The sequence below is a fragment of the Talpa europaea genome, assembly GCF_964194135.1.
Source record: "Talpa europaea genome assembly, chromosome: 4".
NCBI classification, from domain to species: domain Eukaryota; kingdom Metazoa; phylum Chordata; class Mammalia; order Eulipotyphla; family Talpidae; genus Talpa; species Talpa europaea.
In genome coordinates this window covers 140,322,780-140,394,495 of record NC_140070.1, presented here as the reverse complement: position 1 = coordinate 140,394,495, position 71,716 = coordinate 140,322,780, and the positions used below count along the sequence as shown (strand labels likewise).

At 46.5% G+C, this 71,716-nt stretch overlaps 2 protein-coding genes across 2 annotated transcripts; one reads left to right on the top strand and one right to left on the bottom strand.

The window, feature by feature from the left end:
• Positions 1-21,743: 21,743 nt before the first annotated feature.
• TMEM50B (transmembrane protein 50B) lies at positions 21,744-33,157 on the top strand (the record flags this gene model as incomplete). Its single annotated transcript, XM_084231325.1, has 6 exons — positions 21,744-22,384; positions 23,802-23,914; positions 24,705-24,772; positions 27,802-27,894; positions 30,907-30,964; positions 33,112-33,157. The coding sequence occupies exons 1-6, from the start codon at positions 22,286-22,288 to the stop codon at positions 33,155-33,157; spliced, it is 477 nt and encodes a 158-aa protein (XP_084087451.1). The 5' UTR covers positions 21,744-22,285.
• Positions 33,158-44,217: 11,060 nt separating this feature from the next.
• On the bottom strand, positions 44,218-62,243 carry IFNGR2 (interferon gamma receptor 2; the record flags this gene model as incomplete). Its single annotated transcript, XM_084232746.1, is given in 8 exon segments — positions 44,218-44,345; positions 44,348-44,456; positions 45,989-46,146; positions 46,465-46,624; positions 48,990-49,135; positions 51,735-51,931; positions 57,294-57,426; positions 62,186-62,243. Coding segments are annotated over 8 exon segments (1,089 nt in total).
• Between the last annotated feature and the right edge of the window lie 9,473 nt (positions 62,244-71,716).

Genomic DNA, 71,716 nt, shown 5'->3' with positions numbered 1-71,716 from the left:
ATTCTCCAGTGTTCCCCAAAGTTGCAGTGTCCTTTAATAAATCCCTTTTCTGCCTACTCCAGCAAAAGTGGGGACTGACTTTGGATACTCAGAACTGTGACTGATATAGAGGCGATCCTGGACATCTCCTGGCTTAGAATGAACAGGATTACAGTGCATGGGGCACAGGGATTCTGGCTGAACTTTGACCTCTCCCACTTTGTAGGCGTGGCATCTTGGGTAAATGACCTTACAAAGCTACAGATTTCTTAGGTGTCAATTAGAATAATGTCTGTTGTTATAAGGATACAATGAGAGATGATATGTAATGAATCCAGCAGGGCTGGATGAGCAGTTTGTTCTAAGTAATAAGTGATGTTCTCGCGCTAACAGAATGGTAAATAAAAGACCTCATTATTTTTAAGATTTGTGGAATAGCAGTTGCATAGTTCTTTTAGGGGAGTCAATTTCTTTCTTTTTCTTTTTAAAGATTTATTTATTTATTTATTTATACAAGCACTGGGTACAATCAAAAGTGTGGGAGGGTGAGAGAATTCACCAGAGCCAGAGCAGGGAAGCAGAGCAGGCAGAAGGACCAAAGTACACTGCTGAGGGGAGCAGTGGGCGGCAGGAGAGGTCTGCTGCGCCACATTGGGGAGGTCTGCACGCCATGCGGGACCCTCCTCTGGTGGCCGGGGAGCAGCCGGGGATCGAACCGGTGCTGCAGAGGCTGCGGGCAGCTTCGCAACTCAGCGCTCAACTGCTGCGCCACCAGGGAGGCCCTAGGGGAGTCAATTTCAATGCCCACCTTGCCAGTTTCAAATAACTTCCTGAATTTGCTGAAACTACTCTGATCATGACTTCAGCTAGCAGGGGACTTCGAGTGAAAATATAGAAGTTAGTCAAGAAAGACTACATGTGGGCCTCTTTGGTAGCCCAGGGGTTAAGTGTCAGTGCTATCATGCTATCACTACTGTGGCCTTCAGCCTGAGATCTATCCCATCAAGGGAGCTAATCCCCACATATGGCACAGCAGACCTCTCCTGTCTCGCCCACTGCTCCCTTTAGCAGTGTGTTTCAGTAAATCCTCCTGTTCTGCTCCCTGCTCTGTCTCTGGTGAATCCTCTTACCCTCTGCACCCAGTTCTTTGATGCATAAATAATTAAATAAATCTTTTTTTTTAAAACCCCATATGTTCTAAGATTCCATTGATATGAAAAGTCCAGAATAGACAAATCCCTAGAGACAGAAAGTGGATTAGTGCTTGCCCGGGACTGTAGAGTTCCGAAGGAGATGAGGAATGATTGCCAATAGTTAAGGATTTTCTTTGGGGGGGGCGTGATAAAAGTGTTTGAAAAGCGATTGTGGTAATGGTTGCAAAAGTTTTTGAACATATTAAGAACTATTAAAATATATACTATAAATGAGTAAATTTTCTGATATGTGAAAATCTATTGTTAAAAATGAGAAAAAATTGGGCCTCCCCGGTGGCGCAGCGGTTGAGCGCTGGGTTGCGAAGCTGCCCGCGGCCTCTGCAGCGCGGGTTCGATCCCCGGTTGCTCCCCGGCCACTGGAGGAGTGTCCCACATGGCGCGCAGACCTCTCCTGCCGCCCGCTGCTCCCCTCAGCAGTGTACTTCGGTCCTTCTGCCTGCTCTGCTCCCTGCTCTGGCTCTGGTGAATTCTCTCACCCTCCCGCGCTTCTGACTGTACCCAGTGCATGTATAAACAAAACAAAACAAACAAACAACAAACAAATAAATAAATAAAAAACACATGCCTCTATAAAAAAAAAAATGAGAAAAAATTCTGAATTTGGTAGATTAATGGCTAATGTTTAAGAGGCAAGAAATGCCTTCAGGGCCTCCCTAGTGGTGCAGGGGTTAAAGTCAGGGCTATCAAGACATCACCAGCCACTGCAGCACGAGTTCAATCCCTGGCCAGGAAGCAACACACATGGCGGAGCAGACCTCTCCTGTCTTGCCTGCTGCTCCCCTCAGCAGTGTATTTCAGTAGCTCTGCCTGTTCTGCTCCCCACTCTGTCTCTGGTGGATCCTCTCACCCTCACTCACTGCACCTCTGGCCTACACCCCAGTTCTTATACGCATAAATAAAATAAATCTTAAAAAAAGAAATGCCTTCAGAAGCAGTAAGAAGAGGAATGTTTAAATGGTGTTAAGCATAGAAACAACTGTCAGAGGCATCCCTGGTGGCCCTCTGTTTCTGGTGAATTCTCTCACTCTCCTTCCCGCCTCTGGTCTACACCCCAGTTCTTCTATCCATAAATAAATAAAATAAATCTTAAAAAAAACTTACCAATGTTTTAGGAATTTAAATTTATTTATTTATTTATTTATTTATTTATTTATTTATTTATTTATACAAGCACTGGGTACAGTCAGAAACGCGGGAGGGTGAGAGAATTCACCAGAGCCAGAGCGGGGAACAGAACAAGCAGACTGACAAAATACACTGCTGAGGGGAGCAGCGGGTGGCAGGAGAGGTCTGCGAGCCATGTGGGACCCTCCTCCGGTGGCCGGGGAGTAGCCTGGGATCGAACCGGCGCTGCAGAGGCTGCGGGCAGCTTCGCAGTCCAGCGCTCAACTGCTGCGCCACCAGGGGAAGCCCTAAATTTATTTTTTTAAAAAGAATTGTTTATTTGTACAAGAGATGGGGTACAGGCCAGCCCAGAGGCGCAGGAGGGTGAGAGGATTCACCAGAGACAGAGTAGGGAACAGAACAGGCAGAAGGACCAAAGGCACTGCTGAGGGGAGCAGTGGGCGAGACAGGAGAGGTCTGCTGAGCCATGTGGGAATCTCCCTGGCCGGCCGGGAATCGAACCTGGACCTCAGAGGCTGCGCACAGCTTCACAGCGCTGCGCTCAACCCGTGCACCACCGGAGAGGCCCCAGGAATTTAAATTTAGATGCTTCTATAGCTATAGCAAGAGTTGATTATTATTTACAAATTTCTGCCCCCACAAACCACAAAACTTTGTCTTCCCAGGCATCAGCTGTTGTGTCTTTCTTCCAACAATTAGTGATTCTTACCTGAGTGGTGGCTTACGAGAACAAGAATCCACAAATTGGAGACAAGCTAGATAAAAGCAAATGCACATCTTGTAAAAATGACTGAGAGAAAAGTCTTTAATTACTTACACAAAACTTTTTTATTCTAGGACCTCCCTGGTGGCACAGTGGTTGAGCGCTGGGTTGCGAAGCTGCCCGCAGCCTCTGCAGCGCTGGTTCGATCCCCGGCTGCTCCCCGGCCACCGGTGGAGGGTCCCACATGGCGCGCAGACCTCTCCTGCTGCCCGCTGCTCCCCTCAGCAGTGTGCTTCGGTCCTTCTGCCTGCTCTGCTCCCTGCTCTGGCTCTGGTGAATTCTCTCACCCTCCTGCGCTTCTGACTGTACCCAGTGCTTGTATAAATAAATAAATAAATCTTTAAAAAAAAATAAATAAAAGTCAGCAGTTAAAATGTCTAAATGTCTGCTCTATTTGCCATCACACGTCATGTTACCCACAGAGGAGGTAGGATGGAGAACCCTGAAGAATCTGCCTACCCTCCCTTCTCTTCTAATACCCAAGACAAAGTGCCCTGAGAAGTCATGACTCCGTGGTCCTCTGGGAGCTGCAGGGGGGAAAAGGGTACCTGCATGTACCTTGGGTGGCACAGATAGAAAGTGGTAGAGCTGGGATTTGAACCCAGGCTATCTGTTGTTGGTCTGATTCCAGCTCCCTGTTTCTGTCTACACACTACACTGTGACGTTGGCACAGAGTAGACTAGAACAGACCACATCAGTGACAGCCTCTGGAGTGAAAATTCAAGAATCTTTGGTGCTGAGATCCCTGGACTGTCCTGGATTTCAGTGTGTTTTATAGCTGGATGGTCATTTTTGTGCTCCATCTCCCTGAAAGTCCTGGCAGCCCTGGCTGCCTCTAACACCAATGTGGGTGAAACAAGTGATACTTAGGAAAGGGAGTGGGTTTTTGAGCAAGGGGAGATATGCATTCAGATGTAGGTTTTGCCACTCACTAGTTATATGAACTTGAGCTTGTTTTCTCATCTGTCAAATAAACATAATCAGATCCAACTTGCTGGATTGTTGTAATCCTTAGCCAGGATGAACAGGAAATGCTGGGGGCAGGGTGGTGTCCTCAGCACTAATCAGGGGTTGTCAGAGAGTGCCTTACTGCCCCCCAGAGGACATTTTGGAAACTGGTGGGGGAAATATTCCTGGCAGGACTGGTAGAGATTCTATTTAGCCCACTGGGACCAACACATTGTGCTGCTGTCATCGATTGCTTGCTAAGTGCATGCCATCCTAAATGTTAGATATATCGAACATCAGCTCTGACCACAGGCATTTAGGAGGTGGAGCCAGGATGATGGTATTTTGCAATGTGCACGACAATTGACCAAAAAGAGGAATTGGTCTTGCCTAACATTTAAACATCCCACCAGACATTCATGTGGGTAAAAAGTCTGCTTGTAATCACATAAGCCCAGAACAGGATTGTATTTTATATATAAACAAAAAATGTTTTTTGTATGATTTGAAATATGCTATTCCCACTCCCCACTACACACAAATGTAACTATTGTGAAAATGGTACTTCACATTCTTGAAGTGTAATTCTTCACATTACACCATTTCAGAAAAACATTACCAATGGAGCCATAACCCATGGCATCTGAATTACCAATACTACACAGTTATTACAATTTGCATCTGGAGTGATAAATGCAAATATGCACAAGAAGAGTTTGGAGATATTTCATTTTTTTAAGATTTATTTTATTTATTTATGCATAAAAGAACTGGAGTACAGGCCAGAGGTGTGTGTGTGGGGTGAGAGGATTCACCAGAGACAGAGTAGGAAACAGAACAGGCAGATCTACTGAAACACACTGCTGAGGGGAGCAGCAGGCGAGACAGGAAAGGTCTGCTGTGCCATGTGGGTTAGCTCTCTGGCCGGGGATTGAACTCACGCTGCAGTGGCTGCTGATAGCTTCATAGCACTGCGGCTTAACCCCTGCCCCACCAGGGAGGCCCCATTTTTTCTGCACTTTTTTATTAAGAAGACATTCTGATTTCTTACTGTCCCTCAATCCAAATTTATTTAAGTGGATGCAAGCATCTGACTCCTTCCCATAGTCCTCTAGTGTAATCCTGTTTGCTCATTTACATATTAAAATACCATCAAAGCTGGTATTTTTAAAAAAGCATTATTTATTTATGCATACAAGAACTGGGGTATAGGCCAGAGGTACAGGGGGTGAGAGGATGCACCAGAGACAGAGTGGGGAGCAGAACAGGCAAATCGACCAAAATACACTGCTGAGGGGAGCAGCGGGAGAGACAGAAGAGGTCTGCTGCGCCTTGTGCATCAGCTCCCTGGCCAGGGATCAAACTCATGTTTCAATGGCTGTGGATAGCTTCATAGGCTGCGCCTTAACCCCTTGTGCCACCAGGGAGGCCCCTGTGCGTTCTTTCTTTTCTATTTCTCTTATATTACAGTTAGGGCACCTGCTTATATTTAAAAAAAAAATTGTGCATGGGTAGGTTACATTTCCCAAAAGTCCCGTTTCAAGATAACTAAGGGACATTGTAAGATAGTTACAGCAAGGGAATTAGTATCGGGTCTCATAGAGCAGAGTCATGGTTTGTACCTGTGATTGCTTCGGGTACCCTAGCTTAAAGCCCTCACTTAAAGCTGGACAGTTTGTGGGGCTTAGGGATCAGGTTCCTGGGTAGTCCAATCAGAGAAGAGTTTTTTGCTGGATTTGAGCAAGGAGGACTTTAGGCCCACCAACTTCTGGCAACCAGAAGGGGAGTCAGCCCCAGGAAGAAGCCAGTTCTGCAGAAGATTCAACAAAGAGATGACACACCCCTGCCTTGAAGCCCACCATGTTGCTTACCTTCTGATTCCCTGAGTCACTGAATCCTGTTTATTATTTAAGTCAGTCTGTGGTGTATTTTCTCTTTTAATTGTAAATTAAAATAAACCAACCAACAAAAATATCCTCTGTGTTCAGAGTTTAGCCTGCCCTTAGAAGTGCTTCCTTTTTGGCCAGAACCCAGTGATCCTCCAGCTGCAGTGGCCATTCCTGTCTATAGACCAGTCTGTCCCCCAAGAGCCTGACAATGGTTCTGACACGTATGCATAAGTCTTGTTACACAAGCGCATAAGCTTGAGGAGGAAGAGAGACACCATGAGGTATGTGTCTCGACAACACGCTTCAGTCTTTCACCTAGCTCCTGTGGTTCACATTTGGGGTGCACTCTCAAAAATGGGAAGTGAAGCTCACTTCATCAGAGTAAGTTCACGAAGCAGCCCTGAGGAAGTAAGAACAAAGCAAAACCCATGGGGCCTTGTGGGAAGGACAGCCCCGATTGCTCTTCTCCCTTTGCAGGTTGTACCAGCTAGACTGGATTCTAAGTCTCCACTTTCAAATGAACTAGGTCTTTTTAGAATGTGTCCTGAAAATGGTCTTGAAATCACAATGACTCCTGAATCCAGGCAAGCCTTTCCGATGCCTTTTTTTTTTTTTTTTTAAGATTTATTTATTTATGCACACAAGAACTGTGGTACAGGCCAGAGGTGCAGGGGGTGAGAGGATTCACCAGAGACAGAGTGGGGAACAGAACAGGCAGACTGACTGACATACACTGCTGAGGGGAGCAGCGGGCAAGTCAGAAGAGGTCTGCTGTGCCATGTGGGTCACCTGTGGCCAGGGATTGAACATGTGCTGCAGTAGTTGCAGAGAGCTTCATAGTGCTGACACTTAACCCCTTGCGCCACCAGGGAGGCCCTCTCTGATGTCTTTAGATGCAGAAATTTAACAAAACATATGCTTAGATAGCTCTACATGGTGGAATATCAGTTGAATCAGGGCATATCCCACGACTTTTTCTTTAGGCTGATTTGCAATTTTACTCAAATCAATACTGGTAATGAAATGCTGGCATCAGTTTCCTAATCCCAATATCTTTAACTAGTTTTAAGGTTGTACGTATTTCAAAAGTAATTCAGTCAACAAATATTTATGAGCACCCAGATCCTAGCACATGCATCAAGATGATGGATATTGTAACTATAAATGTATTACTTGCCAAGTGACAAAACATAAGTGAAAACTAGCATCCATGAAATGAAGTGAGGAAGAATGGAAAACAACAAAAAAATAGGATTGTTCCTCTTACAAGATTTGTGGAAGTAACAGAAGAATAAGAAAATGACATCTTGCGATAATTGGGGACAATTTCATTATACCTAGGGATAAAGTTTTAAGATTCCCATTTATAATATCTGTCTTTACACAGTGCCTCTTCCCTAAACAACTAAGTGGTGTTTTATATTCTGTAAGAAATTTGGAAGGGGCTTTCATAGTCTACTGAAGTTGTTCTAGGAATTTATGATCCAGTATCTTTAAAGGACACAGTAGGAAGAGACCAGACTCTAAGAAAGTAAAAAATCTGGGTAAAGAACGAGAAAAAACCAACAGGGCACAATCAGAAAACCAGTTTTGTGTTACCAGTACTAGTTCGTATCCCTGGAGGAGGAACTTCAACCTTTCTAGCCAGCCACTGTGAGTGGCTGGGATTAGAAAAGGAGTCTCTCTTGACTTGCCTTTTTTTTTTTTTTTGGAAGATTTTATTTATGCATGCATGCAAGAACTGGGATACAGGCCAGAGGTGCGTGCATGTGTGGAGCCAGGAGAGGTCTGCTGCACCGTATGGGTAGCTCCCTGGCTGGGGCCTGAGCTCCTGCTGCAGCGGCTGCTGACAGCTTCATAGTGCTGACTCTTAACCCCTGGCGCCCCCAGGGACGTGCATCTCTGAGACCCTGCGGGAGTCCGAGCCCTACTCTGGGCAGCTCTGAGGTCAACGCGGCTGGGCCTACAGGCGGAGTCCGAGCCCAGGGGTTTTGTGTGCCCTCCGCGCACGATCTCACGAATTCTGCCCTTGGGCAGAAGCAGCGTGCTGGGACCAGAGTTTGGCCGCCGCCCGGAAAACCACAGGGCGGCCAGCGCTGGCGGCCGCGGATTCGCAGCTGCCCGGAGCAGCCGGCCGCGCCCGCAGGTCCGCAGAGCCTGGGCACCGGCCCCGCCCCCGGCGACAGGCCCCGCCCCCGGCGACAGGCCCCGCCCCCGGCGAAGGCCTCGCCCGGCCGCCACTTTCGGCGCGCCGATTGGTCGGCGGGCGCGCACGGCGTCGCGCCCCGCCCCCGCGGCGCCCTCGCCCGCGCCGCTGCCCGACGCCGACGCCGGCCGCGGCTCCGCTGAGGTGGACGGAGGACGCCGCCCGCCCCGCAGCGCGCCGGGGGTCGGCGTGGGCGCCGGGGAGCCGGTGAGTGCGGCCGGCGGGGCTCCGGCGCCCCAGGGGCTCGCGCCGCCGCCCGCGCGCGGGGAGGGGCGCCCGGCCCGCGAGGGCGGCGCGCCCGGCCGGTCTCCCCGGTGCCCGGCGCCGCCCGGCGGGGAGGGCCTCGAGCGCCCCCGGGACGCCGCGCCCGCGGGCGGGGGGGGCGGGGGGCGCCGGCTGGGGGTGTCGTCGGGCGCGGGGGTCTCGGCGGACCGTCCCCGAGAGTCGGTGCCGAGGGGGGCGGGACGCGGACGACCCGCGTTTCTGGGGGTTCATCTCGCAGCGTCGGGTCCGCCCAGGCCGGGGCAGCGCTGCCCGCCCCGAGGGGTGCGCGGGGGGCCTTGGGGGGCCCCGCGGGCCTCGGGGTCCGCCCTGCGGGGTTCTTGGTCTGCCGGAGACGTGGAGGCGGGTGGACCGCGCTCGCGCCCTCCCGGGTGCGGGTGTGTGTGTGTGTGCGTGAGTGAGTGTGCGTGAGTGTGCGTGAGTGTGTGTGTGCACGTGCGTGTTCAAGCCTCCGATCGGAGCGAGTTATAATCCTGTTCTGTCTTTCGAAGACATTCGTTTCTCTCTTCCGAGTGTCCCGCCTCTTCTTCAGGCGCTTCACCGCCCTGCACTTTTCAGTCCCCTTTGTCGGCGCCTCCCGAAATCCTTGCTCCACATTTGTCACACTTTTCCCTCATCTTCAGGTTTTAGACGTGGAACATTTAAAAACACACACACACACACACACACACACAGTTATCTTGCCGATGATAGTGTTGGGAGACTTCGTCCTTAATGAAAGTCAAAGTTACCTTCAATATTGATGTGGCAGGAAAAGCAGGTTTTTGGAGAGCAGAGGGAGGACGGGGTTTTCCTCTTCCCGAGACGCACCCTCCGCTGCCCCTCCTGTCCCGCGGGGTCCGGCAGCCTTGGCTGGCTGAGCTGTCAGCATTCGCTTCTGGAGTGGAAGGTAAAGAATGCCATCTTATTATCGTATCCTTATTTGCCCCTTTTATTATTTTTTTAAAGATTTATTTATTTATGCATACAAGAACTGGGGTACAGGGCAGATGTGCAGGAGGGTGAGGGGATCCACCAGAGACAGAGTGGGGAACAGAACAGGCGGATTGACCTAAGTGCACTGCTGAGGGGAGCAGCGGGCGAGACAGGCGAGGTCTGCTGCGCCATGTGGGTAGCTCCCTGGCCGGGGATCATACTTGCGCTGCAGAGGCTGCAGGTTGCTTCATAGGTTGCATCTTAACCCCTGCGCCACCAGGGAGGCCCCATTTGCTCCTTTTATTTTATTCATTTTATTTTTTTAATAAAATTTTTTATTTTTTACATCATTGTTCATTTTTAAAACAATATTTGCCTCCCATTTGCTCCTTTTAAATGATAGCAGAACTATATTCAGGGGTTTGTTTTTTAACCATTTCAGAATTAAAAAAAAATTAAAAGCGGCACAGAGATATATCAAGTAAAAGTTAGAATTACTTGTTTCTTGACTTTTCCTCCTTCACATCCTCAGCGCCATCCCTAGGAGGAGGTGGTGCCAGAACTCTTGGACAACTGACTTAAAATAGTATCACATTTCCTCATCAGTACCTGTGGACCTGCCTCATTAAAAAAATGCATAGTTTGCCATTGTTTGGCTGTGTGTACTTCAGTATAGTTTATCCTCCTGAGCTGATGGACATTTTGGTCATTTCAAGGGTTTAAATATTAAAAAACATCGCTTAAAATCCTTTGGGCATGCATGGTAGGGTAATTTTCAGGTAGATAATTTGAATAGATTGTTGTGTGGACTTGGACATACATTCATTGCCCTCTTCACCAGAAACATTTTTGTTTTATATTTTGCAGTTCTATAACTTTGGTAACCAGTGGTTAGTTCTCGTTCACACTGATTGTAGATTTTTTTAAGTTGTGGCAGGTAGATAGGTAGATAGGAAACAAGTGTATGTTTGTTTTCTGTACAGTTGCACATGGCTACCATTCGGAACATTCCTTATTCTGTTGGCCCAGATAGCTTTGTTGAGCTGTGTGAACATCTGGAGTACCCTCTTTCTTTATTGAAATTTCCAGATGCTGGAGGGGCATGCTTCTTGAAGTCCACCGTGTGGATGTGCTAGTGAATTGGATGGTGTATTCTCTGGTCACTAGTTGGTTAACAGCAGAATGGCCCTTCTTCTGGCTACCTTATGTTGGGAGAGCCATTCTGTACTGCCCCGATGTGAAAGGGAGCAGAAACCTTTTTATACCTTAAAATGTTTTATAATTATTTATTTTTTTGTTTACATCATTATTCATTTTTAAACAATATTTGATTCCCCCCACCCCCTCAGGTGTAGTCCCCCTAGAGTTTCCTTCACCAGTGCACCTGTGCACCATCACCTCAGTCCCCTGGGCTCCTCCCTCCCTCTCTCTGATCCCTCTCCCGCCTCTCCCCTGCAGGATGTCTCTGGTTTATAATTGTCCATTTTTGCTTTGTTGTGTTTTGTACTGTTAATGTTTTTTTACACTGATGTCTTATTTGGTTCCCCTATATGCCTGCTATAAGTGAAACCATCCGATATCTTTTTCCTTCTGGCTTATTTCACTGAGCATCATTCCTTCTGGTTCCATCCACGTTGCTGGAATGGCATGAGTTTATCTTTTTGATTGCTGAATAATATTCCATTGTGTATATGTGCCACATCTTCTTGACCCATCTATTTTTGGACATCTGGGTTGTTTCCAGGTTTTACCTGTTGTAAACAGTGTTGCAGTAAACATAGGAATCAATGTTTCTGTCCTTTGGGTAGATTCCTAGGAGTGGAATTGCCAGGTCGAATGGTAGCTCCATTTTTAGTAGACTGAGGAGCCTCCAGACAGCTCTCCACAGTGGTTGGACCAGTTTGTACTCCCACCAACAGTGCAGGAGAGTTCCTTTTTCACCACATCCTCACCAACATTTGTTGTTGCTTGTTTTTTTGATACGTGCCATTCTCACTGGTGTAAGGTGGTATCTCAGTGTGGCTTTAATATGCATTTCCCTGATTATAAGGGATGTTGGAACATTTTTTCATATGCCTGTTGGCCATTTGCATTTCCTCTTTGGAGAAATGTCTTTTAGGTTCTTCTGCCCATTTCTTGACTGGATTGTTTATTTTGTTTTTGTTGAGTCGTGTGAGTTCTTTATATATCTTTGTGATCAGTCCCTTATCAGAGTTGACTGGAGTGCAAAGATTTTTAAAAGGTTTTATAATTTAAAGGCAGTAGCTAAGACTGTTTGATTTAAATGCATTTCAAAGAATTTGTGTCTTTTTACCGTTAGAGACTAGATGGAGAGAATGTTGAGGACTAGGTTAAATAATGGTGAATTTATTAACTTTGTTATCACCTAACACTTAGTTGACTTTATGTTGGTATTGACACATTTGACTTGGTTGGCAGCAAGGAACGGAGAGACCTTGAGGAAGAAAAAAGGAGAAGAGGCATATTTTGTGAACTAGCCTCTTGTCATCCCGCAAACATCCTAGGGTAATAGAAATTCTAAACTTTTATTGTGATGTGTCTCAGGTACATTTAAATTAAAGATTACAATGGCAGTGATTGTCATTGTATCCACTGCCAGATTAAGAAACAAAATATTTGCATCTTCCAGAGGTAGTCTTTATCCTGATTTTTTGTTTTTGTTAAGCTTCCTTTTGTGTTTTAAAGTAAACTTTCCATGTAAATACACATACGTGCATACACAAATGGACTGACACACACAGCCTTTCTTCCTAACAATATATTTGATTTTGAGTAATTTTTGAATGAATAGTTTTAAAAAATAAATTTCTCAAATAGATTGCGAGCATTTTTCAAAGTTTTATTGAGAACTGTTACTAAGAATGCCACAAAGAGCTGGTTTTAAGAGGATTTAAGGGGGGACTCTCTGGTGGTGCAGGGGGTTAAGAAGCAACCTATGAAGCTATCCGCTGCCACTGCAGCATGAGTTCAATCCCCAGCCAGGGAGCTGACCCACATGGCGCAGCAGACCTCTCCTGTCTCGCCCGCTGCTTCCCTCAGCAGTGCATTTCAGTCAGTCTGCCTGTTCTCTTCCCCGCTCTGTCTCTGGGGGATCCGCTCACCTCACACACCTCTGGCTGTACGCCAGTTCTTGTATGCATAAATAAATAAAATCTTAAAAAAAGAAGAGGATTTAAGGAATAGATATTTATGTAGTTCATAGGGAAAGGAATGACTCAATAACATTGATGAATTAGTTGGTTAATACTCCATAGGACAACAAAATCATACTTCTTTGAATTTAATCTTTTCCAGTAGGCTGTAAAACCATAACACCTCATTTCTGCAGTTAAAATTCAAACCTTATAGGGTCATAAATGGTTTCTTTATTAGCAATGAATTTATCATTACATAAACTGTGCTAAGACACAGATGCAGGCTAAACTGGCTTACTAAACAATGCTGGGGCTTTCTCAGTTGGGGATTAAAACCTTATTTCCTAGTTGGAAGCACAGACCTGACTGAGCACAGGACAGTGTAGTCACTCTCAGCCGAAGGCGCCAGGAAAGCAGGAGGGAACAGAATGGCCTCAGTGTCCCTGATTCTTTCTAGGGGCCTTTCATGCAGAATTCTGGGTAGTGTTTGAGGGAGTCCTCTGCAGGCCTGTGCAGGGCATCTGCAGGCCTCAATGTGGACCCAGTAATGGCAGGACGGCAGAACAGCGGTCAGGGTGAGCGGGCTGCTCTGTGTTTTCTGCTGCTCAGCCCACGTGGCTGCCTACTGTTACCAGGGCCGGTCAGAGCACACCCTTCTGTGAGGGACGTGAGTGTCCTTCACTTGAGAGTGGGTAGCTGACGCAGACTGCAGGGCTTGGAGGAGAGCAGGAACTGCGCCAGCGTGTGACCTTGCTCATGCAGAGCCCGGCCGAGTGTAGACAGGAATCTGGGCCAGGTTCGTGGGGCATTCAGTTGAGTTAAAAAGCTGGTATAGCAGCGGGGCTATGTCTGTCCCTTGCTTCAGTTTGGCCTGGTTATCTGCCTTTTCTGGGGCACAGCTGGTTTCTCTTTTTGTTCTCCATTGTTGGGTCTTTTCTGTATCCTCTAATCTCTTATTATTGAATTACATGCTCTGGTGCTTCTCAAACTCCAGGAGCTTCTTGACAAGAAAAGTTACCATTTTTGGAGACCTTCCTTGCCTATCTGAATATGTTTTTGATTCTATCCTCATACTTGATTGATCATATTTTAGAATGTTAGCTGGAAATAATTTATAATTTTCCTTCAGAATTTGGAAATTATTGCCCCATTGTCCTTTTTTTTTTTTTTAATAGAAGATTTTTTTTTGAATAAAAGGTATAGGCCAGAGGTACAGAGCCGGGGGGGGGGAGGCAGTGAGAGGACTCACTAGAGATAGAGTGGGCAGAGTGGGGAGCAGAACAGGCGGGTCACTGAAATATACTGCTAAAGGGAACAGTGGGCAAGTCAGGAGAGGTCTGCTGCACCTTGCGGGTTAGCTCTCTGGCAGGAGATCGAACTCAGGTCCTAGCCCATAGTGCTGAGACTCAACCCCTAGGCCACCAGGGAGGCAGGCCCCCCCACCCCCGCCAATTGTAATCTTCCAGGATTACTGTGAAGAATTCCAAGCTGTTATGATACCTGATCCTTTGTGCATTATCTGTTTTTTTTCCCCCCTCTCTGCAAGTTTCCAGAATCTGCACAGTGAGAATTTAAAGTGATGTGTCGATAGTGGGCCTCTTTTTCCCTGTTAGGTCTAGTGCTTGATGAGTCCTTTAAATCTGGAAATGCAATAATTTTTATCCTGGGGAACTATTCTTGAGCTATTTTGTTCTTTTCTCTCTCTATTTTCTTTGTAGTCTCTCTTCTGAAATACCTGATATTTAGATGTAAACCTCGTAAAGGTTTTCTTATCTGTTTTCTATCTTTCTACTTGTTAGATGTTTTTAAACTCTTTTTTCCCAATCTTTGTATTTGGATTTAAAAAAGAATGTCCATGACCACACTTTTAATTTTGAAAGGCTATTTTTTAGCCTGATTGTTTCTCAAGATAATATACTGTTCTTGTTTAGTAGATGCAATATGTTTTCGTATCTCCGAGTTTATGATCCTTTTTTTTAAAACTCAGGCCTTTTAATTTTTTTTTATGATTTTTTTTTTTTTAAGATTTATTTATAGAAGCACTGGGTACAATCAGAAGCGTGGGAGGGTGAGAGAATTCACCAGAGTCAGAGCAGGCAGACTGACAAAGTACACTGCTGATGGGAGCAGTGGGCAGCAGGAGAGGTCTGCGTGCCATGTGGGACCCTCACCTGGCGGCCAGGGATCAAACTGGTGCTGCAGAGGCTGCAGGCAGCTTCGCAGCCCAGCACTGAACCACTGCGCCACCGGGGAGGCCTTCTGAGTTTATAATTTTGAGTTTTCTTTCTCTGTATAATTTTCCAGTTTTCCTGGAAGGAAAAGATCTGACAGTCTCATTTAGCCTACAGTCGCTCATATCCAGTTTTCAATATGATACCCTCGTCTTTGAGGGGTATTCCCCATTCTAAACCACAGGATATGGGAGAAAAGCCCTCAGCCTTCTCCCAGGATGTGGAAGGAGTAGTTGCCAGGACCATGAAGAGAAAAGGGACAGCATGTGGGCTTCTGACTTTTCTCTGCTGGCTGTGGCTCACCTTACCTGGCTGCTGACCTGGGTGTTTTACCTACTGGGAACTTTCTTAGGTGCTAAGCCCGTTGCATTGTCCATCTGCTTCTAGCTTTCAAAATATTACTGCTGTTGTCTCCTGTTTTCCCTGTCAGGAGCTTTTTTTAAAAAAAAAAAAAAACCAAAACTCCCTTAGTTTTTAGTGAACTTTCAAGAGAGACTGAAATGTAATGTTTGTATGTTGTCTGCCATGTTCACCCAGAAATAATTGTTTTCTTAACCAAAGAGCAGTAACAGTACTGCTGGAATAGAGTGCCCCCTCCGGCGCTGTCACATATAGGTCAGCCGTCTTGGGTAGTGATGGTCGACAGTGTTGAGTATCACATGCTAGACAATGCTGTTCTCACCTTCTGAGGGATGGGTTGTTGCCAGCCAGTTTGTACACACCAGGAAATAGTAGCCTAGGGAGGTTTCAAGCACAAATGGTGCCTGATGCATAGCAGCCACCCATGAAGAGTGGAAGGATAAATGAACCTGATTAGGTAGGCCCAGTTGGGAAGAAGCAGAATGGAGGAGCAGCTGAACTAGGGGCTGTTTGGCTAGTGCTGCCTCCAGAGCCCAAGCCTTTACCTGCTCCATGATGGCTAATTCTGAAAGGTGATCTTAGGGACTTCAAGGTTTCGCTTTCTGTGAGCCTTTTAGAAATGTTCTTACATAGGCCTTTTGTGAACTCAGTGTCATGCTTTTACTTTCCCAGTAGTATCACTGGCTAGGAGGGCTCCCTAGTTAATTCCCCGGCCGGGGAGCTACCCACATGGCACAGCAGACCTCTCTTGTCTCTCCGACTGCTCCCCTCAGCAGTGTATTTCAGTACATGTGCCTGTTCTGCTCCGCACTCTCTCTGGTGAATCCTGTAACTCTCCACACCTCTGGCTTACACCCCAGTTCTTGTATGCATAAATAAATAAATCTTAAAAAAAACTATGCTTCCTATCCTTTACTTTCATTTTAGATTTAAAGCCTCTACCAAAATTGAAGCTACTTACCAACTTTTCTTATTCTGTGTGATTTACAAGTCAGAAGGCACAAGCGCAGCCCCTGGGGTTGAGCATATAAAATGTCCTTTCAAAAGTACTTAGATCTGAATAATTTATGCTGTTGGGTTTTCAAGCTTATAAAATATTCATGCTGTATCTAGAAACCATACTTCTAGAAGCCCAAGGAACTGTGTTGTTCAGGCCCCTCTGTGAGAATCCAGTCAGCAGTCCTGCCCGTGGTCATTTAGGACCTTGTTGCTTTGCTTGCTTCTCCTTTCACAGGATCACAGCATCCCTCTGAACTGGGGCTGGTTCCCTTCTGAATTGTTCTTGCTTTCTTCACCGTCAGCAGTCATAATGAGTCTCCCCGGGAAACCTGAAATGAGAGATGCTGTGAAATTGTCTGATGTTGGGCAGTGATACAGGTCATGACTATGAGCACAGATTTTGGAATCAGCTCTGAGCTTTGATGAAAATCTTGACTTTCCTAGCTGTGTGACCTGGGCAAGTTGTACTCTTCGCCTTTTCAGTATTAGCGATAATAGCAACCTCCATGTAAAGAGTTTTTCTGAGGTGAGAATGAAGCGTTCTGCAGAATGCCTAATTAATAATTACTAGTGTGCAGCTGTTCACTGTGGTGATCTTGGGGGAAGGTGTAGATTTTGTTTTTGTTTTATTTGAGTCAACTTGTTTTGCTGTTGTTCTGTAGACCTACTATTTTTTTTTTTTTTAAAAGATTTATTTTAGGGCCTTCCCGGAGGCGCAGCGGGGTGAGCACAGCACTGTGAAGCAGTCCACAGGCTCTACAGTGTGGGTTCGATTCCCAGCCGGCCAGGGAGATTCCCACATGGCGCAGCAGACCTCTCCTGTCTTGCCCGCTGCTCTCCTCAGCAGTGTTTTCGCTCCCTGCTCTGTCTCTGGTGAATTCTCTCATCCTCCCATGCCTCTGGCCTGTACCCCAATTCATATATAAAGATTTATTTCTATATATGCATATAAGAGCTGGTGTAGACCAGAGGGGTGCGTGTGTGGTGGGCGGTGTGAGAGGATTCACCAGAGACAGAGTGGGGAGCAGAACAGGCAGATCTACTGGAATACACCGCTGAGGGGAGCAGTGGGCGAGTCAGAAGAGCTGTGCCATGTGGGTAGCTCCCAGGCTGGGGATCGAACTCGTGCTGCAGTGGCTGGCTGTAGCCTCATAGTGCTGAGACTTAACCCCTTGAGCCCCCCAGGAAGGCCCCTAGACCTAGTATCGTGAATAATACTTGTATTTTGTTAATCTCCTGGTTTTTGGTAACAGATTTTTGAAATGATGCAAATCATAATTTATTTAACAAATATTAATTGATTTTGCTGCTAGTTTTTTAATCTCTTGATGATGAGGGCCAGGTTTTATTCACATCCTCAGAGATGTTCTGTAAATACATAGAACAAGCTCTGGAGGAGTTTTGTGCTGATTAAATGCCATTACGCATGTCGGGCTGCTAGCGTGTGTGGCACAGAGTAGTAGCAGGAGGCAGGGAGTGAGTCAGAGGTGAGCGCTGGGTCACTCCCAGTCAGTCCTCCATGTTTTCTGCTTGAGATACCTTAGCTGCCTCATGACTTCATTTACTGCTTAATTACCAAGAACCCCTAATCCTTTTCTAATTACTGAGAAACCACTCTTTCAGTGGCTTCTGGACATCCGTAGGGTAAGGAAAAATGTCAGGCTTTTCTGCCTTCCCGCCATCAGGATAGATGATGGATCCTTGCGGTCCTGAATGCATGCCTGATGGCGGGCACCTGGAGTGGGGTGTGGGCATGGGTAGATGGGATTCACCTGGGCTGAGACTGGGCTTTTAAGAGCGGCGTCACGGGGACGCCAGCAGAAGCCGAAAGAGAAGCCAAGAAAGAACCAGCAGAAGCTGAGAGAGAGAGAGAAGGCCGGAGAGCCCAGATAGAGTGAAGACTTGCTGGGGGCTGGGAGGTCTTCCAGCCTCCCGGCCCTCCAGCACCCCTGCCTGCTGTGTACCTGGTAATCTAAATAAAAAACCTGCAAAAGCCACTGAGGACTCTGACTCCTCCTTTACCCGGTCTGCATGGGATCAGAAAACCTGCTCAGTGGTCATACCTGCCTCTACAACATCTGTCATATGTACATCACCACCTGAATGTCCTCAGTCATATCACAGATTTTGTGCTCATGCTGTCCTTTTCCAGCCCCCTTTCTTGATTTAGGTAATGGTGACTGTCATTCTCATCCCTCCCAGCCTGGTGCTGATAATACTGCTTGAGTATTTACTTATTTATATGTTAAATTTTTTTTCCAACCAAGGTGGCAGTTTCTAGCACTGTGTATGAGTTAGGGGTACAGGAGCATGCCTTTCAGGCGTGTTCTCAGCACCGGTAGCCTTCCATCCCAGGGCTTCTGGGCCTTTTCCCCCTTTTGCTTCCACCACTTTCATTCACAAAGAAAAACTCCTCAGCTGTACCAGTATTGCCTCGGTTGCTTATTCTCTTGCTGTCTAGAATGAGGGCAGGTGTCTAATATTTCTCATTAGCTCTCCTGCATTTTGTTGCCACCAGAATTGTCTTTCTGAATCTCAGAACGGATCCTGTCGCTCCTTGCCTACAGGCCACTGGTGGTTTCTTTTTGCTGAGAGCAGGGGTCTGAAAACTCTGGCCTGTGGGTGGAGTCTGGTCTGCTGCCAGTTTTGTAAATTATGTTTTATTGGAATGCAGCCATGTTCCTTCACATACTGTCTATGGATACCTTTATTTGTGGTAGCAGAGTTGAGAGGGTATGACAAAGATCACTTCGCTTGCAGAACCTAAATTGTACTGTCTGATTCTTTTTAAAAAAAGATTTTATTTTTATTTATGCATACAAGAACTGGGGTGTAGGCCAGAGGTGTGTGGGGGTGTGTGAGGGGATTCACCAGAGACAGAGTGGGGAACAGAACAGGCGGATCTACTGGAATACACTGCTGAGGGGAGCAGTGGGCGAGACAGGAGAGGTCTGCTGCACCATCTGGGTCAGCTCCCTGGCCAGGGATTGAACTCAGGCTGCAGCAGTGGCTGGTGATAGACCTAACCTCAGTGCCACCAGAGAGGCCCCACTGTCTGATTTTTTTTTTTTTTAAGATTTATTTATTTATGCATCCAAGAACTGGGGTACAGGCCAGAGGTATGGGGGGTGGGAGACTCACCAGAGACAGAGTGGGGAACAGAACAGGCAGACTGACTGACATACACTGCTGAGGGGAGCAGCGGGTGAGTCAGAAGAGGTCTGCTGAGCCATGTGGGTTGCATCCTGGCTGGCTGGGGATTGAACTCGTGCTGCAGAGGCTGCGGACTGCTCCAGCCCCTGGTGAGTCTTCTCTTTTTCTGGGCGCTCTGGTGTTCTTTCGTGTCTCTGCTTCTCCTTTGCTGCTCTCCTGCTGCTGCTGTTCTGCTGCTTTCCTTCTGCTGGAGTCCCCGTGACGCCACCCTTATAAGCACAGTCTCTCAGTCCAGGTGTGCCCACCTATGCATGCCCACACCTACTCCAGGTGTCCGCCATCAGGCATGCATGTCGGACCACAGGGGTCCATTATTAATGCTAATGGCGGGATGGTGGAAAATCCTGATAATTTTCACTTACTCTACAGTGCCTCTGCCTCTTTTCTCCTCAGAGTTCCTCACTTGCTTTCCCATTACAACTCAGTGTAACCCCAAATCCTTAATGAGTTCCACATGAATCTGCAATGTATTTGTCCCTTATCTGTCCACTTCAGCCTTGTTCTTAGGCACTTGCTCCACTAACTTACCATGTGCTCATTTTCTTTGGGACCAGCTGCTGCTTCCCTGGTACCAAAGGGACATAGGAACTTTGCTGATAATTTTCCATCTCCCTGCTCTACATCTTTTGCTTCTCTGTAATCTAATCAACTCTACTCAGCTTTTAAACTTGATCGAGTTCTTAACTTTTAGCAAATGTTATTTCTTCAGAGAGGCTTTCCCACCTATTCTAAACAGTTAATATTTAACCTCTTTATTCTCTAGGATCCTGTGCATTTCCCTCCTAGCAGTTGTTTGCATAACTATATTTGTGTATGCGGTTATTACATAGATTTATTTGAAGCTTCTTTGCCCCACCTCATCCCTGAACTTCGAATAACTTAAGCCCTGGGAAGGAGGAGGCTATGACATTTCATTAATTGGTGTGGAAATAGCTGTGTATTTTCTTTTAGAACTGTTTATAACAGGTTATACTATGAGGAATGAATTTTATAATAGGAAATAAGACTTTTAACCTTTAGACATTGTCTTAAATTCATGGTGGCCTTTCCTGTATTTTAACCAGTTAATATTTAATCTTTAATAGCCCTTCATTACCGTGTTTGTGGACTAGCTTGATGAAATGTGCCTGTAATGCAAGCGTATAAGACTTAGTACAGCTGAAGCATATCTGAATGATAAAGTCTTAACGTTCTGTGGATAAAATGTACACACAGTAAAATACACAGATCTTAAGTATACATGTAAATGTTAGAAATATAATTGCTGGGATATTAGGGAGTTTTATTTTTAGATTTATAATAAAATGTCACCAGGAATGTATGAACGTTCTAGAACAGAGACTGTTCTAAAGTCTCACTGACATTTAACATTGTCAATGTTTTTAATTTTACCTAGTCTATGAATGTAAAGTGATATCTATATTTTCCTCATGACTAATGATGTTGACTACTTTCTTATATGCTTTTTGCCATTAGTTGCAAAGTTTTTTGCTCACTTTTTATGGTCTGTTCTGAGGTTAGCCGTGTATTTAAAGAGTTTGTATTAAAATGTTTGAGGCTTCCTCCTGTGACTCAGCCCTTCCCAGGACTCTCCCCCTCAATTTCTAACTACTCTAGTTATCCTGGACTCCATCTTTTTAACACCTCAAGCCAAAAAAACTGTTTTTTATTTGCTCAAATTTTAACCATGCTGTACTCCAAGAACTCTCTGGGATAGGATAGAAGGTTAAGAGATCCTTCAGGCAGAAAAGCTGTATAAAAGTGGATCTCACTCATTGTGTTTTTCCCAGGGGTCAAATCCCCTTCAGTTTGTGCCTGTTTTTCAGTGTTCCCTTCTGAAATTTAATGTGTCTTTGAATTACCTCATCTGGACATGATTTCTTTGTTTAGAAAATACCCTTTGAGTTCCTTATGCACAAGATTTTTCTCCTTCCAGTTATCTATTGCTTGCTTTCTAGATAACTCTAAAATGTAATGGTTTAAAATGGCCATATATTATACTTACGATTCCTATGGGTCATGAGTTTGGAAAGGTACAGCCAGGATGACATGTCTCTCCTTTGTTGATATGTGTAATCTGGGAAGGCTCAGACCTGGGGGTGATGCTGTAACTGGAACAACAGTCACCTAGAAGTGCCAACCCACACATCTGGCAGTTGATGCTCACTGTTGGCTGTGACCTCCCTAGGACCCCGGGCTGCGGTCTCCTCATAGCATTGAGGCCTTGCATTCTTACATGGTGATTCAGGAGCTCGTCATGGGTTTCCCAGAGAACCAGCCATAAGCTGCATGGCCTTTTTTGATCTGTCTCAGAAGTTGCATGGTAGAGGTTACACTGCATCACTTCCTCTACTACTGGCCATCCAGTCTGTGTTGTGGGCCCAAGTTCAAGGGGAGGGACATGGACCCACTGCTCAGTGGGAGAAGTGCCAAAGAATTTGCAGACATGTTTTAAAACCACCATACTCATTTAGAGGCTTACTAGCTCTCCCTTGTGTCTAGCATAGTCTTAAGTTCATCCCAATAGATATTCATCCAAGTAGTCACTTTTTTCCTTAAACATAGTAGAATAGGACCTAAAGTAAATTTGTGCTTAAAGCCTTAAAGGAGTAAGATACCATACTTTTTTTTTTTTTTTTTTAAAGATTTATTTATTTATTTCTACAAGCACCGGGTACAGTCAGAAGCGCGGGAGGGTGAAATTCACCAGAGCCGGAGCGGGGAGCAAAACAGGCAGAAGGACCAAAGCACACTGCTGAGGGGAGCAGCGGGTGCGACAGGAGAGGTCTGCGCGCCATGTGGGACCCTCGCTGGTGGCAGAGGATCGAACCGGTGCTGCGGAGGCTGCGAGCAGCTTCACAGCCCAGCGCTCAACTGCTGTGCCACCGGGGAGGCCCCAAAGATACCATACTTCTTGAAAGCAATTCCTGAGATTATTTTTGTCTTTTTTTTTTTTTGGTTTTTAGAATATTTAATGAAAACAACCCCACGCTTAAGGGTTGAAAATGGCAGGCTTCCTGGACAATTTCCGTTGGCCGGAATGTGAATGTATTGACTGGAGTGAGAGGAGGAACACCGTGGCTTCCGTGGTAGCAGGTATATTGGTAAGTGGAAGGGCCTGGTTGGTGATCTTTATGCCTCATCTTTTGCCCTGAAAATTAATGTCAATTCCTTTAGACTGTGACTACCCTTAGACTATTTCATCTCACGGTTGTTTTGTATAAATATCAGCATTCTACATACCATTGCTAAATAAAACAAGTTATATGGGTTCAATTGACTGTAAATTTGTTAATCTCAGTGTCTTTTCTTCAGTTCCAATTCCAGTTAATGATACAATATGTTTCAAGTTCTTTAAGAACCTTAAAGGCTCAGAATTTGATGTGACAAAGATGTCTTGACTCACTGAGGTTCACAGTGTGTAAACAGCATTAAGGGGCACAGGCTGTATTGGAACCTAACTCTGCTGTGTTTTCTGGGGAAGGGAAGGGAGCCATTTCCATTTCCCCCCTGCAGCACTGGGGGCAAGTGAGAGGAAGACATTTGTGGAGAAATTACTGAATTTTCTTTTTCAACAGTGTTTTCTTTTTGATTATGAAAAATGTCAGGTGTGTAAGCAAAAATAGAGAAGGTAGTATAAAGAGCCTCTTTCCCCTCTACTTACCATCCAGCTTCAGTGTCAGATCATGCCCCGTTTGTTTTAGTTTTCCATCAACCACTCTATCCCCACTACATTTTTTTGAAGCCAATTTCAGTATCTATTACACTTTAAACATTCATCTCTTGAAATATACAGTTTTATATCTGTGCCCAAGAGAAAAAAATAAAGCAGAGTAGAACTGAAGAGACTTGTGAAGCGGTCTGTATGCAATTCTTTCAGATATTGCTGTTTTTTTTTTCTTTATGGTCATTTCACCTGCACTTGTTTATAAAATTCCTTAACACTCTTGTCTACTTTAAAGCTGTTCAACTTAGTTTAAGTAAAAACATTGCATTTTGCAAACTCATGTTCAGCCATTTATACAGTAGTCAGATTACATAGTTTAAACTATAGCAGCCTAAATAGTTTTGGAGACATGACATTAGCTTCTTGGTAAGCTTGTAGCTCAGTTGTGGAAGCAGCAGTGCTTGGATTAAAAAAAAAAAAAATTCTGTAGACAGAATGAGAGCTATCAGGTAATCAGGTAGTTGGTTAGTTGGAGGTTATTTAAGAGAACCTCTGTTGCATATAATTAGGTGCATAAAAGAAGCAGGCAATTCATTCTCGGATGGTAATTTTTTTTATCTGGCATTGAGAGCAGAACATCAGAATCTTTCACAGATTTTATCAGTTATGTTCATCTGAAAGGCAATAAAGAATAAGTAAACAAGGGATTCTTCTTTTTTATATTTCAACATCTAGAATTCAAAGAGGGAGTATTTTATGTTTCATTATATGATGTATAGGAAAAGGCCTGTTAAAGAGTAGGTGTCAGGCTCAGCCAGAGTATTAGTGTTACTTTAATGGCCTGGGCTCTCAAGTTTTTCACAGGCTGGTGGATAATGATCGATGCAGCCGTGGTCTATCCTAAGCCAGAGCAGCTGAACCACGCCTTCCACACGTGCGGTGTGTTTTCCACATTGGCTTTCTTCATGTAAGTATGGAGGTAACTTGCAATTTAAGATCGTTTTTCTAAAAATAGTTTTTCCTTGAAATTTAGTGCTGTCTGGAATAACTTTTTAATTTAATTGATGGCTTCTTAAATGTGATAAATATATATCCCCCAGCTTTTCTAAGATGCAGCAAGAATGAGTATTGAATTTGGTCAGGTATTTTTTAACAGCTATAAAGATTATCATGATTTTTCTTATCTTTGTTAAATTGTTTAATTACTGTATTTTATCAGACCCAAGATTGATTTTTATATTAATATTTCTGAATATCAGGGTGCTTCTTATAATCAGGGGTATCTTATAATTACAGGGTTTCTTTTTGTAGTATTAAAAACTAATGGTGCATTTTTTAAAAAAGATTTATTTATTTATGCATAAAAGAACTGGGGAGGGGGGTGAGAAGATTCACCAGAGCCAAGTAGGGAACAGAACAGGCAGACAGACTGAAATACACTGCTGAGGGGAGCAATGGGCAAGACAGGAGAGGTCTGCTGTTCCATGTGGGTCAATCCCTGGCCGGAGATCGAACTCGTGCTGCAATGACTGCTGATAGCTTAATAGTGCTGAGACTTAATCCCTTGCACTACCAGGGGGGTCCAATAGGATGTACATTTCTATCCACTAGGCTATTTGTTAAAATTAAAAGGTTTGTTTAGATAGTAAGAGCTTGTCTTCAGCTAGGAAATAATGATTCCTTTTATGTGATATGTATGTGATCTGTGGCTATTTTAGCAGCATGAAAGCTGATTGGGTGATTTTGATTTGTTTTAGGATAAATGCTGTGTCCAATGCTCAGGTGAGAGGTGACAGCTATGAGAGCGGCTGTTTAGGAAGAACAGGTAAAGGCACTTTTATACTGTTATTATATAAAAAACAAAGCTCCTAGTGAGTCTTTATTTGGGTCTGGTAGTGATTGTGAACAATATTTTTTGTTAACTTAAAAGATTTAGTGTTATTGACATCTGTAAGAAAGTAACTCCTTTTTGTTATATTATTATATTGTATGTATGTGTGTGTGTTGTTGCCTAGATCAATTATAATTTATGTAAAAATGAAATTGACCAGTTTTATTTAAGAGGTACAATTTGTTATGTAACTACCACCACAAGTATGATATAAAAGATTTCCATTACCTTGCAGAGTTCCCTGATATCCCTTTGTAGTTAATCCCCTTTTCCCCACATCCTGGCCATGCTGATGTGCTTTCTATTTTTGTAGTTTTGCCTTTTGTAGAATTTTATATAAGTGGAATCATATAGTAAGTATCATAACATTTTAAACAAATGAGTTGTAAAGAGCTTAGCTTTTAAAAAAACATCTTTTAATTAAATTCATTTTTTTTACTGTGGTAAGAACATACACATAACATAATGTAACTCTTTCAACAAATTTTGAGGTGCACAATACAGTATTCCACAGGCACATGGTTGTATAACAGCTCTCCACAGCTTACTCATCTTATAGAACTGAAACTTCATACCGTTGAACAGCAGCTCCTGGTTCCCCATCCTCCAACCCCGGCAGCCCTCAGTCTACTCTTTTTGTTTTTATGAGTTTGATTCGTATTGATACGTCATATAAGTGGAATTTAAAAAGAAGGAACTCCTGCCATATATGACAATACAGATGTACCTGGAGGACTGAGTGAGATAAATCAATCACAGAGGGACAAATTAGTTTTCTTTCCTACCTGACATTTTAAATGCTGATGCAGATTTCATAACTTCACTTCCTTTGGGGTGCATGAAGAACTGGGGAGTAGGGGGGTGACAGATGACAGGCAAACATAAATTCAGAGTCTGTGTGCATGTGCACACGGTCACTTCTTAGTCTGTCTTGTGGCCCAGCCTCAGCATGTTAGGTCAGGAATGGGGGAGAATAAAGGTGAGAAAGCACGTACTAACCAGTGAGACTCCTGTGTATAGAGCACACAGTAATTTCCTTGATCATTTTTGTTTAAAGAAATTTCTATGGATAATGCTATGAATTATGTCACTATTATCTTTTTTTTTTTAATAGAAAATTTCATTGTCACTTACCTAAAAGGTGGATCATATATTTGCCTTGGGTGTGGCACCAAAAACCATATTTTTTACCCTCACGGAGTCTTAGACTTTATTCCATGATTATTCCCTACCCAGTTAAAATTCATGCTGCAGTCTGTGTGTACGTGTGGTGTGTGGGTAGTGCAAGTTCCGAAGTCTCGTGCTTCTAGAGCTAAGGGCACACTGTCTTCCAGGCATGCGCAAATTTTGCCACACTAAACTTTGACACTACATAAGTGACTTGCCACTTAGCCCCATTTAATTTCCAGAAAAATTTGCAAGAAAGTATAATCAAATCATAAATGTGCTATGATGGAAATATTGAATAGTGGAGCTATAAAAGAGAACAGGAGTCAGGAGACAAAGATCATCTACTTGGAATCTAAGACAAGATGGGACTCTTAAATGTCCCTTGACCTTGATCCTGAGCTTCCTTGGAGTCAAACCCAAAAATGTGTTTTAAATTTTTTTTGTTAGACAAAAGCATGCTCATTTTTCTTGTTTACTTTTATTAGGAAAGCTATGTGTGGCCCTACATAAAGAATATGAAGGAAAATATTTTTGATGGTTCCTTTTATTCACTTATATAGTTTGAGGATGTCTTTCTCCAGGGAACTACACGTCATTGTGTATTTCTGGAGATCTGCTTATTATAATAAAATATAGATACTTAATAACCCACATCTCTCAAATATCAGCTTTTCTAACAATGCTGTGCTTTGATTAGCGCTTCCTGCATATCTGGTGCCTAAAATGTATGAATCTCTGTTCAGTTAGTAACAAAATATCTGCAATTGAAAACATTTAGCTTTATGTAATGAAAATTGGCTTGGATTTTATTTTCACTTCAGCGGAGGTTTATTTTCCTTTCGTGGGACCATGGGCTGTCAAGACCTGTGGCCAGGGTCTGGCACAGATGTTAACCCGCTTTCCCAAAGATGTATTGAGCCTACTCAGGTGTACCAAGGATTACTTTATTAAGATTTTACTGTATAAATTCTATATATTAATAGAAAATTTCATTGTCACTTACCTAAAAGGTGGATCTTATATTTGCCTTGGGTGTGGCGCCAAAAACCATATTTTTTACTCTCACAGAGTCTTAGACTTTATTCCATGATTATTCCCTACCCAGTTAAAATTCATGCTGCAGTCTGTGTGTACGTGTGGTGTGTGGGTAGTGCAAGTTCTGAAGTCTCGTGCTTCTAGAGCTAAGGGCACACTGTCTTCACAGTGTGAACTCTACTGTGAACTCTACACAGTAGAGGGTTGAATTGCTGCTTCTGACCTTGAACTTCTAAGGGGCATGTGGTGCAGGCTGGCTGCCTCAGCCATAAAAGACTGTACTTCTGAAGCTGGCCACTGTTTGCCCCATTTTGAGTAATAGTGTAATTTTAACATTAATGTGGGGCCTTCGTATGCAGTCTCTCGTTCGTGTAGGCTGATGGCTCTCTGAAGCACATTTTCTGCTTCTCTTAGAGCAGCCACAACACAGGGTAGTTTTTCAGTTAGGGTTTAATGCATGTAGTCAAGTGATTACTTATGAGACTTTCCTTGTTTAGTTTACGTAGCCAGTAGTTTCTCTGCCCAGTGGAAAGGTAACTTTCCTTTTATCCCCTTTCAGGTGTGGGTTATAACCCTTTCAATTTTAAAGTTTTTTTTTAATTTCAGTTTTGTCTTTTTAATCTTCAGTTAATTGTCAAGCAGAACATATGTGCCTGTCTTGAGATGTATGACATAGTGTATATTATAATAACATTGTTTGTTCCTAAGACAGAGAGCGGCAAAAATGAGCAAAATGCTAAAGCCTGTTCCTCACACAGGTGCTCGTGTTTGGCTCTTCATTGGTTTCATGTTGATGTTTGGGTCACTTATTGCTTCCATGTGGATTCTTTTTGGTGCATATGTTACCCAGAGTAAGTATTTATTTCTCTTTTATTTTATACAAGAGACTCAGATATATTTGGCTTAGATTTGGCTTAGTCTGTTAACTCCACCTGAAGTAAAATTTGGTTTACTCAGTTAGCTTGAAGATGTGACTGCATGAAGACGTGTAAGTTGTTTGATAGAACTTCTTAGTGGCCTCACTCAGTGCAGTGAGTTATCCTGGTTGGAAATCCAAGTCACTGACAAGACAATGTTGCTCTGGACCATCTCTTGAGTTTCTCATTTCCTTCCTCACCCTGGACAGCCAGACTGGAGGCGCATTTACTTGGGTCATAGTGATAATAGTGAGACACCTACCAGGTGTACAGTTCATTATGTGCAGAGTGCTGAAAGTCAAGTTTTCCACAACCAGTTTGGTGGTGAAAACTAGCCTGAACTGACCTGGGACTCAGTATGTCCTTTATTCCATTCCAAAAGTATACTGGGCCTCCCCTGGTGGTGCAGTGGTTGAGCGCTGGGTTGCGAGGCTGCCTGCAGCCTCTGCAGCACCGATTCGATCCCCGGCCACTGGCGAGGGTCCCACCAAAAAAAAAAACCAAAACCAAAAAAAAAAAAAAAAACACCCAAAAGTATACAGATGTTTTCTTGCAGGAATGTGGTCTGTTTGTTTATGGACTGCTGGCCCAGACCCAGCTGGGGGTGCTGTGTACTATTTATGCTTTGTGTTACCCATTCTTAAATTTGAAAAATTTTGAATTCCAAAACATATCGTGCCCTAACGGTTTCAGATAAAGAGGTTGTGGATCCTGTTATCCTTCTGTTCACCGGAAGCTCCTCTTTTCAATCTCAGCCTGTCATTTTTCAATCATAGGTATAGGGGAGTGTTTTAAGGGCAAAACTGAAAATGTTTGTGGGGCTTTCCTGCAGGAACAGTGGATACAGAGGAGGGACAGTCTGGGCCCCTCACATCCATCCAGGACCAGTCTCAGCAGGTGCCTGGAAGCCTGGTTTACTGCTTCTCTTCCTTCACCCAAAAATGGCAGTCATATTCAGATAACACAGCTTATTCATCATCTGACCCCTCTGTCTCTGGTGCCAATCACTCTACTTCACTGTCACATTTCCTTGTCCTGATCCACAGCTGACCTTTGAATGCTTTTGAGGGAATTCCTTAAGTTTTGTTAGTATAAAATCTTGGAATACCTGTCCTTTTCACTTGGTACAAACAAGTCAGTACAAGTAGTTGACTAATGTTTAAATAACACTCCTCATCAAGTAGATTAAAATGTGTTATTTTAATTAATTAAAAATACTAATAGAGCACACACTAATTGGCATATCCTATAATCTAACCATTTAAAGTATACAGTTCTGTGTTTTTAGTAGATTCACAAAGTTGTGCTACCATCACCACAGTCCAGTTTTGGAACATTTTTATCAACGCCAAAGAAACCCTTTACACATTAGCAACTATTTCCTATTGCTCTTTCCTTTAGCCCTGGTCACCCACTGTCTGCTTTCTGTCTGTAGATTTGCCTCGTTATTGTCACTGGATTTGTAGGGGAAGTACATTTTGAGCTCATTTCATCCCTGACTCTAAGAAGGGTGAGCAGCTATTTTTGATTTCCTTGGAAATCTGCAGTTTCTGGAAGCTACATATGAAACTTTCTAGTTTTTATTGGGAAAATGGGGATAAATTGTCACTCTTGAAAGATGTGGAAGGAGCCAGTAAATTTGGAAAGGTTGTACATTCATTGGTTATATCTATAGAACGGGTATTTTTTTTTAAAGATTTATTTGTTTATGCATGCAAGAGTTGGGGTGTAGGCCAGAAGTCGGGGGCCAGTGTGAGGATTCGCCAGAGATAGTGGGGAGCAGAACAGAACAAATACACTGGGGAGCAGTGGGTGAGACAGGATAGGTCTGCCGTGCCATGTGGGTAGCTCCCTGGCTGGGGATCGAACTCTTGCTGCAGTGGCTGCTGATAGCTTCATAGTGCTGAGACTTGCACCACCAGGGACCTGGTATATTTTGAGAAATTTCATTATGGATCTCATTTTCATACTTCTACAGCATTGGTCATAGAGTCACTTTTCTCTTTATAAATGAATATGCTTTTACTTCAGAGAGCATTTCTAACGCATTTTAAATCTTTTACTGTACAGATTTCCTTCAAGTGTTATAATCGAATACTGCCTAACATTTATTACATAACACTTTCATTTATATAGTACTTAGGACAGTGTGTTGTACTGTTCTATGCACACTATGGTTAGGTGCTATTGTAATGCCTATTTTATAGATGAAGAAACTAAGGCATAATGAGGTTAAGTAATTTGCTTGTAGCCATTCAGTCAGTCAGTCAGTGGTAGAGTTAGGATTTAAATACAGGGGTCTGGCTCAAACTTGACACTCTCTGCCATGTACAGGGCTGCAAGAGCTAAAAACGGAACCACTTCCTTCATGATAGCCAATATTTTTAGTCAGCATTAACAGTCATAAAATTTAACTATCCACAGAATTTCAGTGGTTTCCAATTTTTTCCCTTTTTCTTCCTATGAAGATAGTAGCTGTTTCTTCTGGGAGAGATTCCATGAAAAAGCTTGATGACAGCTTCTGATGGTCCTTTTTATATCTCACATTGCGCAGTGAGATTCTTGAAATAGTGAAAGAAAGTAAATGAACAGACGATCAAATAATCACAAATTTAATTTGATCTAACATTTTGTATTTCTACAGGAGTAACAAGGTGAGCTGTTGCTTCCTCTGCAGTTTGCAGGCAGTGAAAACTAGAGCAGTTACTTTAGACAGAATGAAAGCCTGATAAATGCATTGTCTTTTGTCCAGACTGAGAGCTATCCTTGGTTTTGGGAAGATGAGATTGACTTTTTCTTATTGTGATTTAATTATAGATTTCTTAGAGTTAAGGGATAATAGCAGCATTATACAGAGCATGGCAGTATGAATGGCACAGATACTTTGCCACTGTGCCTTTTGCTTCTATATATAATCTCCTAATGTGTTTTACTTTATATGTGCAGATACTGATGTTTATCCAGGACTAGCTGTGTTTTTCCAAAATGCACTTATATTTTTTAGGTAAGTTGCCTAATTTCTTAACCAAACCTATAACATTTAAAGGATTATCATCTTTATTATATGAGCAGCAAGGACAATAGAACATGTATAAATCCCTTAAGTTAGGTAAAATATATAGAACTTATTATAAAAGGTAAAAAAATTCTATTGTATAAGAATGTAACAGCCATCTAATTAGGGGTCCTGCTATGTGCCAAATCCTCAGCTGGATGTTATGTATGTTACATTTTAAATTCCCGTTTAATTATCTTAAGTCTGTAAATCAGTTTGTGTTCTAGTTTTATGAATGAAGAAATAAGGCTCAGCACTTAACTTAAGGACATCCAGCTAGTCAGTGCAGAGCTGAAATCTGAACCCTGACTGCTGTTTCCACAGCCTTTCGTTAAACAAACAAAAAAGCATGACAAAAAAATCAGAACTCACATAACAGGGTATAAATTGTAATAAAAAAAAACCTGATTGGGAAACTAGATTTTCTGCTTGGTTTTCAAGATAAAGTATTTAAAAAAATATTAAAAGTATTTTTTTGCATCAGTCTTCTCAAAAGTCCCAAAAATGAAACCCAAATCCTGTGCTTTTCAGTTTGAATGTCTTTTAATATCAAAATAGGTCTTTTAGTTATCTATTTGTCAAATTATATTCTTCTCATGAGCCCCACACAATCATAAAGATTTAAGTCTTGAATTTTGTTTTGTTACCAGTTTTGAGCAATTTGATTATGGTGTGTGGTTCTTTTGCTTGCAGTTCATTGAGTGTTTTGGATTTGTGGGTTTATGATTTTTATCAAGTTTGAATTCAGCCATTATTTCTTCAAGTAGTATTTTTTTGGTCTATCCTGCCTTCTTGTATTTAGTTGCATGTATATTAGGCGCAAGTTCTCATGTTTGTTTTCTCTGTGTTTCAGTTTGGATAGTCTCTACTGTTATATCTTTAAAGCACCATCAAAGCAGTGCACATCTAGGAATATTTAGTCCCCTGACTAAGGCAGTTCCCTTCCTGATATCCATGAAGTCTGAGGTTTCCCCACCCGGCCTAGGAGATTGGGAAGTCTTCCCAGTGGAAGATGGGAGCTCTGGGAATTGTTTTCTCCAGCACACTTTGCCTTGCCTGGGGCACTTCCTCAGTGTAGCAGCTGTGTGCCCTACCCAGAGACTGGCAAGTCATCCCGCCAACTGTGGGCCTCCTGTTCAGGGGTACAGTTCCTGCATCTCTGGCCACTCTTCCTTGTTTCCTTTGCAAGTTGATCTTCTACCTCCTGGCCATTAAATTTGAAGTTCCTTAAGGCACTGTTACAGAATTTTCCTTCTCTGCTTCCTTTACTTTCTCTAGGTGAGTTCTTCATACTTAGGACATTAACAATTGCCTCTGTGCTGATGAGCACAGATTTCTCCATGCACGTTTACACAACCTGGCAACTTCCTACCGAGATCTTCTTGGGTGGTTGACATTTCAAATCCAACACATCACCACGTCTTCAAAAGTCAGGGTTCCAGAGTGTTCCATCTCTGCACCTCTCCCTTTCCTGCTACCCTTTGCTCAGAAAGTTTTAGCTCTCAGTCTGTTGTCACTTCCTAAGGAACACCTTCTTGTCCTCTGTGTGGGTCAAATGCTTATATTCCATGCTCATGGTACCATGGTCTTCACCTTTATAGCAATTTTCTTTTGTAGTTGGAATTTGATTGTCTCTCTTATTAGACTCTTAACTCCGCTAGTGAGTACATTATTTTCGTTTTGACTTACGTTGCAATCCTAGCACTTGGCCAGAGCCAGGGGCCTGGCCAGTACTCAGTCTACAGTAATTATTTGTTAAATGGATGCAGAACTGCAACTGGTCTGTTCAGGATGCTTCAGCCATTGCAACTCAGCTGTCACAGAGCACTCGACTCCCACAGCTGAAAAGTGGTCCCACAGCCTGACACTGAGAAACGCCCTTTTTCCTTAGGAGCTCACTGTCCAGTTGAGAAAGGATGTTTAAGTTCAGCTGTCAAGGTCAACACACTGCTTTATAAAACAAACTAATTCAGACCAGTCCCACAACCTTGAATTGTAGAAATTGATACAAAGTGATGAGTGAGGTACCTGTCAGTATATTTAGAAAGTGAATTCCCTGTGATCTTTCCTCATGATTTATTTTCATATCTTTCTAGCACTCTGATCTACAAATTTGGAAGAACCGAAGAACTATGGACCTGAGACCAATTCTTAAATCACATTTTCCTTTTGTTATATTCTATTTGTAGATAAGTTTTTATCTTTCAATATAATTTACACATTGCCAAATGGGAGAGATTGTACATTAAATGTTTTGTTTCTTTACACTTTTATGCTCTGAGTTTTGAAGTACTTTTATGAAAATTTCTGTCATTTTTCATTGACTTGACTGTTAATCTATTCATAACATGAAATATAGCTGGGATGATGAGTATCGGCTTTTTTATTCCTGAGGATGCAAAGCTTGATGTGTTCACGATGCCAGGGTTGCCTCATCATGTCATTTTAAAGGTCACTACTTGGTTTTAGATTCTCTAATTTCTGAACTTGGGTGAAAATACAGCTCCGTTGATCTGAAATAAGCACTGAGCCATTAAAAAGGGCAAGTTGTAGTTTATTTTGGTTTAAAAATGAGATTTTTTTTAACAAGGAAAAGTGTTTGTTCTTATGTATTAAAAATGGACTTTTATACGGAGATTTTTTAAATACCTGAAGGACTAGTTTGAAAGTCTCTTTTAAAAGTTTTTAATGTGACTTTGAGAAGTGATGGGTAATGCTTGATCAGATAAGCTCAGTTTTGTATGGTTAATGTAAAAAGACTAAGACAGCTCAGCAACATGCTTCTTATAAAGGCAGCTTGAACAATCTGTCTAGTGGGACTCTCTTGTCAGCCTACTGTTATCTGACAATACAAAATTTAATAGTAAGCAAGTGTGAGACAACTGCAGTTAAACAGCATGAACCATATAGCAAAGTGAACAATTAGTTTCAAGTTAAAGCAGTTCTTCCCAGCAAGAATTATTATGAACTAGTGAAAAATAAGGCATTTCATCCCCGTAGTTAGACTGCAAGTCTCTTTTAACTTCAGCTCTCAAATTCTGGGTGAACTCTTCCTGCAGAATATATCTTCAATCTGAAAGTTCATACTCAGACAGAAACTTCTTTTGCCAACTTTGAAACACTGTATTTGCACTGTGTGTGTGTTTACTCCTTATAAGAGATTTCAAAGGCACCCTTGGGTCTGCACTGCTACTTGTTGCTTTCCTTTGTTACACAGGTTTGTTATACAGGGAAAAGGTGATTTTATAGACTTTGGTTGTAAGACAAAATATCAATGGTATTATATGCAGCTTCTAATGCAAGCCTTATTTTGCTTAACTTCCACCCTCTTTGAGGGGATTGACTGCACAGAGTATGAAGCAGCTGTGGATTGCTGTGCCTTTGTCTAGATACCACCTTGTTTAATTCCTTCTTTGTTGTTTTGTCCTCAAAATGTCAGTAAACTTTGTCTTGCTTCCAACATATTGTAAGACTAAGTACTTGTTTCCATTCTCTTGTAATCTATTGCAATAAATATTACTTCTCACACGTTCTGATACCTTCAGATCTGTTGGAGAAAAACCTAAATTGGTTTATTGTTTATTATTTAATCATTCAAGTGGGCCCAGTCAAAGAAGCAGTTTATTTCTGTAAAGAGAAATATATTCAAACTTGTAAAATGCCAGTATGAAGGCTAATGAAGACATCTCAGAAAATCAACTGAAAATAATAGCTATTTTTTCCTATTCTTGACTCTGCCCTGAATTTAATTGTGAGCAAGTTATTTAATTTCCCTGTTCCCCCATTTCAAAAGGGAAATTATATCTACTTTCACAGACACTATGAGTTAGAAAAGGTAGAGTCCTTCATAATCATTTAAAAACATGGGATTCTATGAATATAAACATCTCCCTGTTACGCAGGTTGAATGACTGTTGAATCTGAGTGCCTTTAGTGTTGTGTATAGCCCAATATTACCAAAACATTCTACTTTATTAATTACACTGTTTGAGATCCTTATTGCATTCTTTGTGGTGTTGCCACTGATGAAAAACCTCAGAGGCTCGATTTTTCAATTATATAAACTTGATGTATATCAGCATAGTAAGGCAGGATTGAAGACAAAGATTGATGCTGTCAAACCACGTAACATTTACTACTTGAACAAGAGACCCAAGAGTGTTTGACATAGATGCTTTGAATTCAGTTTCTTTACTTTTTTTTTTAATGATGGGAGTGCTTTTAATCATCATGTCAACTCAGGAGCCATTTTCATGGCTCCATTTTAGATTTAATTACTTCATAAGTAATTTTTTTAAAGATTTATTTATGCATACAAGCAATGGGGTACAGGCCAGAGGTGTGGGGGTGTGTGTGTGCAAGAGAACCCACCAGAGAGCAGGGAACAGAACAGGCGGATTGACTGAAACACACTGCTGAGGGGAGCAGTGGGTGAGTCAGGAGAGGTCTGCTGCGCCATGTGGGCAGCTCCCTGGCCGGGGATCAAACTCATGCTGCAGTGGCTGAGGACAGCTTCACAGGTTGCATCTTAACGCCTTGTGACACCAGGGAGGCCCCTCATAAGTAAATTTAAAAGTAGCCACCACCATGTGGGGGAAAAGAAAACTTTATTTTTGGAGCCAAAATTTGAGGGTTAACTCAGGAGAGAGCAGTCCAATGGGAGAAGGATCCCAACCAGCTGTTTTCTTTGCCCCTTCCTGAGTAGGATCCAGCTTACAGATACAGTTAGGATAGGCGTGATTGGGGTTGTTCTCAAGCAAGCTTATCAGGGAAACAAAATATTAGTTTTCACAGGCATTTAACTTCCCTAACAACCTGAGAGAATGACAGGCATTCTTTAAAGTCAGGATTGTTCTCTCTTTGGTAGATGCAATTTGCATGTTAGTCTGTAATGGCAGGAAGAGGCACAGTGCAGGTTCTCTACGATTCCAGCAGACAGGGTAAGGAGAAGAGAGTCCTAAGTGGCTTTTCAGGCCTTATTGGGATTTACCAGGTACACAGCAGGCAGGGGGGCTGGGGGGCCAGGAGGCTGGCAGACCTCCCAGCCCCCAGCAAGTCTTCACTCTGGGCTCTCTGGTGTTCTCCCGTGGCCTTGTTCTCTGCTCCTCTCGTGGTTCTGCTGGTGTACCAGTGATGTAGCCCTTATAAGTTCATTCTCTCAGCCCAGGTGTACCCACTTACGCATGCCCACATCCTATTCCAGGTGCCCACCATCCGGCATGCATTCAGGACCACAGGGATCCATCATCTATCCTAATGGCGGGAGGGCAGAAAAGTCTGATATCATTTCCTTACCCTACATAGTTTCATGCCAGCAAGCACAGGAAAGGTTCACAATGGATTCAGGCAGACAGATAAAGGAGAGTCCTGGAGCCTTTGGTGGATTTTTAGGCCCTAATGCTCTCTCAGGGAGCCAGCTACACGGGCACGCCAGGCATGGAGGAGGCACGGGCCAGGCAGGTAGGGGGCTGGGAGGCAGGCAGGCAATGGAGCCTCCCAGCCCTGGACGAATCTGCTCTTTCCCCGGGCTCTCTCTGGCCTTTCCCTCCTGTGGTCTCTCCTCCTATGCAGTCCCACTGCTGATCCTCTCATAGCCATAGTCTGTTTCTGAGTGACACTGCCTGGCGCCTCTAGGCTCAGGTGTGCACACTTAAGCATGCCCACACTCATGATCCAGGTGTCAAAATCAAGATAAAAGCTGCCAGTGTTAACCTCCCCCGGTCTCTCACCCACATCTGTTTCAAACAGTCCAGGACCAAGAAGCAAGTGCAGTTTCCACATGTGCTTCCTCCAGTTCTCCTTGCTCTCCATCCTGCTTCCTTCCTTCTCCAGTCTCCTCCAGCTACAACTCCCCCTTGCTCAGCTCCACCCTCTTTGGGTGGGGCAGGGAACCTGGAACTTCCCCCTTTTTCCTGGGCACCACCCTGTTACACAAATACTGAACCTTTGCTCCTACGGGAAGTAACAGCTAAGCCTGTTGGTACATTTTCCCTCACTATCAAGGTCAATATATGACTTTGATACATGTGTATAAGCTGTTTTAAAACACCTTATGTAGCATATTGTTAGTTCTTTAACCTTGAACTCAAAACAACACTATCACTCAGGCCTGAAGGAAGCTTCTATAACTCATGTATTTTCTCCATATGCCCCAACAGAGCCTTCTTATTCTTTGGAACACTAGAGAGCTCTTCAGTTCTATGCTTGGGGACCATTTTACACAGTGAAAACACTAACAAAACACAAACATGTGACAATGGCACTAATTGACCATGAAATAGAGCACTTGTTTATAGTACGAGAGCTGAAACAAGGCAGAGTGCTCTTGTTCCACCTCTGCTGGGCTTGTGCAGTTGAGGCAACGCAAATTATTCCACACTCTGCAAGTACCTGGACGGTGCCATGAATATTCATCTGGGAGTTCCGTTTTAGCAAGTAGGTTGTTGACAATGGGCTCACTGCCTGATGCACATAGAAGCCAAAATTATGACACTGACTTTGAGAAAAGGATGAGTTTATTGGAAGTCAACAGGCAAGGAGACAGAAGACAAGGCTCAAATCTGTCTCCTCAATCTGGGGCTCTAGTGCCAGCAAGCCCAGGGCAGGTTCACTATCCATTCAGGCAGACGGATAAAGGAGAGTCCTGGAGCTCTCAGTGGGTTTTTCAGGCTGTAGTGCTCTCTGAGGGAACCAGGTACACAGGCACACTGGTCAGGGAGGCTGGCATGCAAGGAGGAAGACACCGGTCAGGCAGTGGGGGGCTGGAGGTAGGCAGGTAACAGAGCCTGCTTCCCTCAGCAGTGGATTTCAGTAAATTCACCTGTTCTGCTCCCCACTCTGTCTCTGGTGAATCCTTTCACCCCCTGTACCTCTGGCCCACACCCTAGTTCTTCTACACACACACACACACACACACACACACAATTTTAAAAAAAGAAAAGAAAAAGGCTTCCAATGGAGTCATTCGTACCAGGCCTCCGACCAGACTTAATTGCAGTTTTGGCCTCTCCCAAAAGTGTATCTTAAATCAATCTGGAGTTCCCTCATTGGCACCAAGGTGGCCCACACACTGAGGCAAGCTAGTTTTACCTGAAATGGATCTTTCTTTTGTTAAACTGCTCCACCTCCTTTTTCTCTATAAATACTCTATTTTATGTGAGGCTTGGCAGCCCCTAGATTGGATGCTGCTGATCCCTGAATTGTTCAATAAAGCCAATTAGATCTCTAAATTTGTGAATTACATTTTTTGTTAATACTGCAAAACTGGCAATTTACTGCAGTATTTTGAAAAAATAGGGAGAAATTGTTGAGGGAGTGACTCTTGGAGAATAGAATGTAGGAATTAGCAAAAGGAGCAGGAAACTTAGGTGTGGATGCTGCTGGCTTGGGAAAAAGCCAGTGATAGCCAGACGTGGAGAATAAAGTAGTAAGGATGGAGCTAGGAAGAGAATTTTCACTGGCAGGGTCGCTAAAAGATTCTGGTGTGGGAGATGAGGTTCCTTTATGTGTGTGTGTGTGTGTGTGTGTGTGTGTTTGATACATGGATTAAGGTGGGATTCTTTATGTTTAGGTTGATTTACCTAATTCTAGCTCTGCCATGTATTAGCTATGAGACCCCAAGACTGACCGCCTGTCTGTGTTTGCGAATTAGCCCGAGGAAATGCTTGTGCCGGGAAACTGCCAGTGGTTACTGTGCATATTCTTTTTTCCCAGGGCTTTGCCTGGAGAAAGGGAGTGTCCTTCTGCTCTCAGTGACTCCCCACTCTGGACACAAGATGGCGTGCCATCCTAAAAAACCCAAGAATCTCAAGTCAGCTGGTTTAATCATCACTCTCAGGTTTACCTTTTTGTGGCAGTATTAACGCAGTTGAAGCCATTTTACATGGGGTTTTCTGAGCATGACCGATGCTGCTTCTGCTTTGTCTTTTTAATTTTTTTAGCTGTAGCAAATAGGATATTTTAAATTTCCACCACATGTAAGGGTAGTCGGGTAGGCCTTCCCGATCCTGATGGGTTAATGCCAGTGTAGAGGGCACTGGATCTTTGATTTTGGAACATCTGGGGCTACCTCCCTCACCCCCAGGTGGAGATGGAAAACCAGAGAACTCTTCAAAAAGGCCGTAAAGAGAGCTTATTTCCAACCTCCATACCAGGGGCCAAAAATTGATCCACTGTGTTGTTATGTGTGTTTATTTCCTATCATGAAAGTTGTGGAATTAGACATTGAGTAACTTTTTACTTTGACTTTTAACTTTAGGCTTACAGGAAAGTTACAAAAATAGGTCAGAGAATTCCTGCATAACCTTCAGATTACCTCAGTGGTAACATGTTACCACCTTTTAGTCATTTTTTTCCTGAGTTATTTCTCAATATGCTGCAGACAGAATGCTTTTTAAAAAGCCCTTCACTGCTATAGGGTTTATTTCCCCATCTCATAATTGTGCAATCCCAAAGTAAGCACTTAATTCCAGTTTTGCCAGTTGTCCTAGCAATGTGCTCAGAATTGTGTCCATGATCACTTGTCGCGTTGAATTGTGTTCCTTCAGGGACCCTCAACTCCCCAACGAGTCTTCAGCCTTTGGCTTTTGCAACTAGGTCATTCTTTTTTTTTCTTTTTTTAAATTTTATTTTTAAGATTTATTCATTCATTCATTCATTCATTCATTCATTCATTCATTTATTTATACAAACACTGGCTACAGTGAGAAGCGTGGGAGGGTGAGAGAATTCACCAGAGCCAGAGTGGGGAGCAGAGCAGGCAGAAGGACCGAAGCACACTGCTGAGGGGAGCAGCGGGCAGCATGAGAGGTCTGTGCGCCATGCGGGACCCTCCTCCAGTGGCCGGGGAGCAGCCGGGGATCCAACCGGCGCTGCAGAGGCTGCGGGCAGCTTCGCAACCCAGCGCTCAACCGCTGCGCCACCGGGGAGGCCCTGCAACTAGGTCATTCTGAAGATTGCAGACAAGTTGTTTTTTGGGTGCCCCTCAATCTGGATTTGGCTGGTGATCCTCCATGATTAAATTCAGGTTATGGGCTTGGGGCAGGAATATAGAAGCAAAGTTTTGTTATGTCTTTGTAGACCTCGTGTCAGCAAGCAGCCATCCATCCCGGGGTTGGTGATTTTACTTTGCCTGCTCAAGGCGGCTCTACCAGGTTTCTCCACTGTGAAGTGATTACTTTTCTTCCTAGTACCTACTAAAGTACTTTGTGGGGAGAGAGACTGATTAACAAATCAAACGGAACAAATTTATTGTCTTTTTTACTCACAGTGTGATCTGCCCTGTGATTGGACTGAAGGGATTTACAATTTGTCTGTACCAGGCATGGAACCAAGCTATTCCGCAGTCGGGCAAACCCTGGGTGAGAGGAATTTCTCACATTACTGCACATAAGCTAATGTCTGTGAAAGGATTGGCGCAGTAAAGAGAAGGAGAGCCAGACCAAGTTTCTCACAGGCAGGAAACTTTATTTGAGCTCCTGGGCGAGGTTCACGGACCCAAGGTGAGGATCGGTGAAGTCACGCGCCTTGCCAGGGGGAGGGATGCTTTTCTAGGGTGAGGAGAGGTCTGGTGGGGAAATTGGGTTTGCTCGGTTTGGTAGGGCGGGAAAAGGTTTATTGTCTGATTTTTTCTACGTGGGGGCTTCCTCATTCCTGCCCCCTGCGGCGACCTTTCAGTCTGTCCTATAGACGCTGAGAGAGCCCCTTTCTCTGCCCCATTCAGCCTCCAGCTCCTGTGTGGGGAGGCTCCTTTTCCATCCCAGGCCCATCAGTCAGCACCTCACCCTACTGGACTTGCCAGCCAGCACAAGGGGCTCATCCAGCCCCTTCCTCCTCAGGACACACACCTGCCCAGTGGGCTGCCTGCAAGTATGGGCACTGCACAGCCCCCAGGGGGTGCTATTCACAGGCGTGTACCAGAGATTTACTGTTCATGTAAATAGAAAATTTGAGGCACTTGAAAGCGTGTCTTGAAAGATGGTTGCTTTATCTAATCCACACAAAGGTAGCTGGTGGGATCAAGGCCACTGCTAGCCTGAGATCACCGTGTCTAGGAGACCTGTTGTTGGCACCGGGTCCACTTTCCTCCATCTGTCTCCATAATCCTAGACTGTGCCAGCCTTCCCTAGCAGGTGGGTCACAGAACAGCCTGAGGCTCACATACCCCGCCTCCCACATGTGACCCCCTAAATTAGATCCTCTCAGGGCCAAATGGGGTTTTGAGGGACCTTCTGTGACTGTATAACCTAAATGTGGGGTGGGCCTGCTTTCTCCTGTCCCATGAGCACTTGGTTGCAGAGATGAGGGGTCAGCAAACTTTCTTTGAAGAGCCAGGTGTAACTATTTTAGGCTTTGCAGGCAGTTTCTGTTGTCAAGATGCTATTCGGCTTTCAGGGCAGAAGCCACCCTGGACAATCCACCAGTGAATGGGTATCATGGCCTTCTAGCTGAACTTCATTTATGAAATGCAAACTTCATATACTCTTCATGTGTGATGAACTAGTCATTTGATTCTGTTTCCATCATTAAAAAATGCAAAACTTATTGTTAGTTCACAGGCCACACAAAAGCAGGAAGCTGGCTGGATTTGGCCCGTGGGTTGTAGTCGCTGTGGTACAGAGGCTTCATGAGATTGCTTCCAATGCAAATGTTTTATGATTTTGTACTTGGCTTGACTAGAAATTATAGTCCCAAGTGTCTGTAATCCCACTGATTGGTCATTTGATTTACAAAGTAGAACCATGTGTTTCTAATTGGAAACACCTGTAAGAAAAGGCGACTCTTTAAAATTCCCTTTCCTTTCTCTGGGTTTAATAGGCCAGCCCTATGCCTACTTGGGATGCCTACTGAGCTAGGATGGGAAGAGCCTGGAAATGTGGACTCCAGGTGAGCCCAGTGTGGTGTTGCTGTCTGTCCCTCCCCCAGGAGGCAATGACCTTGGAGAGCCTGGTCCGTGAGCGGCATCTGTAATAGTGCTGGCCTCGGGCTTGGACTCTGGGTCTGTCACTAACTTAAATGAAGAAGAGTCTTTCTGGGCCTGGACCACAGCATCCTCCTGCTCCAGGACACCACACTAGACTGTTTCTGCCCTGACCCCAGCTTGGGGTCTTCTCCGGCTCCGGCCCCCACAACAGCCTATTTGCCCTGAGGAGCTGTTACCCATTTTGTGCAGAGTGGCACACACAGCTTCCTTTTCTTTCTTTTTTTTTTTTTTAAAGATTTATTTTTTATTTATACATACAAGCACTGGGTACAGTCAGAAGCGCGGGAAGGTGAGAGGATTCACCAGAGCCAGAGCGGGGAGCTGAGCAGGCAGAAGGACCGAAGTACACTGCTGAGGGGAGTAGCGGGTGGCAGGAGAGGTCTGCGCGCCCTGTGGGACCCTCCTCCGGTGGCCGGGGAGCAGCCGGGGATCGAACCGGCGCTGCAGAGGCTGCGGGCAGCTTCGCAACCCAGCGCTCAACCGCTGCGCCACTGGAGAGGCCCTTCCTTTTCTTTTTTATTGAAGTAACATTGTGTAGGGTAAATGAATTAATCAGACTTTTTATGCCACTAGCCTCTGTGGCTGTCACCTGTGGCCTTGATGGTGTTAAAGCAGAAGGCTCTTGGGAGCGTGGATGCGGGCACACGTGCCTGATTGTGGACACCTGGAGTGTGGGTGTGCACGCATGTGGACGTGTGCACACCGGAGCCTAGAGGCTGGGATAAAAGCAGCGTCAGCGTCAGCAATGAAGAGGATGAGCAGCGTGACTATAGAACAGGTGGGACTACGAGATGACGCCAGAGAGCGAGAGAGGCCAGAGAGAGCCCAAAGAAAGATGGTAGAGATTTGGGGGTCTGGGAGGCTCCGTTGCCTGCCTCCCAGCCTCGCTGCACGACCCATGCCAGCCTCCTCACAAGCCAGCCTCCCGGCCTGCTGTGCCTGAGCGCCTGGTTCCCTGAGAGCATTAAAGCCTGAAAATTCCACCGAGGGCTCCGGGGCTCTACCTGTCTGCCATAGTGACATAGTGACCCTGCCCTGCTTGGCGGCACAAGACATTGCATCATAACGTGATGTAAATTTCGGGTGTTCAAGGTCGACAACCAACATGTGTATATACATTACATTAAGGTCACCAGAGCCCAAAAATCTCCCCTTCTCCTCTTTATCCTGATCTACCTGTCCCCTTTTCTCTTCATTTCTGGCAACCAGAATTGGTTTTGTTGCCCACAGGTTTGTTTTCTGTAGTCAGACGAGCTTACTTTCTGCAGGAAGTGAGCTGTCTGCCTTTCCTCAGGGGGGAGGGAGGGGCTCCCTATTAGCCAACTCTTTCTAGCCCCTCCCCCCACTCCCGTGAGAGCCCATGGCCCAGCAGGGGAAACTTCTGTCTTCAGTTTCCTAAATGAGTTATGCTGGGTCTTTGCTGTTTCCACTTTTTTTTTTTTTTAAAGATTCATTTATGCATACAAGAACTGGGGTACAGGCCAGAGGTGTGGGGGTGGGGTGGGGTAAGAGGATTCACCAGAGACAGGGAGGGGAACAGAGCAGGCAGATCTACTGAAATCCACTGCTGAGGGGAGCAGTGGGGAGACAGGAGAGGTCTGCTGCGCCACATAGATCAGCTCCCCTGCCGGGGATCGAACTCATGCTGTATTGGCTGGCGATAGCTTGATAGTGCTGAGACTTAACCCCCTGTGCCACCAGGGAGGCCCGAAATTGAAGTTTTTGATACAGTAATTTTTAAATGTTGAGACTAGGAAAAACAAAATAATGTAAAGTGGGAAGAAAAGACTACACGCAGACTTTAAAAAGTTAATTATCCAATCTTTTATTTCTAGCTTGGAAAAAAATTTTAAATTACTAGAAAAATGTTTACAGGATTAACCATGTTTAGCCAGGAGTCTGCTCAGGAGGCCACGTCTCTCAATGGGTCAGGCTGAGACAGGTAATGTGACCTGTCTGAGGGACCCCAACTCATTTTCCAGAGTTGAGGGATGGGGAGGGGAGCCAAGTCTCTTGACAAGTGGGTCCAGCCAACAATGAACAAGGAGCCAGTGCCATTTTGCCAACAAATAATTACATGTCCCTTTAGTGTTTAAGAGAAATCTTATTTTTTCCTGGGTTTCTCTTTAGCATCATTCTATAAACTTGTATGATTTAGAAAATTCTTGGAAAAAGTAAGCTTGTCTCCCCTAGAGACCCTCCCACCTCTCCCTAGGTTCTGCTAGGCTTTTATGAGGCAGGAATATGGGGTCCAGGGCCAGCAGGATGCCAGAAGCTTCCTTGGCTTAGAGTCCTCTTCCCATAGGCCGGTGGCCGGACCAGCGCTTTGGTTCAAAGTGCTTTGGAAACATCGCGCTCCTCTGGAGACGATACAATGGACACGGAGTCCCAGGCGTCATCCTTTGGGGCGCTGTTCCTGTCCAAGGACTCTAGGATAGGCTCAGTTGGGTCCTTTAAGTACTGGAAAAGGTCAAATAGCAACACCATGATTAGTTTATCAGCCCGAGATCAGCCTTTCAAACGTTCATTTTAGTCGGTACCAGCAGCCTCTATTCAGGTGAAGCTTCCTGTTCTGTCCACATGAAACAGCTTATGCGCTCTCCACCCCTTGCCACGTGAGTAACTGTAACGCCGACCCAAGGGTCAAACAAGTCAATGCATAAGTGTGGGGCGTGCCTGCAGCGTCTCTGAAAATCTAAGTTTTCAGTGAAGGAGGGCGAGGGACCTTTAGTTCAGCTACATTGGGGGCAAAAGTGGGAAAGTTCTGGATCTTTTTCTCAGTCTTTGCCCACCCTGGTGGGTTCTGCTCCATGCAGCGCAGGAGCAGAGGGTCTGGGGTGTCCTGGAGGGTCAGAAGGCCCAGGTCCCGCCTACACAGTGAGAGTCCACAAGCCTCACTTTCCCTTTCATTCCTGCCCGCTTTAGGCTTAGCCATCAGATCACCAGGTTACCAAGAAGCTGGCGCCCGGCTCTTGGAAACGCCGCCAGATAGTGAAATACAGTTAAGTTCGGGGCTGGCAGATTAAGAGGAAGCTGGTGGATCATGTGCACTTGCGAAACCTCAAAAATACATGTGAAAAATGATTCATAGTTCTCATGTAACTCCAGTGACCTTTGATAAACATTTTCACACTTTCCCAGGAAAGTGAACTGAAAGATTTTATGGTTTAGATGCAAACCCCAAAGCAACAATTAGTAGTAAGTTCACTCACGAGGGCCCAGTTGGTAGTTTTGCTGCGAGCAATTATTAAGGATTATTAATGCTTGTAGAACCCTGAGGCCCTCTAGGACCGTTACTTTATGACAATATTAACTAGAGAGGGTTTTTTGGCTTTTTTGGGGTGGTAAGAAGGCTTTCCACTGTCGGTTCAAGGTGCACAGCAGGTTTCTAGAACTCAGTCATCTTCATAATGGAAACTTCAGACCCACTGACCAGCAGCTCCTGTTTTCCTCCCCCAGACCCTGGTAACCACCATTCTACTTTCTGCTTCTATGGCTTTTTCAAGGTGTATTTTTAGATGAAGTACCTCCCCTTTTTACTCTTACATCATTGTGAATTTTTGGACAGGATTTGATTTCTCCCCTCAGGTGTGGTCCCCGGGGTTCTCCCACCACCATGGCCCCCGTGATCCATCACCCCAGTCCCTGTGACCTTCCCTCCCCTGTTTGAGCCTCCCCCACCCATGCCTCAGATCTATGGTCAGCTTGCAACGTCTTGCTTTGACTATCTTACATGCATCTTATGAAAGTGCATGATGCAATATGGTCTTTTTGTGACTGGTTAATTTCAGCCAACATCATGTCCTCCCAGAAGGCAGAGGAACAGTCCACTGTATGTCCACACCATCCACCCACGGTGGACATATGAGTTGCTCCCATCTGTGAACATCGCCCACACTATTGTGAACTCAGATCTCCGTGTCCATGGCTGTGTCCACGGCTGTGCTTGGAGGTGTAACCCAGGGGCCGTGGGGCACTGGGAGCCCACCTACCTCTTCTATTTGTAATGGGATGCTTGGTGGAGTGTGAAACCAGTACTTGACCAGGCCTCTGTACTTCAGCACCAGGAAGAGACAGGCCCCCGACAGCACTGACAGTGACAAGACAATGGCCACGGTGATCAGGATGACCGGCTGGAGCCTGGTAGCAGCTACAAAGGTGACAAAGGTGACCAGAATGACCATCTCACCCACGACACAACACCAGATCACCAGATGCTGAAATAGTGTCATGTCCCAGCACAACGACCAGTGACAGTCACTGCCCCTCCTCCGGCCCCACCTGCGGGAATTATCAGCCAGTGAAGGTGCTTCCGTCACCAGCCGATAACACCCACAGGGCACTGCTGTCTTCTCTCTGGGTCCCCCCACTCCCACCACCTTCAAAGTGTCCCCCCTCCCGCCCCATTTCACTATTTTAGGAGTGTCGTCTCCCCAGTTCAGACAGGACACAAGAAGGCACATATTACCATCTGCTGTTGTTTCATAGCAAGATGCGTTGCTTAAGTGCCCGGGACTGGACTGGCCTGTCCATGGCCCACGCAGCTGTGCTTGGACTTGTAAACAGTACACTGTGGCGGGCTTTAAACCATCCAACACAATGACATTCTTCTGGAAAGGGCCTTTCACCTACGTAAGACAAACACATCAACACCATGCAGGTAAACTGCCCAAATCCACACTCTTGGGCCCCCTCTGTATTTCCTCAAGTCCTCAGTGAATACAATCATCAAAGATAAGAAGATTCTGCTTCTCAGGAGCCGCTGGCATGCAGCGGATGTTTTATATGTGAATGTCAGTGAGTGGACAAGGAGCCGTGGTGTCGGGCTGTGATCTGTGACTCGGCCGGGCAGGGCCTGGGTGGCCGCCGAGGGCCCGGGCTGGAACGCAGGCATCCCAGTATCCACTGCGAAACTTTCTCTTTGAAAATGAGCACTTGCCTTTCATGGCTAATCCGGTCTAGACACTTGAAGTTAGAGAGAAAATCAGAGAGAAAATCATCCTCGGAGAGATGTGTCTGTGTTTCCCAGCCTGCTTAGGTTTTGACTGAAATGTGTCTGTTCCTCTTAACAGTTTTGGCTCCAATCAAGACACGGTTGAAAGCTAGATTCCCTCCCACCTCCCTGGGGCTGCCCACCCCCGGGACTGTCACCCCCCCATACCTGGGGCTTTCCAGCTGGGAGCGCCTCATTCTGCATAAAGATGTCGTTGGTCAGGGAGAAATGAGAAAAAAAAAGATCATGTTATGACACTGAGGATTTCTTATAAAGGACTGGCTTCTTATTCTGCAGCACAGTAGAATCAGCTATCGCCAAGTGAAATGCTGGTGTAATACACATTTGATAAAGAAGAACAATGAAATTGCTATCGTGGTGACTGGAACAAGCAGGTCATTCAACTGTACACAGCCTGTGAGCTCATATTATTAAGCTGTGGAACCTCCACTTCACGCAATTCCTGTTGCCTTTTATATCTTAGCCAACCTCTGGGTGAAATGTGGCAGCTCACAGGCATATTTCTTTGGTTACTACTGAATTTGGCTGGCTTAGATTTTTTTTTTTATTAAGATTTATGTATTTTTATACAAGAACCGGGGCACAGGCCAGAGGCATGGGAGGATGAGAGGATTCATCAGAGACAGAGCGGGGAGCAGAACAAGTAGATGGACCGAAACACACTGTTGAGGGGAGCAGCGGGTGTGACAGGAGAGGTCTGCCACGCCATGTGGGTCTCTCCCTGGCCAGCCGGGAATTGAACCTGTGCTGCAGAGGCTGCGGACAGCTTCATAGCACTGCGCTCGACCCACTGCGCCACCGGGGAGGCCCTGGCTTAGATTTTTGATCACTTCTATTGTATAAATTTCCTATCTCCTTTGTACATTTTGCTACTGGCTCTGTGAAAATTCTTTTGAAGAATATGAATCTTTATCCAAGGGTAATTAATCTTTTAACCTTTGTTTCTGGAATCTTCAGTTGGTCTTGGAATAATAAAAAATTTTAGTGAGATGGGTCTGTTAGTCTTTCTTTATAGTCTGTGCCTCTTGTTTCAACTCTTTACGATGGAAAAGATGGCAACCAGCAGAGCTAACAGCTGCAGGACTTTTATCCGTACCCGAGGATGGCCTTTTTAAAAATATAAACTAATTGTATTTTCTATAAATACTAGGATTTTTCACTTTTCTTCGGCTTAACGGTGGGAAGAAATTTTTGCTTCTGATGTCACAAAGAGTGAGTTTAAAGGGCAACAATCCTTGTAGGTTTATTTCAGCAGCCAGTCGGCATTTTTAAAAATGGAAAGAGCCGAAAACTGAGAAGACCGATGTTCAGCCCTGACACGGCCGTCCTCAGGGGAAGCCTGCTCGCGAGGCCGGCCCGGGCCTGTGCTGGGGAGCTGCATTTCAGGAGCGTTCCCACATAACCTAACTGGTAAGGTGGTGGACTGAGCACGTGATGTGCTTTCTGCCCAAGCCCGGCTTTCCTTCCGGGAGTCTGGGATTTTGGTGTGTGCTGGGGAGAAGCTGCGTTTGTGACCAGCCCCCCATAAACCTTGGGCACGGTTCCCTGATAGACGACATTCCCCGGGTGTCACAGTCTGTGGATGGAAGGTTCAAGTGTGTTCTGTGTGAGTCTACGGGGAGAGCACTCTGGGGACCCCATGTCTGAACCCCCTGGGCAATGCCCAGTGGGTCTAATCCCTTGGCCGATTTTGCTTTCCTTTTCCTCCTTACGTAGTAGCTGTGAGTCCCACCCCAGGCCCAGCCAAGCAGGTCTCACAGCCGGGATGGACAGCACCCGGCGGCTGGGAGTCAGCTGAGTCCCAGCACAGGGAGGGAAGCACAGGTCTTGAAGGAGAGGACTACAACCAGCTCAGTCTCAGGCTCGAGGAGATCCTCGGACATCCTATTCTCCTTGCCTGCTTTAAAGTTTCCTTTCTTTTGCTATATCAGAAACTCTTAAGAAGAGAACATTAAAACAAAGAAGAAAAATGCTCTTGCCTGTTGGGTTGCTGTCTTCTCCCAGAAACGGACATAATAATGAAAAGTGGCCAAGGAGATATTTATGTCAAAGGGAGGGGAGAGAGCGATGATAAAGGAGTTTTCTTCTGGGGTCACCCAGATGTTCCCTGGAGGCCCGACAGTAACTGAAATAGAATTACAAACAAACATACATGAATATGTATACATACCTATATTGCATCTGTACATAAAACATGTATAGTGTGTATATATACATTACATAATACTATACAGTATATATGCTCACCCATATGACACGTCTACATGCTCACACATATAGCCACACAGACATGTTTACTTATCCACACACACATGCACACACATTTACATATCCACACATTTACATAACCACACACATTTACATACACACACATGCACTGAAGTTGCCCTTGTGGGTCTGCCACTCCTAGGCAGCCTATTCGGCCGTCATTTTGTCACCTAAACAAGGTCAAAGTGGCCTGGCCAGTTAGGAACAGGAGCCCAACCCTTCAAAGAGCGCAAAGCTGGGTCACACTGGAAAGGTTATGCATCACAAGGTATGTCCAGAACGCCCAGGGCGCTGAGGACCAATGCATAACACGTACTCCCGACTTATACATCACGAGGTATGACCGGGAACACTTGGGGGGTCAGGACCAATGTATGACAAGGGACTCCAGAAGCTGATCAGTGGAGCGCCTTGTTGATAAGATTAGAACCATGGCTGGGGATTAGGGTGTAGCATCAAGTAGATGAGAAGTGCCTGGAGGGCAGACTCACAATGCCTAATCTTCTACACCCTTCCCCTTTCTTTAATCTCCGTAATCTCTTTACAACCAATTACGTGTGTCAATAAAAGGGCCAGGATCTTGCTCTTCAGCAGCATCCTGCATTAGTCTGCTCCACGACTCCCGTTTGTCAGTGTGGTGTTGTCCGCCGCAACAGCCCTCAGGTGCAAAAGAACCACCAGAGGCTGCTCTGGGCACAAGATTTACTATGAAACTGTACATCAGGAAGCCCAGTGGGCTGCGCCATGCCCCACATGGTGGCCCAGGACAAGTCTCTCTGGCCTCCCCGGGGATAGTTCAGGTGCAAGCGGGGAGCCCCCCACCAGGGAGGCACAGAAGTTCCCGGGACTTAAAAGATATAAGAGCCACTATCTCTTACAACAGCTCCCCAGGAGTAGTTTCCAGGGTTCCCACAAGGGACATGCCCCATTACAGGAACCACCACACTCAGCAAAGCCCAGACATGGCTTCCCACTGCTCACCGCTGACATGCAGGTGACCAGTCCCGTGGCCTTTTGACCATAAGCAGTGCTGCCTAGACACAGGCTAAATGTGTTGCCTTTATCAGCTTGCCTCAGAAACTGGGCCAAAGGTTAGTCAAAGATTCCCTTTCCATGCAGAGGGAAAAATGATTCTGTTGACCCTTATCTTCCCCCTCGTTTCCTCCCATCCACCCACCCATCCATCCGTCTGTCCATCGCTCCCTCCACCCGTCCATCCAATTTTTATGTAAATGAACAAGAGTGATATTTACAAACCTTTAAGTACATTTGTCTCCCAGCTAATTGTAACACTATGTTAAATATAAGAACGGAAACAGCACCATGGCCAGTCTGCTTGTTAAGACGCCTTACATGACTCACAGGCCAGACCGCCACGGACTGTGACTCAGGAGATGCCCTCAAGGAAGGGTCACAGCACTTATCAGGTCTAAGCTGTACAATTAACTGGAGGGCCTCGGACCAAAGCACAGGTTTGAGCTCGAGGGGGCCCGTCGCACGCCCTGTACACGCAGATGACCGTCTTGCTGTGGACAGCTGGCGTGGGTGCCCGGAGGCGGGGGCTCGCTCGCCTCCCACGCTCTGCCCAGGACTCTCCCAGGGTGGTGAGGGTTAGAGGTGTGGCCTGGGCCCCACCCCCATCCTCTCTGGCCCGGCCTTGCCCACTCACTGCCAGCTACAGCAACGCGACAGAAAGCTTTCGTAAACCCTGCTCTCAGACATGGACACATACATTTTGAGCTTCCTTCCAACAGCTACGTGACCCAGCAGGGGAGGCAGCCCGCCTGCAGGGCCCCCGGGTGCAGGCCTCTCCCTCACTGGACATTTTGTCCAGACTATCCCAGGACTCAGGATGGGAGTAGGGGTGGGGTTTGCCCTTCTGAAGAGAGCCTTGGATCCTGGATCCGGGACCTGAGGCCACCCTGATAAATCTGTCTCTGAGGGAGGAATCGACCTGCATTCCAGCCAGGCCCCGAGGAAGGCAGTGGATCTATGGGCAGCTTGCTAAGAGCAGTTTCACAGACTGAGCCTGTTACTGTCAACCCAGCCTTGTCCACAGATGTGGCCGCACCGCAAAAGGGGGTCCTGTTCCAGAGGAGGGACACAGGTGGTCTGCCGGCCCCTGGTCCAGTGAATCGTTCTCTCCCCCAGCATCAGCTTCAGTCAGCACGGGAGGTTCTGGAATAACGTTGTTTTGTTATGACATCAGTGGGAAAAAATGACCTTGGTTAACACTGAACAAAACGTTATTCCAGGGCCTGCTTTTGTTCTATGTTGTGTCACTTAAAGTCACGCTCCAAGAGGCCAAGACAGCACCAAGGACTTGCTGCGCTTGGGTTTGCCCATCACGCTGTTATTTAGGGTGAGAGACATGACTGAGGTGTGTGGACTGAGGGGAGCGGGGAGGAAAGGGAGCCTGGCTATGGAAAATGGAGTTTCCACCCAAGTTCTCTCACCGTTCCGGTAGTGCTGGAACCAGGGCACGGTTGCCCAGGCAGAAACCATGTCTCCCAGCTCGGCTCGCACCCGCAGATGGACGTTGAAGTGCGTGGAGAAGCCCTCTTCATTGCCAGTGAAGTTACACCACGTGATGGTGATCCTCGTACAGTTCACCCCTGGCAAGTAGCGATGCGTGTCGTGCCAGCCGCTTGAGCTGGAATTGCAGAGAAAAAGGGTCTCTCGTCGCTGAGTTCTCTGTCCTGGAGAGGTTTCCCCAGAGCAGTGTTAAAAACAGCTGTATTCAGGGTCCTCACACTGCACAATCCACCCATTTAGGGTGTGCAAGTTCATACTTCGCTGCCTTCCGGTAGATGCACAGGTTTGAGCAAACATCACCACAATCAATTTTAGAATATTTTCATCCCCCCCAAACCCCTGTTCACAGTCACTCTCCATTTCCCTTGAACCCCCCCGCCCCCCGCCAAAGCTCTAGGCAACCTTTGATCTACTTTCTGTCTTTACAGACTTGCCTACTTTAGACATTTCACATAAACAAGATCACCAGTGGTGTGGCCTTGTGCGAGCAGCTCCTTTTGCTCAGCCACTGCCCTGGCACATTACATCAGCACTTTCTTGTGGCCAAATAACATCCTGTTGTATGAACCGATCACATTTTGCCAGTGGACTTGTGGGTTGTTTCAACTTGGACTATGGACCACTGGCAAAGAACAGTCACATTGTGTGAACATGTCTTCAGTTCTCTGGGGCATACACCCAGGAGTGGAATTGCTCAGTCAAATGGTAACTCCAAGGGGTCTCGCCATTCTATGTACCCACTCACAGTGGAGCAGGGTTCCGATCTCTCTACAACCTCACCGACACTTCTATTATGGCTTTTTTCTTATAGCCTTTCTCGTGGGTATGCTGTGGTATATCACTGTGGTTTTGATTTGCATTTCCCTGGTGAATAATGATGCCGAGCACCTATTCACGTGCTTAACGGTCATCTGTTCGTCTTCTTTGGAGAACTGCCTACGACAATCCTGTGTCTATATTTTACTTGGCTTGCCTTTTAATTATTGAGTTGTAAGGATTCTTTATGTATTGGATAGAATGTCCTTATCAGATACATGATTTACAAATTGTCTCTCCTATTCTGCCCTACAGCTGATTTTAATGCTTCAAACTCAGCTGCTGTAGCCCACGTCTTAGGAAGGACATTTGCCCAAACTCTGCTTATGCTTCCTGCTCTTGTGAGTGTTCTAACTCCATGGCCATGAATTTATTTATTTATGTATTTTTGCATAGAAGAACTGGGGTGTGAGGGGTGAGAGGATTCACCAGAGACAGAGTGGGCAGCAGAACAGGCAGATCTACTGAAATACACTGCTGAGGGGAGCAGCAGGGAGATGGGCAGGGTCTGCTGAGCCATGTGGATCAGCTACCCAGCCAGGGATCACACTCAGGCCGCCTTGTTGGGCTGTCATGGTGGCAGTGCTGAGACTTAACCCTTATGCCACCAGGGAGGCCCCCGTGGTTGTGCATTTAAAGAGTTTGCCTCACCCATGTGAACACTCTACCATTTATAAAGTGAGGCATCCTTGTAAGTGACAGTGCATTCCTCAGAGCCTCAATACTCCCACCCGGGACTCTGGTCCCCAGCCCTGACTTCTGTTCTGGTCTTAGGTGACAGACTTGATGCCTAACACCTTGTGCTTTCTTTGCTGAATTATCTTCAATTTATTTTTAGTTTCCCTAGGTAAACAATCATTTCTGGAAAACAAGGAAGCACCAGAGGCTAATGACCCAAACAGATCTATATATTGGTAATTCACCTACAAGTTTTGGTAATTCACCTACAATATATTGGTAATTCACCTACAAGTTTTCTTTCCACCAGCCCTGAAATAGTTTGCCATCTTGTCCAATTTGCCTGATGATTCTTTATCAATTGATAGATTAGAACCTAACAAAAATGTCAGGTTCCTGCAATTCCTCATTTCATTTAGTTATGCTGATTTTTTTCTTTAATTGGCACCTACGCATCTCTACCTTGTGTTACCTTGACAAGCTTCACTTCCTAGTTTTCAGGTCACCTGTGTGCAAACACCTCATTCCCCTTTGTGTACTGACCTAGCATTACTCAGTCTGTGTGTTTTAGATTTTTTTCAGTCTTGCTGCTAGCTGGCGTCCTGTAACCTCTTCAGTCAATGGGTTAGTGAATGAAAAAGTTTCAAGGGACACAATAGCCACTTCAAGGCGTGTGGTCAGGGTTTCCATAGAAGACTGCACCACAGTCACACCCCGCAAGTCTTGGGTCACGACCCTAGTGGGGAGACAGATCCCAAGCCACGAGCACCGCCTTGCAGAATGCAGAGCATGCTCAGAAAGTGCACAGACACTTGGGGGCCTTTCTCAGAGCTACTTAAACAAATATTTCTTAAAGAGTTTAAAGGGGCACAAGCCACCCCAATTTAAATGACAGCTGACACCCAAAGGCCTGTGGTTGGGTGAAGGACAATCGGGAGAGGAAGCTGTCGTCCGGAATGCTGTCTCCCCTTCTGCCAGCAGAGGGTAAAAACAGGCGCCAAGGGGCCCACTGCAGTAAAGAGTGACCTGAACACAGCCTCAAGGGCCCGGCACTGCCCACCCGCTGCAGACTCCCAGACAGGTCCTCTCGCAGCTGCCCACAATGGCCGGCCTCCGTCCTGGGACTTGCCGAACGGGACAGCAGCCCTCACCACAAGCACAGTGGTTAAGTAGCGGGGGGGGGGTTCTAAAGCCACAAGACCTGGGCTCAGATCCTTGTTGCTGCATTTCTCTGTTCTTCAGTGTCTATTTTTTCTCTATAAAATGGGGCTAAGCATGGCTCCCAGAGCTGCCAGGAAGGCTAAACCAGCTATCAAGGAAACCCAGTTTTAATGCTTGGCAGCTTGTAGGCACCACGTCAATGTTTGTTAAACAACTGGATGGCTAGTGATTGGATTATTTCCAAAATTGGTAAATTTGTCCCTTTTGATGCAATAATTACTCTTCTGGAAATGTAAGGAAAAAAGCAGAGGTGACTGATATAAGAGGATACGGCTTACAAGAGTTATAAACAGTCAACCACCTATATTTGTCAGTGAGGAGGAATTAAACACATCATGGGATATATCATATAATAAAATTGTGTACAGAGAAATCATATGGAAAAAAAAGCTCACCCGCTTAACTACATTAAGTTAAAACAAAACAAAAAAGGAAGCAGGGCCCAAAAGCGTAACCCCGGTTTTGTTTCATTTTTATACAAACACCAGCCCATTTCCAAACAAGTGCATGCATTTAGAAAAAAGTCTAGAGAGAAATACACTAAGAGGACAGTAGTGATCATTCTTAGACTAAAGACAACAGCTTGTTTAAATGTTATTCTTATTGCTTTTCTGGATTTTCCAGATTTTCTACAAAGCTCAGGTATTGCTATTAAAATAAAATTGAAATGAAATTTTAAAAGATGTTTCCTGAGAGGATTGGGCCGGGCAGGGGTGGAGGGGGGGTGGTGGTGGCTACAACTCGAAAGGGCCCTGCTTACTGGCTATATATTCAATGGAAACTTGAAATTAATCTAGAATTCTTTTTCTTGGAAGTGCTATCTCTAGATTGGTTAATGTTGGCAGTATTTGAAGAACAAATTTGCACACTGTGGGCCAAACGGCCTGTAGGCCAATATATGGTCCCTGCAGCCTCTGATTTAAATTTAAAAATTTTGCCACCAAGTGCTCTATATATAATTTTGGTTTTGCTACTGTAACTGTCAAAACACAGAAGCACCCTTGTTAGCAATCACAATAATGCCTGCCTGCAGAGAAACAGGATGGGAAGCTCAAGTCCCACAAGCCTCAAAATTAAATTATTTAATATCACTAGAAAGTCCCTAATATGTTAAAGTCTCTAAAAACAAAACAGAAGCAAAGGCCCTCTCCCACCAAATCTGTAGCTACAAAGAAAAGAAAACCAGCCTCCATCCGTTTTTGGTGGCCTCTCAGCTTTTCTGAATGTGGGGCCTGTCTGTTCACCCCATCTCTTTGTTTCTTTTCCTAAAATCAACTCGATCCTGAATACATCTCTATAAAACGTTTTGAGCAAACCCAACAAAGTGAAACAAGTTGGTCTAGGAAAGTGTTGCTTTTTGAAAGTGTCAAAGTTTTTAAAAACTATATTTCTAGTATTTAGAGGCTCTGTGAACACACCAGGCAGAGTCCTTCCCCTTTGGAAGCCTAGACATCTGAGTCAACAAACCAGCGGCGACGTCCTCTACTCAAAACCTTGTTTAGCTCCAGTATATTATAACCCACTACATGCTGAGGAGGGCCGGCTTCCGCCTGAGGACATGCGCGGTGCCCTTCACCAACTTAAAGTCCTTAACAATATTTGAACAAGGCCCCCCCCCCCCCATTTTAACTTTACATTGGGTCCATTTATTATAGATTACCATGCTTGTCATTTACAGTTACTTGAAGAATGGATAAATGTGAGCTAAAGGCAACCCTCAAAGTCCAGCTTAGAGTCTAGATTTTGAGCCAAACACTGTTACAATGGATACGGAGAGAGGAAAAAGGAGCCACTGGAAACCAATTCCTCTAACACAGTCAACGCCTGTTGTGGTTCCAGGTTCTCTGCTGTTCTGACCACGGATACATTCCAAACTGTACATGTGGCTCCAGTGGCTGCCTCAGGTCCAACCACAGGCTACCAGGTGTGGCACGCCTCTTTCTGCCAGTGGCCAAGAATAGACACTTGAAGGCCTGTCCTTGTCAGTGTTTTTTCTGAGAGATCGCATCCTCTGCTTCAGGTAAAAGTGCCGTGGGAATCTCTATGAGTCTGATGTATAGAAAATATTTTCCAGGAGGGCTGTGCAAATTGGCCCTGATCCTACACTGTACCAACCAGTCACATCCTCACAAGCTTTGCCATTCTCTAAACGTTATTTAGTAATAGAAAATGACAGCCTATAATTTAACTTCATCTGCTAGAAATCCATTTAATGAGGTCATCCACTAGCACTGGAGGTCTTGGACCATCTCCTCATCTTCATCTGTGTGTTTATGTTACACACTAAATGATGACAAACTCCGAAGGGACAAGAGCCAGAACAATGTGCCAAAGAGAAAACTTGCTTCGAAATTATAATTAAAGGACGCGGTTCCTTATTAGGTCCAATTTGACCTAGAAGGTTAAATAAACCAGATTTTTCAAACTTGAAGGAAATAAGAAGCAATAAGGTGCCTTCTGCCTGTCAAAACAGGAAATCCTTTTAGACAACTTCTCCTGAAAGCAATAAGAGAATAAACTTCCACCAAACTGAGAAGTCACGTGGTAGGCCGCAGGCCTCCCCACCAGCCTGTGACCTCTCAGCCCCCGCAGGAGTGGGAGGCTGAGTCGCTGCCCTGGGGGTTTGAAAAGTACACAAGAAACATGTGTGTCCCCTGGATTTGCTTATAATCCTGCCAAGAGGCAACAGGGAGCAGCTGGCCCCAGGTCCCTTGACGACGCCCCCACAGCTCCCGGGAAGGACACCACAGAAACATCAGGCTTACTATTTCAGCTGCACCCGGTAGACCACGGGCCTCGAGTCCCAGTCCGGGGTCCCTGGCTCCCAGCTCAGGACCTGCTCCGTGTTGTACAGGCGAATCTTCGGGTTCCGAGGAGCAGGCAGCTGGGAAGGAGCGTCTTGCGAGGGACAAAGAATAAGAGAAAGGGGTGGGAGAGAAAGGGAGAGTCAAAAGGAGAAAAGAAAATTACAAAATGACTTAAATGCACGCAACCATTATTCACACATTGCAGTTTTGGTCCAAGTGCAGAAATGGTATTACTGGATCTCCCTGGCAGGTTCCCCAGCCCCTGATGATGAAGATGGCACCCTTGGATTTGCTTATAATTCTGTCAAAATGTAGATTTCCTGTCCCTCATGCGCCACAAGGAAATCTGCAATTTCAACATGCTTCCCATCTGGCTCTTTTGCATATTAAAGTTTGAGAACAAACAACGAAATGCATGACCCCCAGGGAGCCCCACTGGCACAGTCCCCTTCCTTGGCGTGACCTGGAAGATGTGACCTCAAACCTACCCCCTCCTCTGAGCAGAGACCTTACAGGATGGAGCTAGAGATGGCAGGGCCCTGAGCCTTTCCTCTAGGGAGAAAACTTTCTCTGAGACTGAAAGATGAATCAGAAATGTCTGGAAGGTAGAAATTCAAACCACACAGTTTAGTAAATGGACCAACCAGGTAAGGCTGAGGGCCTGGCCCCACCAGCTCCTCACTGGAAGGGCTTGGGGCCACTTGTCACCTACAGCACGCCCACCCATCTCCATATCTGCCATCACTGGGTGACCTTCATTCTGGATCTTTCTTCAACTAGAGAACCATCACTTCTCCCAATTGATACCAAGCCTTCAGGAAGCCAGGGCCAAAGGGGCAGAGAGGGGCCTGGTGCAGGAAAGTTGCTCTCCTAGTCAGGCCCATGCCCGTGATGCAGTTACAAATGATTGGTCTCTCAGATAAGAATTAACAAGTTTGTTTTTCCCCCTCTCTTGCAATGTCCCCTTTATTTGACATGTTTGCCTTATGACAGGGGGTCTCTCAGATAAGCATTAACGTTTGTCCCATATTTCTTGCAACTTCTCCCTTATTGGACAGGTTTGTCTTCTTGCAATCCAAGGAAAAGGGAGTTAAACAGCAGTTGTTGAAAAAAGCAAGTGAAACCCCGCCCCCTCCCCCCTACCTTTGCAGACCCTTGTCCATCTTACCCCCTTTTTTCCCTTTTGCATAAAGACCCCTGCACTCTGCCAAAGAGCAGGACGGTCGTCTTTCAGACTCAAGTCTGCTGCTCTCCTCGTTTGTTGACAAATTAAACCACTTTCCTTTTCCTCAAACTGTTTCCTTTATTGGCTGAGGGAAACTGAGGCCAGAGTTTGGAATAACCCACACCGTGGCTGCAGGGCACAGTGGACCCCAAAGTGTGCCGAGAGCTGTAGTTCCTCCAGGGCATGTCCTCAGGACCAGGAGCTCAGCACAGAATCTCGGCGCCCTCCTTCTACTGCCTGTTCCTTATTGATGCTGAAATAAATGATCCCAACTTAGAGGCTTCAGACACTCTGAATTTATGCGCTTGCTATTCTGGGGATCAGTTTGGAACAGGTCTCATCGTACCAAAGTTCACCGCGTGGCTTCCTTCTGGAAGCTGTAGGGAGAACCTGTTTCCCTGCCCTTTCCAGCGGGCCTCTGCTCACATTCTTTGGCTGTGGCCCCGTCCTCCGGGGACACTGGGCCCAGTGCTGGGGTCTGTCTGGGCCAGACTCCTCTGTCCTTCAAGGACCCTGGGCCCACACAGCCCAGCAACGCATCTCACTCCATCACTCTGCAAAGTCCCGTTGGCCGTGTCAGGTAACAGTCTGGGGCGTGGGGATCAGCATGCGGACATCTTTAGGGTCCCTTCATTATCTCCCCATCGCAGGGAGAGGAGCCAGTAGGCATTTCCTCTCCCTCCAACCTTCTTTACCATCCTCTCCCCAGCCTAGACATTCAGCTAGGAGAGGGGGCGCCCAGAGACCGGTGATGACGAGCAGGCTCCCACCCCACTGACGCTGGGCCAGAGAAAGGCTTTCTGGAGCCTCCAGAGGAGCCTAGAGAGTGAATCTGCAGTTTCGCTCTCATAGTTGAGTTTCTTGGAATCCCTTGTCTCACCACATTCAGGAAGAAAACAAGTCTGAGAACCGTCAACTGCCATGAAGCAGCAAAACTGCAGACCACGCACGGGGCCCTGATAACCGGTTCTTCTCACCTGGCAGATATCCTGGCCAGCCTCACCCTTTGTTCCCGCCCCCCGTGGTCTCCTTGTTCCTGGAATATGCTGGGCTCACCCACACGCTGCCTCGCCCTGGGGCGAGGTTCTGGAACCTTCTGTCCTGTGGTGCCCTTGATCTCTCTGCCACTCCCTTCCGGTGCCCTCTCCTCAGACTGGCTCCCAGCGTTGAATGCCTGGCCTCGGGACCCCCTCTCTGCTCCTTGTCTCCACGGGGCCTCTTCACCTCTGGTGTCTTTCGCTTAGAGGAGCATGGGTTCCAGGACCTGGGTTCCAAGTCACGCAGGGTTGTGGGACCTCGGGCGAGCTGTGTCACCTCTCTGTGCCTCAGTGTCCATCTGGGCAACGGGCGGGATGGCGACACAGACTTGTCACCAGGGATGAAGGAGCAGATTTTGTGTGCAGTGCCAGGACCACCTCATGACCGTCACCGCTTCTGGGTAATAGCATAGCGACAGCCCCCCCAGAAACCCGCACGGCGAGCTCCAGAAGGGCCAGGTGCTGTTGGATTTAGGGGTTAAAAGAGCAGCCACTCAAGAGCTGGGAGTGGTGACGGGGTGGCCTTCGGCACAGAGGTGCGCGCCTCATCACAGATGGGGCCACCACCCCCGTGTCCTCAGTGCTGCCTCTTCCACTCAAAACCACGTGCAGCTCCAGCTCTCTCCTCCCTTCCTTGCTATACCATCCGTCTCCCCGTTTCTTGGGTCTCAGAGGCTGGGGCAGGGGCTGGATGGGCAACTCTGGGCCAGGGACTCATCTGGATGATTCTGAAAAGTCTATATATTGGCCATCACGCCTGCTGTTAGCAGTGTTGAAAATGGCTCAGATTCTTCAACACACCGGTAATTAAATTCTGAAGGAATTAGTTGACTTAGCGCACGTCAGTGCTACTGATTAGTTTTCCATCTAAAGGAAATGGTGGCCACTTAAAATGGTGGCCACGTTACTAGAGAATGGGTCATCCCATATTTTACATATGGTTCCCTATAGCAACTCTAAAGGACAGCTCTTCTAAGTCTCCCTTTTAAAATTTTGCTTCAGAAACTCTTATTTCTCCCACCCTAACCACAGAAACAATTTTCTGATTACCAGACACTTGTGACTTATACAAAAGTGGGCATTTTTCTAACGATTTGATCATCGTTAATATTTTCACTTTGCCTTGACTCACAAAGAGTTTCTCTTAAAAATATCCCAGGTGGGTTTTAAAAATTCTTTATTATGAAAAAATTTCAAAGCCACAGAAACAGAGATGAATATAACGTGCTGCTTTGCAAGGGATGTCTGATGAAGGGCCAACGTACATCTGCGACGTGTCACATTGTAGTAGCCAATAAAAAGTGACTAGTAGAAAGACGCCAAGCCCTCAGGTGCTGTGCTGTGCTGAGCCACCAAGCTTCTAAAGACTTCTCTCAACCTTTGCACGCACACAGTCACAAGGAGTTCTGTGGTCACCACCTATCAGGAGTAACGGTAGACATACCACCACCTGCCCGCCGCCATTCCCAGCAGTTTGCCAATCCCCTATCTTATCTAAAGGAGGCCCAGAGCCCGGGCAGAGTCAGGATTCAACCCACTTGTCTGCCTCCCATGGGAAAATATGGGCCCACAGGCTCACAGGCAGGGTTCCCCCAATCAAGGAGCTCTGGGGTCTTTGCAAGGGCTGCTGGGGGAAGAAACACACCCAAGCAACACCTGGAGACTTCAACAGGAGGACCTGTTCAATGTCACGAGCCTCTAAGTGATACACTCAATGAGGACATCACTCTCTCCACCCAGAAAAACCCAGCTTAACACAAACACAGACACACACACCCCGAATGTTCTACAGAAGGAGACTGAACCCAGGCAAGAGGCCGTCTGGTCAGAAGCAGGCCAGGAGACCTGCTCCCCAGCACGACCACGGTCATACCTGGGCCTGCCCTGAGAGCTCGTCCCTCTCCCTGATCTCGTGGAGGCCACGCTCACTCTGGACACCCCCAGGCTGCAGTAACAGTCACAGCCTCGGCCAGGGCAGAGGCTCCAGCGGCGGAGGGTCTCCAAGGCGCAAGGGCGCCCGGAGGCCGATGGGTCTCACCTGCAGCAGCGGCCCCCGGCCAGGCAGGGGCTCAGGCGCATCAGTACCAAGAATCTGTGGCCGGCAAAGGCGGCCCTTTCCGAGCCCGGGGTTCGCTCACCCTCTGCTCCTGGCAGGGAGCGGCGGCCGGGGCGGGGTGGGGGTGCAGGGTGCCCGGGCTGCAGGGTGCCAGGCTGCAGGGTGCCCGGGCGCAGCAGCTGGGCCAGGCCGCAGGGAGGAGCGGCGGCCGGCCCGGCTCCTCCGGGTCAGCAGGCTGCTCGCCCAGAGGCGGCCGGAATTCCCCGCCGCCCACCCCACACCCCGCGGCCAGTGCGGCCCCCCGCGCGCCCCGCGAGCCGGCAACCCATCCGGGCCCCCGCGGACCCACCCAACGATCGATCGTTCGCCCCGCACGAAGGCCCCTACCTGGAGCCCTCGCGGACCCCACCGGGCCAAGGCGCTCCGGGGACCCCACCCGCCGGGCATGCGCGAGCCGCCGGGCGCGCCCCAACCCCTCGCGGTCCCCACCGCGGCCGCGGCGCCGCGAGCTGGCCGGGGCGGCCCCTCCTACCTGTCGGGGGCGCCGGGGCGCCGAGCCCGGCGAGCAGCAGCAGCAGCAGCGGCCGCATGGCGGGGGGCCGGGGCGCCGCGGGGGCCGGGGCTCGGGGGCCGCCGCGCTGCTCACGTCGCGGCCGGGGCGGCCATGGCGAGCGCCGGGCCCGCCTCTTCCCGAGCGCCGGGGCCGGGACTGCGCGTCCAGGCGGCGGGGAGCCCGGCTCGGCCGCCGCGCCCAGGCCGGCCCCTCCCCGCCCCGCCCCGCGCCGCGCCCCCGCCCCCCCGGGACTTTCCTCGGCGCCTACCGCGGCCGGCGCTCCCGGGAAGCGTGACCCTGGGGCCCCGGGCTCCCCGCGGGCCGGGCGCCAAGTCGGGGCCCGAGTCGGGGCCCCGCCGAGGCAGGAGGCCCGGGGCGCGGGGGGAGCCCGGGGCGCGCGCCCGCGGGGCGCCCGGCCTCGCGACCCCGCGACCCCCCGCTCTCCCCTCCCTCCGCCGGGGAGCGCTTGGGGTGGCGCGGCGAGGAGAGCCCCCCTTGGGTTTACCCCTCTGGTTTCTGCACAGCGGCGGGGCACCCCGAGCTTTTCACACTTGCTCAGAAACCAGCTCTGAAGCGCGCGCTGGTGGCACAGGGCCTGGGGCGGGAGGGCGGAGGTTTGGGGGGCGCAGTGGGCAGAGAAAGCGGAAGGAGAAGGGCACGTCCCGCGTTTCACATGCTGGGTGGGTCCGGCTTGGGGCGCCGAGAAGCGCGGGAGGAAGTAACCGGGGCGCCGGGTGGGGTGGGGTGCTGGGGGGCCCCCAGGGGCCTGCGCCTGCTGCCACCCCTGGCTCCTGCGTCCAGGTGGAGCCGGCGCCGGCCTGGGGAGGGTTCGGTGAGCTCAGCCCGGAGCGCAGGGGGAAGGGGGTGAAGCGGGAGCCCCAGAAGAAGGCGAGCAGCCAGGGGTGTCCCGGCCGCGCCTCGGCCCGGGCCGCCCTCGGGGTACAGCCCCCGCGTGGGTCCGGGCCCCCCGCCGCCCCTCCGGCCCCTCCCCCGCGGCACCCGGAGTTGAGCGTTTGGCCCCCGAGTTTCCCAACATGAGTGGAATAAACGGAACCAGCAGCCCCAGGGCCGCTGGCAGCACCGTGTTTGGCAACCCTTTGTTTTGTGGCTTGTGCGTTTTTTTTTTCTTTTTTTTTTTTTTTGTAAAACGCCTTAAAAATCGACCACCGTTGTGCAAATAGGTGATGAAATACCTAGCAGTTCTTTAAATCATGCTTTGATTTTTTTTTCAAGACATAGACACATTTGTGTGATTAAGTGGAAAATGATTGGACGTGGAAAAAGCAGACAGAAGGCAGAATTCTTGCCCAAAAGGATGCCTTGAAAATGATGGGAGGAAAGACCAAAATACGAAAAGGAAGTGGGATTATGATGCTAACACTTTTATTTTTTATACTTTTTTCTTCACTGATCCCTATGAGAATATATTTCTTTTCTAATCAAGGGGAAAAAAAACCCAACATGTTAAAGAAAAGGACAAATGCACCTTGGTCTCAGGTCAGAGCGGGCTTGTAACCTCCCTTCAGGTAGAGTTTTCAGGAACAAGGACAAGGAAATCTGTGGTTACTGAGGGGGCTGGTAATCAAATCAAAACCACAATGACAGATTACCTCATACCTGAAACAATGGCAGTTATAAAAAAGACTGAAAACAATAAGTTTTGGTGAGGTGTGGAGAAAAAGGAACACTCATCCACAGCCGGTGGGGATGTAAACTGGTGCAGCCGCTATGGAAAATGACATGGGAACTCCCTAAAACACTAAAAGTGGAAAAATCCTATGGCCCACCAATACCGTGACTATGTATGTGCTAAAAGAGTCTGAAAACACTAATGATAAGATATCTGCGCTCCTCTGTCCACAGCAGCATTCTTCACCAGAGCCAAGATGTGGAATCAAGCTAAATGCCCATCAACAGATAACTGGACAAAGAACTTATGGTATATATGCTGTTTCCAGTGGAATACTACACAGCTGTAAAAAAGGTTAACTCTTGGGCTTCCCCTGGTGGCGCAGCAGTTGAGCGCTGGGCTGCGGGGCTGCCCACAGCCTCTGCAGTGCCTTTTTGTTCCCTGGGTGCCAGTGAGGGTCCCACAAAAAAACAAACAAACAAACAAACAAACAAACAAACAAACAAACAAGGTTAACTCTTGTCTTTTGCAATAACATGGATGGAATTTGAGGTGATGATGCTAAGCAAAAGAAGACAGAATTATCAGATGGGTTTCACTCACATGTGGAATATAAGTAACCAAAGTGAACAAATTGGCAAGACACAAGAAGAATAAATCTTGGACTCTGTAAAAAACATAGTGGTTATCAAAGGGAGAAGGGGGTAGCATGTCTCTTATAGTAAGTGATGTTGAATGTGGGCTGTCTGTATGTTCTTTGGAGAAGTCACACTGAGCTTCTCATTCTGTCTTTTCAGTTTCCCCATAATCAAGCTTGGCTCTGCCCACCCACCATACTTTTCTAGCTCCCCAATGAAATCCTGGGTTTGTCGGCAAGTCTTTGAAGATGAACATCAAGACATTCTTCCAGGGGGAATGAGAGGGGTCAGAATAGGGGAGGGGAGAGCACAAGGGATGGTAGTGATGGATCATGGGTGCTGCCGTGGTGGCATAGCCCCTGGGACCACACCTGATAGGCATAATCAAACGCTGTCCAAAAATTAGCAATGGATGTTAAGAAAATAAATGAAACATTAAATCTAAAAAAAAAAAAAATTAAGTCCTCCCTATGCTGCTTCACATTCTCGGCTGTCCACCTACCTGCCGCCCCCTTCCCGCCTGCACCAATCCCCTCCCAGATTCATGATCTAAATTCTAAAATTCCATCTCATGCCTGAGATTTCAGTTCCTGGGCCCTGTTGCCTTCCCTACTTACTGTTGGGCAGTATTCTGTGGCATCGTGGATCCCCCTGAGATGACACCTCCAAAATGCAGGGGTATAGTGTTCCTCCCCCTTCCCCCAGTCACATGAGCCTCAGGAGCCCTGAACTTGAAGTTAGTCCTTGAACATTGCTAAATGGGGTCTCGACTTGTTACTTGGTGCCCTCTCTTCCAAGAATGGCCAGCAGCAAGGTCAGCGGCCTAGGTTACGAGTGAAAGGCCAGCTCCCCTGGGTCTCCGGAGCCTGGCTCTGGACCCCTCACTCTGGCCCTCACAGGCTGCCACACCCTCCTTCAACCCTTCTGCAAAGCCTGTGTTCCTGCGTCCCCAGTGAGGCCATGTAAAGCCTTATTCCAAAAATACATCCTCTTTCCTCCTCCACCCCCTCCTCTGAGTAAGCCTTGCAGGTGCAGCCATTTCCAGGACACGTGTATTTCATCACGCTGTAAAAAGGGAGATGAGAGCTGGACATGTTGCAGGGGGAGGAGAGATTAGATAGAGAGGGGAAGATTTTATGAGTTCTTGAACTTTGAACAGAAGAGGCTCCAGTATTTTAGGTAGATGCTAAATCTTTAATATTCCTGCCCCTGGCAACGTTCCTGGGAAAGCCCCAACGACTTCCAGAAGCTGCCCTGGGAACTGGAAAGGTCAGGCCTGGGAGCCCTCCCTTGGTTCTCAGCTCTGCACAAAGTACGTGTTAAGAAGCCCCTTGGATCAGTAATTCAGAGGCACTTGAACGATCTCTCTTTTCTGGAAAGGTTGAGATAATCTCATTATCTTTTTGTGTTGACAATAACCATCTGCATCCTGTAGACTTAGGGAAAACCCCGGTAGATTGGACATAAGGAAGAGCAGTTCATGAGCAGATCAGCTCGGCAAAGAGGTGGCTGCTGGAAAGCAACACGGTGCAGGCAGCACCAGGGATGAGTCACTTCCAGTACCTTCCGCGCAGAGGGACCTGCGCCCACACCCACACTCGATTTATTGAGATGCTTCCCAGTTTTCTGCTGCCCCTCCATCCTCCTAACAAAACCATGAGGGGGAGGCTGTAGCCATTTGTCTTGTTTTGAACACCTTTGCTATATTTGGGGGATTTCAGCTTCCTTTTCAGAAAACTCCAATTCCCAGCCTCCCCTACAGTCATGTTACATCCCCTCTGTCAGGATTCCTTCTGCTAAACACCTTCTCTGGGATAAAAAAACACCAAAAAAAAACACAAACATCTCCAAGAACCACTAGGACTTCCTTCCCCATCCATCTGCTAAGGTCCCCAGTTCTTCAACAGTTTTTCACCAGGGAAACCAGCCCCACTGAATTAAAAGAATTTTATGTTTCGTATCCCGGAGGCTAAAAACAGTGAGGATTCTCACTCTCTTTGCAAACATGCATAGGACTAGCCTTGCGGGTGTTTTCTTGACCTCAGTTATGGTGATCCGCCTTGTTTTCCACGTATACAGTTGCATCCCCCCTCCCCACATATATTCTGATGTGATTGTTGCTCCTTTCACTTCTGCTTTGGGAAACAGGTAGTGGAGCCTCTTGTCCATTGCATACTACTAGGCTGGCTCACCTGGAAGAAGAAGGGCCTTCCTCCTGTGTGTGTGTGTGTGCGCGTGTGCGTCTGGGTGCAGGCACATGTGGCTACATATTTTGCAGGGGTGTTAGGGACTGAATGTGTCCCTCTGCCCCCCATCCATATGTCAAAGGTCTTGCCTCTATTCTCATGGTCCTTACAGGGGTTCTGGGGAGGTGGCTAGGGTTGTATGAGGTCATGAGGATGGGGCCCTCATGATAAGATTAGTCTCTACTGAGGAAGGAGGCGCCTCACCAGAACCCAACCATACTGGCACCCTGATCTTGGACTTCCAGCCCAGACTGTGAGAAAATAAATGCCTGTTGTTTAAGCCACTCCATCTGTGGTAATTTGTTATGGCAGCCCAAGCTTACTAAGAAAGGGCCTTGAGCTTTGGTAATGCCAGTGTGTGAAAAAGAGCTCCTAGCACAGTCTGAGGAAGGGAAGGGAATAGTCCCCTGGCCTCCGTCTGAGGGATGCTGCGCTCATGTCAGGGAGAGCACGTTTGTGATGGAGTCACACCGTCTGAGAACGAAGTTCCTGGTCATGCAGTTCCTGTGTTACACCTCTGAGAAGCCTCCAGTCAGCATTTCTGGCAGCAGAACCATGCTGCACACTGTGGGTAAATTCCAGTCACCAAAAGAGAAGTGTGATGTCTCCATTCACCCAGGAAGCCTTACTCAGGCGAATGATTTCTCTGGGCTTCCTTGAGAATGCCGTGGGGGCCTTTGTGCCTGCCTCAAAGACCCCCAGCTGTGCTGGGACCCAGGCTGGGGGCCCTCAGCTCGGAGATGGGTGACTCGGTGTCCCCCAGGGATGCCCTGGGGAGGCCTGCCTGGATCCCCTGTTCTTGGGGGCTGCACCAGTTTCTGCCACAGATTACTGCAAACTTACACACAATTTTGTAATAAATTGATAATAAATTTTATAATAAGATAATTTATTATTTTCTAGTCTAGAGACCAGAAGTCAGAGAGGATTGGCAGGACTGGGTTCCCTCTGGAGGTGCCGGGGGAATCTGTTTCCTTGCCTTTCTCAGCTTCCATAACTGACCTCATTCCGTGTCTCCTGGGCCTTATTCCTCCTCCGTCTTCAAGTCAGCAAGTGAGTGTCTTCAGCTAACTGCACGCCACAGTCCCCAGGTTACCCACAACTTCCGTCCCACCGGGCTAGAAATTGGAGCTTCCCGAGACCCCCTCCTTGGGTTTGATAATTTGCTAGAGCAGCTCACAGAGCTCAGGGAGACACTTATTGCAGCATTTGATAAAGGATATTAGACGGGCCGCCAGATGAAGAGCTACAGGGTGAGGTCTGGGAGTGTCTCAGCCAAAGGAGCACCCTTCCCACCAGGAAGCTCTTTGAACCCCGTACTAATGGTATTTTTATGGAGATTTTATCACGGCTGTAATGTTTAATCATTAACTGTGTTTTCAACCCTTTTCTCTTTTCCAGAGAATAGGGGCCAGAGGAGGAAGTTCTCATCATGGTTTATTCTTTCCATGCTTATCTTCCATCCAGGTACCACCCAGGAACGCCACCCAGAATTGCCTTATTAGAGCAAAAGACACTTCTATCACCCAGGAAATCACCAGGATTTCAGAAATGGGCATGGGAGTTGGGGGAGGGTTGAAGGCCGATATGTATTTCTCAATATGCATCATCTTATAGTAGACAAGAGCGAGTCATCGGGAACAGCTGGTTTCTTCATTCAGTACCTACGTCTCTACAAACAATTCTTTCTGGGTACACATTCCCCTTGACAAGGCTATTGCCAGAGCTGAGACTTCTAGGGAAAGCTGGTGTATGATATAATAATGCCAGTCACTGGATCAGCACCTGGCTTGGCCTGTGAGCAGTGCCGAGGAAACAGCAGCAGCATTCTACTCCTCAGGTATCAACCGAATGAATGCCATACCTCTTTCTCTAGAATTCTCAGGCAGCTGAGAATAATAATTATGTTGTATGGTTGTTTGGACTATATGCATGTACTATTTTTTATTTAAAGATTCATAAATAAAAAAGAATACATGGTACAAAATATTAAGTAAAAATTTATAGGCCTAGGGCAAATAATGAATCTAGAAAATTAGGAAAGAGTGTGGAGGCATATGTAGTCAGCGCTCCTATGCATTTACTAAGATCAGTTTCCTAGCAACTGCAGTATGAAAAACAGGCTACTTCATGTTCAAAGGTGCACTAGTATCTGAAGTAAAAAAGGCAGTTTCTAAGACAGGCATTTTACTTCCTGTCTGATTTTTGCTCCAATCTAAAGCTAGTTTTGGCTTTCTTGGGTCCTAACTTAAAGCGGAATTTTAATTGATTTGGAATTTCTGAACTTAACAAACACATGCAAACTTTTGTTTGTCACTTTTCTCCCTTGTTATAATGATATTTGCTCATTGTCATGACTATGTAAACAGAAAAATAGTAAAGGGACCAAAATTATTCATAAGCTTATAATCCAGAAATAACCTTGCACTGAGCAATGGGCTTACTGCCCAATGTGCACAGAGGCTGATACCATGGTGCCAGGTTTTGAGAAAAGAAAAAAGTTTTATTGCAAACTTATTGACAAGGACATGGAAGGAAAAAAATCTTCATCCTCAGTTAAGAAAGTGACTGAGATTATATAGGTTTTGGGGACCCAGGTTAAGAACAAAGGAATTAGGGCCTCCCTGGTGGTGCAGGCAGTTGAGCGCAGTGCTGGGAAGCTGTCCGCAGCCTCTACAGCGCAGGTTCCATTCCCGGCCGGCCAGGGAGATACCCACATGGCACAGCAGACCTCTCCTGCCTCCCGCTGCTCCCCTCAGCAGTGTCTTTGGTCCGTCTGCCTGCTCTGCTCCCCGCTCTGGCTCTGGTGAATTCTCTCACCCTCCCGCGCTTCCGACTGTACCCTAGTTCTTGTATAAATAAATAAATCTAAAAAAAAACCAACAACAAAAGAGTTACATTTTATTGACTAAGGTTTGAATTAAGGGCAAAAAAGTGAACTTGGCTGAAGATTATTAGATAATTATAAAATTGGTCCACATATGGAGTGGTTTCTCTAAATAACTGGGTCTTCCATGTTGATAGACTCCTCCCCTAAATGCAATCTGGGCATCCTCCTCTTGACACCCCTGCCCTCCCAACTCCCACACCTGTTTCAGTTGCTGGGGCTCAGCTCAAGTTTAGTCGCTTCTGTGCACGCCCTGTTACGAATTTTAACAGTTCCCTCACCAGGGAGGAGTCAACTTGAGGGAAGACGCCTGAAAGGAGACTCATGTCTCTCAGCTGGTGGCCCAGGATGCAGAGCTACACTCAGGGGACCACCCCGTTGGGACCCGGAAAAGGAGAGCGAGTGTCCCAGCTGCTAAGGACACCCTAGACCCAGAGGTAGCTTTGCAGGGCAGTGAAGCAGCCTGGGCTAGCGGGTCATCAAGGAAAGTAGGACTTCAAGACATGGAGGGTCTGGGCCGGAGAGGAGAGGGGAGTCGTCCTGAAGATCCCACCCAGAAATCTGATGCCAGTGTTCAGTCCCCACTCCAGCCACCCCCCCTGGGCAGGGCCTGCCCTCCCGGAACAGCCCCACTACAGCTGGGAAAAAACCACATGGTGGAGGGGCTTGGCCACACCTGGCATGGCCCTGCACTCACTTAGGTAAACACAGCTGGGACTTTGTGACCCGGGGTCAGCCACAAGGATTTAGGACTAACAGGAAAGGGATGGATCAATAGCTTCCCAGAATAACGTCTGGGCTAACCCACACCCAGGCGAGCCCAGGCAGTTTTGTAATCCACTTGTAACTTGTCCTCAGTCTACCTGGTGAAAATAGTCACCTGGTTCACATAATAATGGCTGCTGTGTGGTTGATGTGCGAAGACACTTTTACCAGCGGTTTAGTCCTTCAGATTTTCACCATTGACAGAGACGACAAAGCAACATGTGGTTATTATGTTATAACCACACAGTATCAAAGGTTACTTAGCTAAGTGTGAAAGTAACAGCACTAGACGTGAAGAAGGGCAGGAAGTGATTCCTCGAAGCCATCTGACTTCATCCAGCGAGGCCGGCAAAGCAGGCAGGCCCGTCTCGGATCAAGGCCAGGTGCTCTTGATGGGTTCAAACAGCCTCTGGGTGCTGAGAACCTAGACCCGAGCTGGACAAGTCTTGCTAAGATTCCTCAGAAGAGCGGCAGAGCTGCTTTTTGTACTTTCATTGAGATGCGGGGTTTAGAGCGGGGTGGGTGGACCTGCTATCATTTGGGGACACACGTACACAAACAGCCTAACTAATGGCATCAATAAATATTTACTGAGAACTGATAAGGCATGTGACATCATGGAGTCTAAAATAACACACTCCCCACCTCCAGGATCTTGCAATCAACCAAGAGAATAAGATGGGAACATGAATGACGTCAAGCTAGAGCACAGGCGGAGGAAGGCAGAGTCCCTGGAGGGGGCTCCTTCTCAAGGTCAGCCCTTGCAGGGGAGAGGGACAGGGGAGCTTGGCCGAGTCGCGGTGTGGTTGGGGGCACACTTTGGGTGATGGGACCATCTTGACTTTCAGACAACGGGGCTGGTGCAGCAGGCAGGGAAGCCACATGGAGGGATTAACCGATGAGTGGGTGTGAGTTGAAAAAAGCGTGGCGGTGAGCTGAGGAAGTGGTCGCGCCAAAGGAAATGTGTATTTATTTTTCGAGTTGAGGGAGATCTGAGCATGTTTATAGGAGGTGTGGGGTAAGGTGTCAGCAGAGGAGGGATTAGCGTGCAGACGACAAGGCAGGGATCGCCCAGTGCTCTCTGCTCCCTTCTGGCAGACTGAGTCCCCGCTTTCTAACAGGATGTAGAGCACCTGCGTTTCACTGCTTGATGAGTATTGTTGGGGTTTTGTTTGTTTTACAACAAGAACATGGTTTTTCTTTTCCGTTTGAGTTTATTATTTTATGGTTTAAATTTAATCAAAATTTTTTTGCAGTAACTGGTTTAATAACATCAAAGTTTTAGGTGTACCTCGTTATAGTTCAACATCTGTATGGATGACATCATGATCTCTAGCAAAGGGC